This window comes from Glandiceps talaboti, chromosome 11, assembly GCF_964340395.1.
Source record: "Glandiceps talaboti chromosome 11, keGlaTala1.1, whole genome shotgun sequence".
Lineage (NCBI taxonomy): Eukaryota > Metazoa > Hemichordata > Enteropneusta > Spengelidae > Glandiceps > Glandiceps talaboti.
The window spans coordinates 10503482-10575570 of NC_135559.1; the positions used below are offsets into that span (position 1 = coordinate 10503482).

The window sequence follows — 72089 nt, forward strand, 5'->3', positions numbered from 1 at the left end:
AAATTCATGGGTCGGAAACAAAGTAGTTAATTGATGGACCTTAACATATACACACCAAAGTAATTATTATTTTTTTTTGGTTACAAATAACATTTAAATTCACATATAACATGAAACATCATATAAAGATAATTAAATGATTCTGTAAACATACATTAGCTTAAATTTGTAATGGCATTTCATTATCAAGATATTGAAGGTAAATATTGAATGATTCAATAACACAAGCCAACCAACAAGTATTAGATCCGTTCATTTCCGAGGAGAGATTTTCATTAGGGCGCTTGCACTTAATGTGTCTCATCATAACGCCTTAGATATTATTGATTGGTCGGAACAATTGAGACACGTAAGTGTACGTGTACATTTTGATGGTACTTTCACTTCATAATGAAACTTTAATTGTCTGTTTCACTTAGAAAGGAGTAGAAAACTTGGAACCATTTGTTTCCATATTTCAGCAATAAAACATTAAAGTTTGCTCACATACGTACTCGGTGGGGATCAGCATCTTACAATGGATAACTTTGTGAATTATTTCAAATCATTTCGTTGAGGGCGTCGATTTGAAATAATTTTACCACATTGAAGAACTAAACCAAGGGCCAGTCAGCTCACGAAAATTATAGAATTATGGATGGCCACAATTATAGTGTGATTGTAATACTTAAAGACCGTGATTGTACAAAATTATTTGCTTAGAGTGATATTCTTTGTAAATGAAAACTTTCATACTTATAAACACTTATTGTAGGCACAGTGTATATATACTTATTATTCCAATTTTCTGCATACTTATTAATAATCATAGAAAACATGTGAATTTAAAATAGTCGTCACAGTATAGGGCATATGTAATTATTATTTCAAATTGTGTCACTAGGTTGATACCATAATGTAAAAAAAAACATGTCTTCCTCAAAGATACACTCCCAATCCAATGTTTCAACTTACTAAATCATATTCTGATTTTATGACAAACGTGGCCAACATTCTGTTGAACTACATGTATGTCTGAAAGTTTTACATAGATTGGTTGAAACTGGTCCTTTCATTGTATGAGGTGTACATGAACACTTTGAACATTTTAGATAATTTCACCTGGAAAATCAGGGTCAAAATTGATAGCTCATCATATATTATAACATTGGTGTAGATATTCAAATGACTATATTCAAATGATCTATTAAGCTTCTAGATTTAGTGGGCAATATAATTATAATTTGTCAGGGTTAATGTGGCCAATATTCAGTCATCAGTGCATGCTATGAAACATGTAGACTAGTGTAGTCTACTATAGGGTGTTAAACTTTACGCTTAAAATTGGCAAATGTTACAATGTTCACCACAGAGGGCGATATAGTGCATAGCTCTGCCAGAATTAGTGACGGTCACACTTAGAAGGGACGTGCACATGTTGACTATAGCATCTGACATCGAAGCTAGGTTAGGCTGGTCATGAGCCAATGAATGTTAGAGATACAGGTGATAATGGATGGACGCATACAAGTGAATGTAAAGTGCCAATTATACTGCGAAACATGTACACTTAGAAAGACAACTTGATATATATCATTACGATTATGACAAATATGAATTACACACTTCAGATGTACATTATTGTTAGTACGTAATGTCTTAACCGATGTACATTAACTAGGCATTGATTTACTTTAGCATTCACAGGTGCGCAAACACTGAACGGATAAAGGACTACACATGGCTACCCGACAAACTCAACAACCCATCAGTAAACCTACTAGGAAACAATAACATAATATATTCTAGATACCACCTGCTTACTAGCATACATTCTGACTGCCTGCCTTTCCACCTTCCTTCCTTCCTTCCTTCCTTCCTTCCTTCCTTCCTTCCTTCCTTCCTGACAGAGTGACTGAGTGACTCATTATCTCCCAACTTAGCTGACTGGCTGACAGACTGCTCAACCGAGCAACCCAGCGACCGAATGACAGACTAACTGACTGACTGAGTGACTGAGTTACTGACTAGCAGACTAACTAGCAGACTGACTGACTGACTGACTGACTGACTGACTGACTGACTGACAAACTAACTAACTAACTGACAGACTAAGTGACTGACTGACTGACTGACTGACTGACTGCCTGACTGACTGACTGACTGACTGACTGACTGACTGACTGACTGATTGACTGATTGACTGACTGACTGACTGACTGACTAACTAACTAACTAACTAACTAACTAACTAACTAACTAACTAACTAACTGACTGACAGACTAAGAGACTGACTGAGTGACTGAATGATCGATGACTGACTGACTGACTTACTAACTGACCAAAATAACACAAAGTGTCATACAAATGAATCGGCTATTTATCCATATTAGCTATTTATGTTACGTCAACAGATCCAACGGACTGACGAACTAACTAATTACTTGATAACACACCAGTTAACTGAAGAGTACCAAACAACAACGAAATATAGAGCATGACTTCCATTTTCTATGACTAGTTACAAAACAAAATATTACAAACAAGAGAGTTGCCAAACTAGCATTGTGGCTGACTACTTTAGAACAACTAACAATCAAACTGGTGAATTTTACTAGCCAAACAAGTTTGCAAAAATCCCAATATAGCAGATAATTATTAACAAAACCAAATACACCAACTAGTAAGGACAAAGTAACTGAATAATTTGAAAAAATACAATACGACTGCAATAAGTCAATTCTGGTGGTTATATTAAAACAAACACGGGTTAAGTTGAACATTTTATAGAAGGTTATACAGTATAATCCTGTGAGTTAACTAATGTCAACACTTTGGTCGGTCGAATTTATCGAATCATGACCGAATCCATTGACTTTAACATCTAAAAGTAACATGTAATTTAACAGTGAAAAGGTCGAGAAAAAACCTTTCGTAAGATATTTGTGGCCATGGTTGATTTATATCAACTCGGGAAGGATTGGTGAAAATCAATTAATGTATTAATGAAAAAAGCGTACTTTATAGGAATTAAGATGAAATGAGCTCATAGTTAGGCTAGAATCAAAAGAGTTGAATTCCACGCTTTCCGAATCTTGTTTTGGTACTTCGTATCTTTAACTATAATTATAATTCGTAAGGATTTGAGTATTTCCGTCTTTGAATACATAAAATACTGTTTAGACGTCCGAGAAACATATTACACACTTCAATACTTTCTTAACCAGTAATCAGGAACACTCACATAATTCGTTTTTACCCAAATGAGCCATGGGTCGTACAAATAGGCCAAATCCAACGGGGTGGTCGGACTTTTGGATGGGTAATACCATATTACATAGTGAATAAGAAGAAAACCCACAATTTACTTCACCTGGATAGGAGGCGGACCACTAAGAATTGAAATCAGAATATTTTCTTTTCATTTTCAGCAAAAAAATTGACAAACGCAACGAAAAAATACAGGTACGACAGGAGAAGGACAAAACGTGATGGTAAAGTAAAAAAGACTTGACAATCAACTGTGCTATCCATATAGTAATGTTGAAAATACTGTGATAAACAGTTACATAATTAAAATTAATTCACTGGATTTTTCGCCTTTGTTTAAGTTTTATGTAACACTACACTACGTGTTGTAGCATTAATGAAGTGCACCTGGCTGTAAATGGAGTATCATTGTTCCATCCGACAACCAATAATATTAATATCACTGAAGTCTTGTAAAAAGTGAATAATCAGACATTATAGGCAACGTATTGAGGAACTTTAGATTTCCAAATACTTGGAATGAAAACAAAACACACGTTTCCTAAAAAACATGTTGACCATAATTTTCAAAGACAGAAGTAGTAGTCTAAGAGCAATATTTTGAATCTGTGATTTGCATTAGTGGCGTTGATTTTTGATTTTTTGATTTATTTTACTATAAGACGTGGAAAGCTGCACATGTACGTTTACCCACAGGCGAGTTACCTGCAGGGTGTACAATATTACGAGTAATTAATTTGACAAATCAGTTTCAAAAGAAAAAAACATTCCAGTTGCAGCTAGTTCAATGTTAAGCTTGATTTCAGTATCTGAAATATGGTCAAATCAAAAGTATTTCTAAACAATAATCTCTATACAGTGTATTCCTATCATATTTCTTTTTTTTTCAATTAACTTCGATGTAACTAGCTATAGATCTGAAGGATAAACCATTACAGTGGACGTCTTTCTAATAATGTCAAGCCAACAGTATTTATTCATTGCCTTGACAGCAGGTACATTTTATCTTCGATAAATGAAACGCCATAAACAAAAATACCCCTTGAAGACTGTTGATGACAGAACATACAGAGCCTAAGTAAGGATCTTGAATGAAGCTATTAATCAAACATATACTCCAACTTAACCCTGTCATTATCGTTAACTTGATGCACAACGGGATGTATTTCTTGACCTTCTGGATTTGACTTTGCATCGTCACATCAACTGTTGTATTGACAACGTTATACATAGTGAAGACAAGACAACACATATTGAAGAGAATGATAGCCACGATGGGACCATAGAAGAAGATATAAAGAGCAGTGGGATTTCCTATCCAACATAACTCAGAACCATAACCGACAGAAAAAGACGTACAACGGCAAAGATCAAGGGCGATAGCTAGGCCGACTACAACGGCCGGTGAAATCCATCCTATTAAACAGAATTTCATAAGAGCTCGTTCACTTCTAATAACACTAGCATACTTTGCTACAGAATAGAATGTACTGCAGACGTCATAGTTGAGGATGGCAATCCAAACGAAATATATCAACCAAGCATAGTGTTGTAAGGCAGCCAACGAAAAACAAAATTTAGGGAATTCATTCAGCCACATACCGGACACAAATATACCCTGGGCTACTAGCAAAGCAATGGTCAAATTTAGTTTAATCTTACCAGGGAAATTGTGTAAAGTGGACTTCAAGAAATACTTAAATATACCTCCTATCAAGAAGAGTATAGATGTAATGCAACATCCTAGGGTTGTGTATGCTGATAGCTGGTCGACGGTCATTACGTTATTTATACCAAAAAAGCATGCAAGTGCCATGGACTGATTTCGCAATAATATGAAAAAATTCGTGGAATACTTCTTACTAGCAACGCTGAAAATCAGCCTTCTATCGATAATTTCAAATTCAGTTTGATTCAGTTGAAAGATTCTTTCTACAGGACATTCATCAATAAATTTCCCAATCATAATAGTTTCATTATTGGATACAGTTAGAGTTGGGTCGCTAGGTATTATTAGACCCGTGTAGTTGCTTGAAGGGGTAGAATATGAGCCGTTAATCAGAGACCCGTTAATCAAATGCACGTTACTTGGAAAACTAACACTTTTCAAGTTGACTTGTGATTTGCACCGTAATGATGTGGGGTCTAGACGCGTACCATTTTTACATATCAGGTTGTGTTTGAATAAATCTCCGTATATGTCAACAAAAACTGACACATCAGCATTGTGATTGATAGAGAAGAGCATACTCAAAGCGTACAATCCTCTCAAGTCTCCTACATTAATCCCACATGCAGTATTATACATGCCATTACATTTTGCGCAATGTATGTTTCTATAGTGAGTAGACCAGGACTGATATTTGACGTGGACAATGGAAAGGTAAGAATGACACTTACTTTGCAACTCGATGAAATCTGTTAAATTCTTATCAGTAAACACACTGGAATGATAAAGTGTTACATTACAAGAATCTATGTATGGAATACAAATTCGTGGCTTGGATATGGAACGGGGGTATTCAAATTGCATATAACAACGATCCATGTTTACTGATAGAAAGTCAATAATCGAGGAGATTTTCAACTCATCATTTCCATGCCCGGAAGGATAAAACTTGCATTGCCAGGATGTCTGCCAATATTGCGCGTCTAGCTCATCCACGCCATTACAGGTTGCACAGTAGATGTTGCGGTAAACGATTCCATTTGGCCCAGTTACCGGTATACCAGATCTTTCAAAATCTGATGAGGAATGTAAATAAAAACTCAATTATTACTCACAACTTGACACATTCAGTCACGTACCCATCTCCTCATTTAACAAGACATTGTTGCTAGATTATCATAACATCTGCCATCATCGTCATTACCAGCACCACCACCATCGACATCATCAACATCATCATCACCACCACCACTACTACCACCACCACCATCACCACCACCACCACCACCACCATCATCATCATCATCATCATCATCATCATCATCATCATCATCATCATCATCATCATCATCGTAACTTTCATCGTCATCATAGTCATAATCTTTGGTATCATTGGCATTATAGACATTATGGGATTATGTTCCTACTGCCTGTTACTACACTTATCTTACCTGTGTTGTTACTTCCCATCAGACATTTGTCTCCAATGTCGTCATCTCTCCACCAGTCTGGACACCTGTGTTTCATCCAATAACCTATTGGCAGACCATCTAAATGCACACACGACTCGAGCTCACCATTGACATCTTCAATATCACGTTCACTGGTCGAATTACTCTCAGGTGAGTCTATCTCTGCATTACATGCATCTCGGTAGTCAGGGCAACAGTCACCATAATACAGACATTTTGAATCACAGCTACAACCCCATACATCTTGGCGAACCTGTGATGCATTGCAAATTGTTTGACCATCTTGGGAATAGCACGAGTTCCATTTCTGCGTTGCATCATAAAACACAGATGGTGGTCTACATTGAAGTTGATCGTCATCGTCTGTCGATTGGCCATTTAATTGAACTACTAATATTCCCAAAATCATTAGCAGAATGGCTCTATTCATCTCTCCAGCCATCTTTTGAATTTAAACACAGAAAACAAAACGATTTATTACTATCTAGCTCATTTTTTATTATCAATTAGCAAATAGCCCGTGCTTAACATGGCATTTAAATATATATACAATATTTCTAGGTAGGATATTTCAAGTTTTATATGGGTCGCAGGTTAAATCTGCCACGCCAATTGTCAACATCTGCTAATATACACCAACGTTTATATATGGATGCTACCATGCATTTTTGTGTGACACATGAAATTGATTTGTAGGACTCCTCGACGTTCTCCTATATATTTTCTGCTTTCAAGACGTGTTTTGTTCCATTAGCTTACTGTATTAATGCATAGACATTGTCATAAATGTAGGCATCATCTGTGGTATCATGAAATTTAATGGTAAGTATAAAAAAGGCAATAACGACAGTGATAAACTGTGGCAGCACGAAATAGCTTGTGTTCAAATCCCCTTTGATTTGAATTGTAGAAGTGGACACAAACCAAGGTCGTATCGAGCTACATATTGTCGCAAAAATAATTGAATCTTAATAACTAAAATCCACACGTTTTGAGTCTACCAATAGAACGTTCAAAAGGAACATTTTAATCTATGCTTGTGAACCGAACACGTGTTGGAGTATACAAGCAAGGAAGAATCTCCCGCCCACTTTTTTAGAAATAGTATTATAGGGATGGTAAAGTGTCTGCCTCTTTGCTATCAACTTAATAAAAAAACTATGCCAATTGCTTTGATGTTTGGCTGTAGATGAACCTTTGTTAAAGGTCAATTATGTCGGCTAGCATGGCAACCACAGACGAATAAGGGAAAGGGATATATGTGGATTAATAGGTGTCACATAACGTTTTTCTGTTATGGGTTCAGTATACATACCCTTCATTACTTTGATATGAGACTGGGACATGGCCACCTCTTATGAGGAGGGAATCTAGGGGGTCTACCCCTAGAAGCCCTTAAGGATTTTTACTCTTAAAGCCAATTTTTAGGCTATTCGCAGACACTTTCAGACAATAATTTGCAAGCTTTACACGACAGCTCTAACATGTAAAAATCAACTACATAAGGTTGAAACATTTTTTAAATAAAGTTTCATAGCATCTTGACTGTAAGAGGCGGAGGGAAAAACTTTGATTTGAGATTGGGACATGTCTACCTCTAATGGGGGTCCTAGGGGGTCTCCCCCAAAAAGCTTTTGAAGTTTTTTACCAATTTTGGTGAATCTTATTGTTGGTTTAACGAATGAGTGGCCTCTGGGGTGAGGGAGTCCAGGGGAGATCTGGAGTTTTTTGTTTCTATTTAGGCAATTTTCAGGTTATTCATAGCCTCTGAGGTGATATTGCAAAGCTTCGAAAAGCTATCCTTTTAAATAAGTTTTCTATTTATAAAAGTGGGCCTGTAACATTGGTAATGGGGCATTGATATTGCATGTATAGTAAAGTCACTGGTATGTTAGAGATGTTTATGAGGTCATACCTAGTGTACAATAGAAACTTGGATTGCTTTTTAGTGTCGATACAAATAGTGTCCGAAATAGGAAGTATATTCATCCCTTCTGACAAATTCATACTGAAGAGAATTGAACATTTTTTTAATAAACTATCTAATAGTATGTAGATTACCATTACAAAACCTTCAAGTTCTCTTTTGCTCCAAAGTGCAAGATAAGTGAAGCACTGATTGTGAAACAGCCAAACATTTACATGGCATATTCTGTAACTAGTGTGGTAGCTATGTAATACATGTATATGTATAGTTTTATGAATAGTTATGTTTGAACCTTACATGAAGTAATATTTAAAAAAATTATGAAAGAAACAGAGACAAGAATATATATATGTACTACAGGCCAACGAAACTGACTGGTCCCTGACATGTGTTTGGAAATGTTTGTCATGATTTGACAAGTGTCCTGGTTGGAGAGGTACTAGCAGGTTGAACTGTACACTCAAACTTGTGCATCATTTCCCTGCCAAGACATTTTTTTTCTAGCAGCAGTGGTCCATTTTTTCTTTTCCATCACCCACTCAGATCCGGATCTTTTTTCAAGCAACTCCATTTGGTATCTTTTTTTCCCCGAAATATTCCAAGCCCTCCCCAGGATATCAAATGGTCCACCCCTAACAAGCTTTAAAACGAAAATTTATAAGTTCGGTGTAAATCGTTATTAATTTTGACCCAAACTTCAAGGTTATCTTTTGTTTCGTCAAATAACAATATCATCTCTGAAAAGGATCAAGAATATAATATTCTTATTGTGTAGTTCGAGTATTCTTTGCTCAAATTCATCGAATGTAATGCCAGCTATACCATGATACCGCTGAACCCATACTACAACCATAGATATATACTTCTAGAATTCTCCATTGAATTCAAATGTATTTTTGTACGGCGAGTTTTAATATCTTTACCACATATTAAATAATTCGCTACCCTTCGTTACCTACCGCTACCTTCGCTACCACATTTCAGTGCTTCTGCTGGAAAGAATAATTCGCTACCCTCCGTTACCTACCGCTACCTTCGCTACCTCGTCTCAGTGCTTTTGCTGGAAAAAAATATTCCGCTACCCTCCGTTACCTACCGCTACCTTGGCTACGACATCTCAGTGCTTTTGCTGGAAAAAATATTCCGCTACCCTCCGCTACCTTCGCTACCACATTTCATTACTTTTGCTGGAAAAAAATTTCGCTACTTTCCGTTACCTACCGCTACCTTCGCTACCACATTTCATTACTTTTGCTGGAAAAAAATGTCGCTACCATCCGTTACCTACAGCTACCTTCGCTACAACATCTCAGGGCTTTTGCTGGAAAACAAATATTCCGCTACTCTCCGTATACCTTCCGCTACCTTCGCTACCACATGTCAATACTTTTGCTGGAAAAAAAATTCGCTACCCTCCGTTACCTATTGCTACCTTCGCTACCATATTTCATTACTTTTGTTGGGAAAAAAATATTCTGTTACCTTCCGCTACCTTCGCTACCACATTTCAATACTTTTGCTAGAAAAAATATTCCGCCACCTTTACCTTACGCTACACCCACCATGCTATTTGACTAGATTTTGAGAGAAAATATTGCTTTAATAGATCACTTTTATTAATAATGAAAACGTCACTTACTAACTGCTTAAGGTGCCATATGAATAACAATTATTCAAGAACACAAAACAGATAATATTTAAAGGATACCCCATTTAAATCATATGTGCAAAAGTAGTTCCTACGACATCTATGGAGCATTAATATCCCAGGCCATGTTTTGTAATTTGACAATCATTTTACTTTGCTACCTTCGCTACCATCCGCTACGTAGCGAAGGCGAAAAATAAAAACAATTCAACCCCCGATTGAGCACTATATATTTCCCCCGAGTACTCCCCGACCGGTTTCCTCCTGCACTAACATTGAACCTTCCTCCTGTTATTGGGCAATGCCTGTTGGATGGTTTATAAATAAATAATCAAAAGACTGTACTCACCTTCAAATCGGTGAAAACCTATGCAGAAAGCATTACTGTGCAGTCAAAGTGATCATTTGTATAGGGAAAGTGCTTCGACAAAGAAAAAGCTTGGATCATGGACGCTGTTAACTGAACTAGTGAATACGCATCTACTCGGTGAACCTAAGTTATATATGCTCTATTTGCAAGGGAAGTTATGCATGCACAAATGAGATATGGTGTTTTCAAGGAGAGGAGTAAAGGACGCCTGGTACTTTGAATTAAATACATTGTTTTGACATTCTTGTATTCCTCATACCAGAGCTATCGAAGTAACACATCCGCTCAGAGAACAAACTACTCATTAGGCGATGTCGACAACCCAAAGCAAAATGTGTGTAAAGTCTGAGCTATTGAAGTAACACATTCGCACATAGAACAAGCTACACATTAGGCGATGTCGACAATTTGAGTTATTCAGGTCTAAGGTGTGTAATTATTATCTAGATGTAGAAAAGCTGCGTTGATATCAGTATTGTGGTTGAAGTGTTCTCTTGAATGCAATATATTGTCTATTATACATCACAATGAGCTCACTGTTTTTGCATGAGTGACTACCTGTCACTCGAGCATTTTTTTGAAATGCAGATCTTTATGTTAAATAAATAGTAATGGAAATATATATCTGTGTTATTATATATGCATGGGGAGGGGGGAGGGGGAGAGGGTGCATATCATCTGGAAATGACTGTGAGAGAAATCAGCATAACGTGATTCACATGCAAGCATTGTTCCAAATACAACTGTAACAGAATATTCCCAAGGTGAACATAATCTCAGGCCCCTATAGTAGTCTGAGAAATACGATTATCCTTTCTATTACAAATCATAATATCAGTATTATTGGTAATGAATGTAAATAGTTTGCCAGTGTTTTTTCTACAGCAAACTGTATTGTCCGACTACGGCATACACCCTAAGATAGAGACGGCTACAATATCTGGACAGGATAGAACCACCCGTCTTAGTTCTGACCTCGATGACAATCTGGGTCGACCCCATGGATTAGCATTAGACTTTCAATCTAACATGTAAGTTATAATGAGATGACATATGTTCGTGCACTTGATGGAAGCACTGGTGATGATTGGCATTGGAAATGGTTACAAAGAACAAAAATATTTAATTTCGATTTGGAAAATAATGACCTAAATCCTTAATGTTCATTTACGTATTGGACAGGAAAAAATAAACATCAAGCGAAGTGAGTATCTTCTATATCATGAAAGATTTTGCATGTTGTCAGATTACCTTGTCATACATGTTGAGTACAACAAGTTTGTCAGGAGCAAACTTTCTTTCAACATTTCACCTGTTGAGATATGACTGATATCAAGTTTAAAATCCATACTAGACAACACCCAGTTTTCAATTGAACTTTACTTTAAAGTTCTGTAGTCATTTTATCCAACAAAAACGTCCACCACCTTCTGCGATATAGTTTGCTGTGGCCTAATGGTCTAATTGTTAAATGTATTGTATTGTAATGTATCAACAATACTCATTGTGATACAAATATGGGTTACTTTGTACTCGTAGGTTGATATTTAGGAAATTTGTTAATCTTACTCTGAATCAGTTTTGTTCAAATTAGTAAAGCCACGTAATCATCACTGTCTCATCTCAGTACATCTCAGGAATTGATCGTCAACTTCGGGTAATGATACTGTCGAAAGAACATGAAATGGTAAAAATATTTCAAAACCTACTGTAAGCATAAAACATTATACAATGTTTTAAATTCCCTGTTCTTACGATATTCTTTTTCCCATATACTTTGCAGACTTTATTGGACCGATGTACAACACACGAAGCAATATTTTCCATTAAGCTGGATGGCAATGGCATTGCTAGTATAAAGGAGTTTGATGTACCATACTTTCTCTACAATCCCTACTACATTGAACTAGATGAGGTAAGTAAATCTCGAGCTAGTGTAACACTATTAAGCTACACATATACTAACCGCATTCGCTATCATACACGAAATGGCGCCGTGTCGAAGATGTGAGACCTTTACTTGGTCACTATTTTGAATTTATGACGTAAATGCGTATGCATACTGGTCATTTAAATCAAATATCATGCAATAATATATAAGTTACAGCTACTCCAATGAAAAGAATAGGACATCAAATTACTTGTATATATATTCAGGATAACGGAAATACACAATACAGAATTATTGATATGAACAAAATTGCCAAGGATACATTCTACAATTCCGAGGAGGCAGCTTCGTAGTCTTTCTTTGTCATACTATTTTACACCAGTACTGTGCGTTCAACGCTATACTGTTGTAGTTAGCAATTACCATTCATTGTCCGGAATTCGTCAGGTTCAACAGTTAGGGGACTTCACCAACGTTCATCTTCTAGCTTTCGAATTCCACACGACATGCAAATTATATGATTCCAACATTTTTACAATAAACATAAACACACCATACAACCCTCAGGAAGCACTGGCCTGGTCCTTGGTACAGCTGAACCTTGGTACATCTCGTCCAGTTCCCAGAGCAATATTTATAAATACATATGGCTCGGTGGAGAGGTTGAAATGTTTCAGTCTATGTCGGCCTTATTTGCAATCCTAAGAGAAATGTTTTCAGAGATTGGGTGTGACATGTACACCTTATCCAGGATGTCAGTGAACAATAGACAGTATAGCGAAACACTTTGGGAGAACAGTATTTGATAAACCTCACAGTGTATATATTATAAGGGCTCGCAAACAAGGCAAATAGTTGGTACTGTACAAATGCTGTTATAATACTATTATTATGTTGTCATAGAGATAGGTTGAACTGTTAATGATTATGGCATGCTTCATCTAAACTTTATACATCTACGTTCTGGAGAAGTTTTACCACATAACAGTTAAGCTATCAATTTGTTGACAATACGAGAGAGAGAGAGAGAGAGAGAGAGAGAGAGAGAGAGAGAGAGAGAGAGAGAGAGAGAGAGAGAGAGAGAGAGAGAGAGAGAGAGAGAGAGAGATAGAGAGAGAGAGAGAGAGAGAGAGAGAGAGAGAGAGAGAGAGAGGGGGGAGAGAGAAAAACCAATAACCTCTAACAAGCTCTTCCGATCAGGATATATTCCTAAACCTTCGTTTAGTGTCATCAGTTGTTTTCTGACACTAAAATGGTGTTCAAGCCATGCTCTGTAAAATAATGACAAGCACCTACAATTCCATTTCTCATGCTAACCAGTCAATTATCATATACTGCAATAATCAATGGATATCTTTTAAGTAAATGATTACTTCTAAGATATATAAACATCAACTAAACACACAATCTTCACTTTTCTATCTTCCTACACTTTGGAGCCAATGGAAGAGTGTTAGGTATGTAAGGTATGCAAGACAACTGCAACTATTGCTCTTGCTCAAAAACAATAAAATGGAGAAAACTATCAGATGAAAATTAAACTTTGAGACCTAGCTCTACATAAAATAATCCAGTCTAATTCATAAATAACTGACATGAACATTATGTATTTTCACACCTGTTACATGTTTTATTTCATATTCAAATTTCAAATATTATTTCCATATCAGATAGCTTACCACTATAATTCTACTATCCATATAATGTGACCCCTTAAGACTGGCTTTTGGAACCGAAATCCATATACATGACTTGTTGTATACTGAAACACCGGTACTTCAAAGAGTAAATGGTAAACATGACTGCCCACCTGTGGAATATGAAAATGGTTTATCCCAAAATACTAAAAGTCTTAGAATATAAAGCCTGTCTCATGTTAGTGTTTACAGCTCTGTCTGGTATAATCACACTGAAACAAATATAGGAACCCTGAATGAGTCCTATTTTTGTGACATTTTGTCTAAATGAAATAACTAATAACATGCCACCATGCAAACATCAAATGCTGACATCAAAACATTGGCGCCCACGTCTCTAATGCGTTTAGTTGCAATACGTTGAAGTGGTTTATTTCATTTTGAAAAAAATGATACAAGTAATTGCGATAATTTTATCTTAAATTGTTGAATGTACAGTTTCTTATTGGTTTCTGTATGATTATATGAAAAGAGAGCTGGTAAACACTAACATGGACATTACAAGTAAGTCAAGGTCTACATGCGCTTTTTAACTTCGTAATTTTAGAAGCGAAATTTACCGTTCACAATTGGGCCGATGAAACATCAGGAGACAGACATGCGTGGCAGGACAATATACCGAATATTTTCCAACGTTTCACATTTAATATGTGTTTGATGTTTTGTTGCATGGTCAAAGTTGTATAGAAAGTACACCATATGCAATATCGATATCATTATAATTTTTATAGGTGTTCCACACCTTTATGGACTGCCTGACTATTGTCAAAGTGAAATAAATAAACAATTACAATAGGTGAGCACGTTTTCATTTCCCCACTTTGAGTTTGTCTCTTATTAGAAGTGTCGTTTACAAAGTGTACAATATGTATCAATTGTATTTGCATTTTGTACAGACCTAAAGTGATAAAGTTGAAGCCTTTTGTTCGCTGTCTGTATTGACACGAACTGCTGCATGGTTTGAAAATGTTGTGTCTGGTAGCACTGACTGATTATCACTTCTGTGAAACAATGTTGCAGTTACAGCCATGCAATTATTATAAACTCACCGAGCGATGTTTCCAAACGGAGAGAAATAGACTGTTGGCTAAATTATAAGGCTGGTGCATAGGCAGTACTTTCCAAACAACCATGATCTCGGTTGTAAAACGAGCAAAACATATACACTCTTCTCAAATGAGCCATGATGATGAAATAAAACAGCAACGCGGCGTATTGCCACAAATGCTTCATGATTACTTGGCTTTATACTTAGTTATAAAAGGTACTCTTTATATACTGTCCACCTGACATAAGTAAATCTTTAGAAAAATGAAGACATTGACGCTATTCTGTTAAATGAACCGTCAAGTTAAAGGTACATGAACATTACTTGAACATTCGTTGTGTTCGCACATATTTTATTCAGCTTACTGGAATATGTTTCAGTTATAATTGTAGCAGGTCAGTGACGTAAACGTAACGAACACGTTTTGAAAGTACACGTTTGAAGTACACTTTTAAAAAACGTCCTCCACAATGACGTGATGGTAGTGCTGAACAATTATTACCCAAAATTTGCCATTAGCATCAAGATATTGAAAATATGCAAATGCACAAACCTATTATATGGTATATTGGAGATGTTAGTCTCATTCCGAGGCATTTATCAATATAGAACAATCTTGGTGAGTTGTATGCTAGTGTTTAATTTCAGAGAAAAACTGTCAAGTTGTCCATGTCACGCCAAGCATTTTTGTTGCCAAACGCATCATGAAGCATTTGCAATAATAATTTTTTCTCAGGCGCCATCAATTAAGTTCTTTGTTTGCAGTCCGCGTGTGGATCCTGGTAGGTTTGTTGGTAGATTTAGAAAAACAAGAACATAATTTCAAAATTTCCGAGGAAGGACGTATTTCATACTATTGTAAATTAAAAGACCGTTCAAATATCTTCAGAATAACTACACCTATCTCTAGATAGTTGTTTAATACAACCAAACTTTACATTTTACCAATGTTAGTTGTAGATTTAGGTACAAATATTTTATGTTTTTTCCCAGTCTACCTTGCACGTTTTGGGGAAATTCATGGGTCGGAAACAAAGTAGTTAATTGATGGACCTTAACATATACACACCAAAGTAATTATATTTTTTTTGGTTACAAATAACATTTAAATTCACATATAACATGAAACATCATATAAAGATAATTAAATGATTCTGTAAACATACATCAGCTTCAATTTGTAATGGCATTTCATTATCAAGATATTGAAGGTAAATATTGAATGATTCAATAACACAAGCCAACCAACAAGTATTAGATCCGTTCATTTCCGAGGAGAGATTTTCATTAGGGCGCTTGCACTTAATGTGTCTCATCATAACGCCTTAGATATTATTGATTGGTCGGAACAATTGAGACACGTAAGTGTACGTGTACATTTTGATGGTACTTTCACTTCATAATGAAACTTTAATTGTCTGTTTCACTTAGAAAGGAGTAGAAAACTTGGAACCAATTGTTTCCATTTTTCAGCAATAAACATTAAAGTTTGCTCACATACGTACTCGGTGGGGATCAGCATCTTACAATGGATAACTTTGTGAATTATTTCAAATCATTTCGTTGAGGGCGTCGATTTGAAATAATTTTACCACATTGAAGAACTAAACCAAGGGCCAGTCAGCTCACGAAAATTATAGAATTATGGATGGCCACAATTATAGTGTGATTGTAATACTTAAAGACCGTGATTGTACAAAATTATTTGCTTAGAGTGATATTCTTTGTAAATGAAAACTTTCATACTTATAAACACTTATTGTAGGCACAGTGTATATATACTTATTATTCCAATTTTCTGCATACTTATTAATAATCATAGAAAACATGTGAATTTAAAATAGTCGTCACAGTATAGGGCATATGTAATTATTATTTCAAATTGTGTCACTAGGTTGATACCATAATGTAAAAAAAACATGTCTTCCTCAAAGATACACTCCCAATCCAATGTTTCAACTTACTAAATCATATTCTGATTTTATGACAAACGTGGCCAACATTCTGTTGAACTACATGTATGTCTGAAAGTTTTACATAGATTGGTTGAAACTGGTCCTTTCATTGTATGAGGTGTACATGAACACTTTGAACATTTTAGATAATTTCACCTGGAAAATCAGGGTCAAAATTGATAGCTCATCATATATTATAACATTGGTGTAGATATTCAAATGACTATATTCAAATGATCTATTAAGCTTCTAGATTTAGTGGGCAATATAATTATAATTTGTCAGGGTTAATGTGGCCAATATTCAGTCATCAGTGCATGCTATGAAACATGTAGACTAGTGTAGTCTACTATAGGGTGTTAAACTTTACGCTTAAAATTGGCAAATGTTACAATGTTCACCATAGAGGGCGATATAGTGCATAGCTCTGCCAGAATTAGTGACGGTCACACTTAGAAGGGACGTGCACATGTTGACTATAGCATCTGACATCGAAGCCAGGTTAGGCTGGTCATGAGCCAATGAATGTTAGAGATACAGGTGATAATGGATGGACGCACACAAGTGAATGTAAAGTGCCAATTATACTGCGAAACATGTACACTTAGAAAGACAACTTGATATATATCATCACGATTATGACAAATATGAATTACACACTTCAGATGTACATTATTGTTAGTACGTAATTTCTTAACCGATGTACATTAACTAGGCATTGATTTACTTTAGCACTCACAGGTGCACAAACACTGAACGGATAAAGGACTACATGGCTACCCGACAAACTCAACAACCCATCAGTAAACCTACTAGGAAACAATAACATAATGTATTCTAGATACCACCTGCTTACTAGCATACATTCTGACTGCCTGCCTTTCCACCTTCCTTCCTTCCTTCCTTCCTGACAGAGTGACTGAGTGACTCATTATCTCCCAACTTAGCTGACTGGCTGACGGACTTCTCAACCGAGCAACCCAGCGACCGAATGACAGACTAACTGACTGACTGAGTGACTGAGTTACTGACTAGCAGACTAACTAGCAGACTGACTGACTGACTGACTGACTGACTGACTGAGTGACTGAGTGACTGACTGACTAACTAACTAACTAACTGACAGGCTAAGTGACTGACTGACTGACTGACTGACTGACTGCCTGACTGACTGACTGACTGACTGATTGATTGACTGATTGACTGACTGACTGACTGACTGACTGACTGACTGACTTACTAACTAACTAACTAACTAACTAACTAACTAACTAACTAACTGACTGACAGACTAAGAGACTGACTGAGTGACTGACTGATCGATGACTAACTGACTGACTGACTGACTTACTGACTGACCAAAATAACACAAAGTGTCATACAAATGAATCGGCTATTTATCCATATTAGCTATTTATGTTACGTCAACAGATCCAACGGACTGACGAACTAACTAATTATGGAATATCGTAAACAGAATTACTTGATAACACACCAGTTAACTGAACAGTACCAAACAACAACGAAATATAGAGCATGATATCCATTTTCTATGACTAGTTACAAAACAAAATATTACAAACAAGAGAGTTGCCAAACTAGCATTGTGGCTGACTACTTTAGAACAAAAAACAATCAAACTGGTGAATTTTACTAACCAAACAAGTTTGCAAATATCCTAATATAGCAGACAATTATTAACAAAACCAAATACACCAACTAGTAAGGACAAAGTAACTGAACAATTTGAAAAATACAATACGACTGCAATAAGTCAATTCTGGTGGTTATATTAAAACAAACACGGGTTAAGTTGAACATTTTATAGAAGGTTATACAGTATAATCCTGTGAGTTAACTAATGTCAACACTTTGGTCGATCGAATTTATCGAATCATGACCGAATCCATTGACTTTAACATCTAAAGGTAACATGTATGTAATTTAACAGTAAAATGATCGAGAAAAAAACATTCGTAAGATATTTGTGGCCATGGTTGATTTATATCAACTCGGGAAGGATTGGTGAAAATCAATTAATGTATTAATGAAAAAAGCGCACTTTATATGAATTAAGATGAAATGAGCTCATAGTTAGGCTAGGATCGAAAGAGTTGAATTCCACGCTTTCCGAATCTTGTTTTGGTACTTCGTGTTTTAACTATAATCATAATTCGTAAGGATTTGAGTATTTCCGTCTTTGAATACATAAAAATACTGTTTAGACGTCCGAGAAACATATTACACACTTCAATACTTTCTTAACCAGTAATCAGGAACACTCACATAATTCGTTTTTACCCAAATGAGCCATGGGTCGTACAAATAGGCCAAATCCAACGGGGTGGTCGGACGTTTGGATGGGTAATACCATATTACATAGTGAATAAGAAGAAAACCCACAATTTACTTCACCTGGATAGGAGGTGGACCACTAAGAATTGAAATCAGAATATTTTCTTTTCATTTTTAGCAAAAAAATTGACAAACGCAACGAAAAAATACAGGTACGACAGGAGAAGGACAAAACGTGATGGTGAAGTAAAAAAGACTTGACAATCAACTGTGCTATATTGAAAATACTGTGATAAACAGTTACATAATTAAAATTAATTCACTGGATTTTTCGCCTTTGTTTAAGTTTTTTGTAACACTACACTACATGTTGTAGCATTAATGAAGTGCACCTGGCTGTAAATGGAGTATCATTGTTCCATCCGACAACCAATAATATTAATATCACTGAAGTCTTGTAAAAAGTGAATAATCAGACACTATAGGCAACGTATTGAGGAACTTTAGATTTCCAAATACTTGGAATGAAAACAAAACACACGTTTCCTAAAGAACACTGATTTTGACCATAATTTGCATGATTTATGATTCTCGGAAATTTGATGATTTTCAAAGACAGAAGTAGTAGTCTAAGAGCAATATTTTGAATCCGTGATTTGCATTAGTGGAGTTGATTTTTGATTTTTTGTTTTATTTTACTATAATATGTGGAAAGCTGCACATGTACGTTTACCCACAGGCGAGGTACGTGCAGGGTGTACAATATTACGAGTAATTAATTTGACAAATCAGTTTCAAAAGAAAACAAAAAACATTCCAGTTGCAGCTAGTTCAATGTTAAGATTGATTTCAGTATCTGAAATATGATCAAATCAAAAGTATTTCTAAACAATAATCTCTATATAGTGTATTCCTATCATATTTCCTTTTTCAATTAACTTCATTGTAACTAGCTATAGATCTGAAGGATAAACCATTCCAGTGGATGTCTTTCTAATAATGTCAAACTAATAGTACTTATTCATTGCCTTGACAGCAGGTACATTTTATCTTCGATAATTGAAACGCCATAAACAAAAATACTCCTTGAAGACTGTTGATGACAGAACATACAGAGCCTAAGTAAGGATCTTGAATGAAGCTATTAATCAAACATATACTCCAACTTAACCCTGTCATTATCGTTAACTTGATGCACAACGGGATGTATTTCTTGACCTTCTGGATTTGACTTTGCATCGTCACATCAACTGTTGTATTGACAACGTTATACATAGTGAAGACAAGACAACACATATTGAAGAGAATGATAGCCACGATGGGACCATAGAAGAAGATATAAAGAGCAGTGGGATTTCCTATCCAACATAACTCAGAACCATAACCGACAGAAAAAGACGTACAACGGCAAAGATCAAGGGCGATAGCTAGGCCGACTACAACGGCCGGTGAAATCCATCCTATTAAACAGAATTTCATAAGAGCTCGTTCACTTCTAATAACACTAGCATACTTTGCTACAGAATAGAATGTACTGCAGACGTCATAGTTGAGGATGGCAATCCAAACGAAATAAATCAACCAGGCATAGTGTTGTAAGGCAGCCAACGAGAAACAAAATTTAGGGAATTCATTCAGCCACATACCGGACACAAATATACCCTGGGCTACTAGCAAAGCAATGGTCAAATTTAGTTTAATCTTACCGGGGAAATTGTGTAAAGTGGACTTCAAGAAATACTTAATTATACCTCCTATCAAGAAGAGTATAGATGTAATGCAACATCCTAGGGTTGTGTATGCTGATAGCTGGTCGACGGTCATTACGTTATTTATACCAAGAAAGCATGCAAGTGCCATGGACTGATTTCGCAATAATATGAAAACCTCTGTGGAATACTTCATACTAGCAACTCTGAAAATCAGCCTTCTATCGATAATTTCAAATTTAGTTCGATTCAGTTGAAAGATTCTTTCTACAGGACATTGATCAATAAATTTCCCAATCATAATAGATTCATTATTGGATACAGTTAGAGTTGGGTCGCTAGGTATTATTAGACCCGTGTAGTTGTTTGAAGGTGTAGAATATGAGCCGTTATTCAGAGACCCGTTAATCAAACGTACTTTATCGTGAATCAGAGACTCGTTAATCAAACGCACGTTACTTGGAAAACTAACACTTTTCAAGTTGACTTGTGATTTACACCGTAATGAAATGATGTGGGGTCTAGACGCGTACCATTTTTACATATCAGGTTGTGTTTGAATAAATCTCCATACATGTCAACAAAGGTAACTGACACATCAGCATTGTGATTGATAGAGAAGAGCATGCTCAAAGAGTACACTATTCTTGAAAGTCTTAAATCAACCCCACACAAAGAATTATAAATGCCATTACATTTTGCGCAATGTATGTTTCTATAGTGAGTAGACCAGGACTGATATTTGACGTGGACAATGGAAAGGTAAGAATGACACTTACTTCGCAACTCGATGAAATCTGTTAAATTCTTATCAGTAAACACACTGGAATGATAAAGTGTAACATTACAAGAATCTATGTATGGAATACAAAGTCGTGGCTTGGATATGGAACGGGGGAATTCAAATTGCATATAACATTGATGCATGTTTACTGATAGAAAGTCAACAATCGAGGATATATTCAACTCTTCATTTCCATGCCAGGATGGATAGCTCATGCATTGCCAGGACGTCTGCCAATATTGCACGTCTAGCTCATTCATGCCATTACAGGCTGCACAGTAGATGTTGCGGTAAACGATTCCATTTGGACCAGTTACCGGTATACCAGATCTTTCATAATCTGAAGAGGAATGTAAATAAAAACTCAATTATTACTCACAACTTGACACATTCAGTCAGTTACCCATTTCCTCGTATAACAAGACATTGTTGCTAGATTATCATTACATCTGCCATCATCGTCATTACCACCACCACCACCACCACCACCACCAACACCACCACCACCACAAACGCAATCATCATCATCATCATCATCATCATCATCATCATCATCATCATCATCATCATCATCATCATCATCAAGAAGCTGTGACTTTTACAAAGAGACACAAGCTGTTGTGACTACATTTCTGTAACGCCACTAAACTTAGTTTAATCTAGTTCTGTGGTCGCTACAGTGTAATTTGTCGTTTTGGTTTTTTTTCGTTCCCTGCCACGACCGGAACCAGTTGGTGGACAAATTGGCCACCTGCGGAAAACCCCTGTTCTGTGACTTGACCCGAAAACATGCAATATGATGCAGTAATATTGCTGTTGTACCCGTTAAAAATTATGTTCATGAAGTAGCAAATATAATAACTGGTGAAAATATTGCTGCTGCCTTGTCAACCCATAGTTAAAGCCTTTACAATACTCTTCATGAACTTTATCTGCAATCACATGTGGAATGTTAACGAGTCGTTACCGACTGAAACGCTACAATATCTTCTCATACCGCAGATCAAACCACAATAACACCGTCTTGTACTTTCATTCAACTCAAATAAATAAAGTTCAGTGGCAACTAGTTTGGCGCGCACAGGTTTTCTTCTCATATGGAATAAGTAGCTCTACTGGTGTGGTAATAACCTAATAAGCAGTACAATTTGATCTCTTGCAATAACGTAGTCGATGGTTGCTTATTACATTTACAAAATTGATAAACATCAATAATCAGACTTGTCATCCTATCCATGTCTACTCTCCAAACGACGGAGAGGAACGTTTATAACGTTAATAGCATTGAAAACGACACAATCATCATCGGTGGAGATTTTAATTGCATGCTGAACCCAGACTTAGACAGAACCTCTGAAACCAAAACTCACCATAAATCATCACATTAATACTTTCATCAATAAATCATCGCTTCTAATTGTCCGACGCCTGGCGTCGCTTTCACAAAAACAACGCAATTACACTTGTAAACGGGGAGAACACAACTCTCGAATCGACATCTTCAATAAAAAGAAAGCCTTGACAACAAGAATAAACAAAGTGTCCATAGCTACTCTAAACAACTTCTCATATAACTGTATAGTTACACCCAACATCTCCCCAGAAAATGTAAAAACTTCGTGTGGACATACATACATACATACATACATACATACATACATACATACGTACGTACATACGTACATACATACATACATACATACATACATACATACATACATAAACACCCAGTTCTCACACACAAAACTATCCAAACATTTTCGTCATTGTAGTCGTCATCTTTGGGATTATGTTCCTACTGCCTGTTACTACACTTATCTTACCTGTGTTGTTACTTCCCATCAGACATTTTTCACCAATGACGTCGTCATCGTTCCACCAGTCTGGACACCCGTGTTTCATCCAATAACCTATTGGCAGAGCATCTAAAATCACACACGACTCGAGCTCACCATTGACATCTTCAATATCACGTTCACTGGTCGAATTACTCTCAGGTGAGTCTATCTCTGCATTACATGCATCTTGGTAGTCAGGGCAACAGTCACCATAATACAGACATTTTGAATCACAGCTACAACTCCATACGTTTTGGTAAACCTGTGATGCATTGCAAATTGGTTGACCATCTTTGGAATAGCACGAGTTCATTTCCTCCTGAGTAATACCCGTCAGTGGCGTACATTGAAGTTGATCGTCATCGTCTGTCGATTGGCCATCTAATTGGACTACTAGAATTCCCAAAATCATTAGCAGAATGGCTCTATTCATCTCCACAGCCATCTTTTGAATTTAAAGACAGAAAAAAACGATTCATTACGATCTAGTTCATTTGTTATTATCAATTAGCAAATATCCAGTGCTTCTCATGGCGTTTATATATAGATACACTATTTCTAGGTAGGATTTTTTCAAGTTTTATAAGGGGTTGATGGTTGAATCTGCCACATTAATTGTCAAAACAAAGATAATTAGGATACCAGTGAAAATTTAATCTTGTTTTTTTTTTGTTGTTGGCATTTTCACAATGTCGCATTACCCATTCCAGAAATTACGTACGTTAAAACATTCTATATATCATATTGCTGATATTAGGTTTGCTATTGCGACAACCTATGAAATATCAGGGAATGGAAGAAATATTGTGTTTAGTGGTTGCTGTCCGCAGAAGAATTGAAAGCGTAGTGTCTCATCGTTGGTTTGATTTGAAGGAATAGATTCACAATCCAGATATTGGTACCCAAACACAGAGGGTGTATGTTATGAGCATTGTGTGCCGAGTCATTTATCAGTCATGTAGGCTAAAAGACGAGATCAATAGTTCAAAGTAGAATAACAAACTACATTCTTTTAGTTAGGCCCCACACTCCACCCCACCCCTTCTAACTTAATTGGCCAAAATTGAAAAGTGTTTGAGACAGCACAATCAGTTTCAAATCAGTATGTAGTGCTATGAATACAAAGCAAGAACGTAATGAGGAAAAACAATAGTTCTTTTGTTGAATCTTTACTGTTTTAGTGGCATGCATTTACTATTATAGCTAAAATTCATCCATTTCTCAATTTGACGACATTTTTTTGAATTATTTGTATTTAGAGGTATAACACATCCATGAACATGTTAATTCGTCACATTTGCAAAAGCGTTGTCTGTTGACAAAAAATTACACCTGGAAAATTCAGCATTGTTTGTGCACCTCAACTAATGATTAAGGCGTGAGCCAGGGCCTGGTCACAGAAGATCATAGAAGAAAGTCAAATCAATGCATATGAGTAGCGTTTGAAGATATTATTTACAGCAACAAATCCCACAAATGTCACATACAACAGTCATGCGAATTTAACTCTGCTAATGTTTTAGTACTCTAATTCATCAATTCAGTGGAAACGTGGCACGCAACTCCATAAAAAAGTCTCATATTTCGACTACGACTGTTTTTATTTTATCTAAATTAAATCATTATTTTATAATCAATGCTTCATTTATGTTGTGCTTTGGAGAAAAGAGTTCCAGGTTTTAGAAGTAGGATTTAAAGTAATCCCTATATTAGGTAGTTGATAAATAAATGTCGATTGTTTCACTTTTCAGTATGAAGAGATTAATAAATTATAATATAACCCCCCCCCCCCCAAGAATTGTTTCTGGTCAGCGCGCATCACTTATAAAATACCCTCGTGTCGGTCTTTTGTACGTGTTCAGCCCATGCAGTCTGCAGAGCCGGGGGAAACACACAAATAACCCTCACTACTTAAATGAAGACAACCTCAGAGCCAATTATGAATGATGAGCAAATGACATCTGCCCCTCATACACACTTGCTCTGAAGTACTACGTAAAAAGAACAGTAACTGCCATAAATATTAGATTGAGTGACAGGTTTGTCGAGAATAAAAGAAAGAAAAAATATTCGCGTCGTCGCACCACTTAGGACAAAATGCCCTGACCAGAAACAATTCTTTTTTTTTACTTGGCCTGAATCACAATTTCTAATCAGAGTCTAGGGCACACATACTGTATTGTAAGTTATGCTGTACTTAGTAGGTATGGGCACCTACAATTGTCTAACTTACAAAAGCGATTTTTCAACATCTGCTACTATATACCAACGTTTATATATGGACGCTACCATGCATTTTTGTGTGACATGTGAAATTGATTTTTAGGACCCCTCGACGTTCTCCTATATATTTTCTGCCTTCAAGACTTGTTTTGTTCCATTAGCTTACTGTATTAACGCATAGACATTGTCATAAATATAGGCATTATCTGTGTATCATGAAATTTAATGGTAAGTATAAAAAGGCAATAACGACAGTGATAAACTGTGGCAGCACGAAATAGCTTGTGTTCAAATCCCCTTGGATTTGAATTGTAGAAGTGGACACAAACCAAGGTCGTATCTAGCTACATATTGTCGCAAAAATAATTGAATCTTAATTACTAAAATCCATACGTTTTGAGTCGACCAATAGAACGTTCAAAAGGAACATTTTAATCTATGCTTGTGAATCGAACACGTGTTGTAGTATACAAGCAAGGAAGAATCCCCGCTCACTTTTTAGAAATAGTTACTATAACAAAGGTGAAGCTAAATAAAGTTTCTTTGTTGTGCTTTAAATGATGAAATCTAGCATTAACAATACAATAATTGCCTAAAGGTAGTTGTGGACTGCTTTGTTGTATATTGACATGATGAATATATCTAAGTAATTAAGCTTTATATATAGTAAGGGTTGTCGGTAGGCGAGTAGTTAAATCACTTGCCTCGTACCACTGTGGCAAGGGTTCGAACCCATTCAGGGTTTGATTAAATTTACAACGCTGAAAGTAAGAAGAGTGTAAGAAGAGTGCCATTCAGTTTGGCTTTACCGAACAACGCAGGTTTTCACCCGAGTACTCCCCGACCGGTTTCCTCCTGCACTAACACTGAACCTACATCCTGTTATTGGGCAATGCCTCTTGGATGGTTTATAAATAAATAAAAGACTGTACTTACCTTCAAATCGGTGAAAACCTATGCAGAAAGCATTACTGTGCAGTCACAGTGGTAATTTGTATAGGGAAAGTGCTTCGACAAAGAAAGAGCTTGGATCATGGAAGCTGTTAACTGAACTAGTAAATACGCATCTACTCGGTGAACCTAAGTCATATATCCTTCATTTGCTGGGGAGGTTATGTATGCACAAATGACATATGGTGTTTTCAAGGAGAAGAGTACAGTAAGCCTGGTCCTTGCAATTAAATACATTGTTTTGACATACCTGTATTCCTCATACGAGAACTATCGAAGTAACACATACGCTCAGAGAACAAACTACTCATTAAGCGATGTCGACAACTCAAAGCAAAATGTATGTAAAGTCTGAGCTTTTGAAGTTACACATTCGCACAGAGAACAAGCTACACATTAGGCGATGTCGACAATTTGAGTTATTCAGGTCTAAGGTGTGTAATTATTATCTAGATGTAGAAAAGCTGCGTTGATATCAGTATTGTGGTTGAAGTGTTCTCTTGAATGCAATATATTGTCTATTATACATCACAATGAGCTCACTGTTTTTGCATGAGTGACTACCTGTCACTCGCACATTTTTTTGAAATGCAGATCTTTATGTTAAATAAATAGTAATGGAAATATATATCTGTGTTATTATATATGCATGGGGAGGGGGGAGGGGGAGAGGGTGCATATCATCTGGAAATGACTGAGAGAAATCAGCATAACGTGATTCACATGCAAGAAATTGTTCCAAATACAACTGTAACAGAATATTTCCATGGTGTACATAATCGCAGACCCCTATAATAGTCTGTGAAATACGATTATCCTTTTTATTACAAATCATAATATCAGTATTATTGGTAATGAATGTAAATAGTTTGCCAGTGTTTTTTCTACAGCAAACTGTATTGTCCGACTACGGCATACACCCTAAGATAGAGACGGCTACAATATCTGGACAGGATAGAACCACCCTTCTTAGTTGTGACCTCGATGACAATCTGGGTCGACCCCATGGATTAGCATTAGACTATCAATCTAAAATGTAAGTTTCGATGAGATGATATCTTTTCGTGCACACAATAGAAGCACAGGCGATGGCTAGCATTGAAAATGATTACAAAGAACAAAAAAATATTTCATTTCGAATTGGAAAATAATGACCTAAATCCTAAATCTTGATTTACGTCCATGGCAGGAGAAAAACTAAACATCACGCGAAGTGAGTGCCTTCTACATTATGAGAGCTTTTGCATGTTGTCAGATTACCTTGTCATACGTGTTGTGTACAACAAGTTTGTCAGGAGCAAACTTTCTTTCAACATTTCACCTGTTGAGATATGACTGATATCAGGTTTAACTTTCAGACTAGACAACACCCAGTTTTCAGTTGAACTATACTTTAAAGTTCTCTGTAGTCATTTTATCCAACAAAAACGTCCACCACCTTCTGCGACAGAATTTGCTGTGGCCTAATGGTCTGATTGTTAAATGTATTGTAATGTATTAACAATACTCATTGTGATACAAATGTGGGTTACTTTGTACTCGTAGGTTGATATTTTGCAGATTTGGTAATCTTACTCTGAATTAGTTTTGTTCAAATTAGTAAAGCCACGTAATCATCACTATCCCATCTCGGTACATTTCAGGAATTGATCGTCAACTTCGGGTAATGATATTGTCGAAAGAACAGGAAATGGTCAAAATATTTCAAAACCTATTGTAAGCATAAAACATTATACAATGTAACAGTTTTACATTCACAGATCTTACGGTATTCATTTTTCAATATACTTTGTAGACTTTATTGGACCGATGTACAACACACGAAGCAATATTTTCCATTAAGCTGGCTGGTAATGGCATTGCTAGTATAAAGGATTTTGAGGTACCATACTTTCTCTACAATCCCTACTAAATTGATCTAGGTGAGTTAAGTACATCTCGAGCTAGTGTAACACTATTAAGCTACACATATACTAACCGCATTCGCTATAATACACGAAATGTCGAAGATGTAAGACTTGTGACCTTAGGTACTTGGTTGCCTTTAAAATCGAACGTCAAACGCCAAGACACAGGCATTTATACTAATGGTATAACATGACACATACCGGATTTCCATTATAGGAAACCCCATGTTTAAACCCACTTAGCATTACGACGAGAAAGACTGATAGTCAGACTGTTACTTTGCCTAATAATATGCCAACATCTTGCATACGTACACATATATACACACATACACACATACATACATACATACATACGTAAGTACGTACGTACGTACGTACGTACATACATACATACATACATACATACATACATACATACATACATACATACATACACACATACGTACGTACGTACGTACGTACGTACGTACATACATACAGACATACAGACAGACAGACAGACAGACAGACAGACATACATACATACATACATACATACATACATACATACATACATACATATACACGCATGTATGCATACAAACACACATACATTGACTATACACAGGGTTTATGGTGTTAATGTTAACCATTATCTGCACCATCGAGAAAAGGAGACATTTGGCTGATTGAAAGATTTAAGTGATAAGTTCATATGAATTAAAAATTCTGTTAAACATAGTTATCCAAAATTCAAATCAATATCGGAAAGTTTAAGTCATTTCAAGTTATCTATCTAAATTACTTCAACCACAGGGCACTCAGGCTTAGTTAGTTATGTTTACGAAAACAAGCAAACAAACAAGCAAACAAACAAGCAAGCAAACAAACAAACAAACAAACAGACAGACAAACAAGCAAACAAACAAACAAACAAACAAACAAACAAAATAAATAAACCAGCAAATAAATAAATAAATAAATAAATACTGACAAGCATCAACAAGAGGGTAATTACTAATCCCTATCAACTACAAGAATTACCATATGTTTTCCTATATGCGAAATGGGCACAATTGTACATACTCCAAAAGGAATGTGACTGATTCAGGGCTGCCAAATGCGAGTAGTATATTTTCAAGTCCTAAAATTATTGCCAATTTGACTTCTGATCGGTAAAATCCATCTTTCTAGAACAAACATGCTTAGAATTCATATTTACCAGGCGCAATTTACGTTATAGTCAAAGGGAGGGCATCAATTTAGACGATTTCTAAGCCTTACCATCTTGGTTTGAACAATCTCGTTAGATGTTCAAAACTCCTGGTCACTCAAGTTTCATTGGGAACATGAATTATGTCCTGTGGAATGTCATTATGTTCATTTTTACATGCCTCAATATTCACAGACAATCTTGCCTTTAGGAACATCCGGGATACCTGCTGGTCAGGAGAAACTTATATTGCCCTTGGACTGTATAAGAGAGGTAGGAGTAACCCTTGTTTAAATGGTGACTTTTACAGGGTTTGGAAGCTAACAAGATTAAACTTATAGATACAATATCAATACACCTTTGCCATCATATATATGTTCACTCAACATAGAAATTCACCAGAAATACCATAACCCAATACAGGGCGTTTGCACCTTCGGTTCTGAATATTATCTGCCCTCTCGTTGGGATCATCATATCCTCGTGTACAAACACCCATAATGTGGAAGTAATACAAACCTCTCAAATTGCTTCCTTGGCTTAGTTAAAACAATATGTATTGACTGGCTTTTTTTAGAAGTTTTCTAACTGCCCGGGTTCCAACCTGTACGTAACAACCACACAATTGGTGATCTCTCCCTGGTTGAGAATTTTGTCCATGTTCAGTGCCTCATTCACCCCTCATACATGTAAAACGTAGCCTAGCCATAAGAATAGTGACAAAGATAGTGATTGAACTTAGTGTACGATTGGCAACATATAATCATCATGATTAGTAGCCATTTTACGAACAAAATAGAAACATATTTTGAAAGTTAATATGTTTAATTTGAAAAGATAGTATTGCACCATTCCACGACAGTTACTTAATATGATTCCATTTGATCACAAATGCTTGACGATGTACCTAGTTGAAACCTGGTATACTTGTCAACAAATGTGCGAACATCTTGAAAAATTACCACTACTTGTAGAAGCAATTTGTACTTGAAGCAGCAATTTGTGGTCTGAATTACAATATAGCCATCAACACTGTCAACAAAGGATTTAAGCAGCGTGTTATTCTGTGATTTGGATAAATCTTTGTACCTTGAAGGCCGATATTTATCTCTTCAAAAACGTTGTATTTTTACATACAATTTCACATTATAAAAGAATCTCGAGGTCTTAGCTGTTCATACGTTGTGAAATACAATTCAATATCATAAACACATGAATAGAGACACTTTGATGGAATATTTATGATAAAGCAGTCAATTTCGAAGCTGAAATGCAGATTTTAACAAGTTAGGTTGGCGGCCATATTGAAAAATGGTCGCATATTGGATTTTGTAGTCAGCTAGCGTTATTTTCTAATGAATCATTGATACTTAAACACTGTAAAAGGATGTAAGCAAAGTGTTTCATTGTGGTTTACAGTAAATATAAGGCAGAAAACACTGTATCCTTAAAATCAGATATTTAGCTGTGCAAAATTGGATTTTTACATTTTAAGTTGTTTACAGTTCATTACCTCAATATAGATTTTTATATATAAATAAATGAATAAATGAACAATATTAGTATAATTTTGGCTTCTAGTGTTTTGTCTTAATTCAAGGTAATAGAAAATGCCAGAATTGACGTAACACACACACACACACACACGTACGTATGTACGAACATACAGACAGACATACATACATACATACATACGTACATACATACATACATACCCACTCGCACGTTGTTTTGAGTTCTCTCACACACACAAAACTATCCAAAGATTTTCGAAGAAATTTGCCTAGCTTTCACCTAGTAAACAGAGCAATATTTGTAAATGTGTATGGCTTGTTGAAGAGGTTGAAATGTCCCAGTCTAACGGTTTTAATTGCTACCCCAAGACAAAGGTTTTCAGCTAGGACATTATTTGATAAACCTCACAGTTTACAACTTGTGTGTGTGTGTGTGTGTGTGTGTGTGTGTGTGTGTGTATGTGTGTGTGTGTGTGTGTGTGTGAGTGAGAGAGAGACAGAGACAGAGAGAGAGAGAGAGAGAGAGACAGACAGACAGACAGACAGACAGACAGACAGACAGGTGCAAACAGATGAGTTTAATAGTCAAACAGACTAACTGACGGACAGCCACAGACAACGGTCATTTACGCATCCATCCATCCATCCATCCAGACAGACAGACAGCCAACCAAACAGACAGACGGACAGACAGACAGACAGACAGACAGACAGACAGACAGACAGACAGACAGACAGAAGCCAGATAGACAGATATATAGACCGACAGATAGACAGACAGGTTAACTGACAGACAGACAGATAGACAGACAGACAGACAGAAGCCATATAGACAGATATATAGACCGACAGATGGACAGACAGACAGACAGACAGACAGACAGACAGACAGACAGACAGACAGACAGAAGCCATATAGACAGATATATAGACCGACAGATAGACAGATAGACTGGCTGACTGACAGGATTAGGGGTGGGGACATGAATAGAGAGAGACTTGTGGGTTGAAGGAGACTGAGAAAGGCAGAGATGATGCCGAAACGAGAGAGATAAAAAAGAGACTTATTAGATGCAACTCCTTATTAAAACGTATCGTATATGTTATGGTAATGCTACTATTAGATATCATATATTTGCTTTGTGGTTATTTTCTTTTTACCTTTTCACTTGTGTGTCATATATTCATACTAGGAACCATTCAATCGTGTTATATCGTCTAACATTGAAAAGAAAATGTATATTTAAATGTTTGTTTACGTTACGTTTACTTGCAACTGTGTAACATGGGGTTAGCCTGTTACTCTAGTATCAATCCTTTTCATTCTGTATCTTCATTGTCGAGGGGATCTCAGGGATTACCGGATCTTACCTGCTATGTATTGTATATATTATGTAATGCTAACTATTTGCACACATTTGAAAGTTTGACCAAAATATCATTTTCTTTCTTTTTGCACCTACAAATTGATGATTTTAGCAAGGACCTTCAGTTTTACAAAAAATTAATTCGTATGTGTTACTCTTAGGATAATTTTTTTAAAAATTGACAATTTTCTTTGGTAAACCTGATCAGAATGCCATTTTTAAAAAAAAATTTAACGCATTTTTTTTTTATTTTTGACAAAGAGTCAAGACTTGTAGCAAAATCGAAAATCTATACTATGAGTTATGATCTTCTATTCTATTCGTAAATTTCTATCAAAATCGAAAATGTATGGCAAAACTAAACCTAAAAGCACATATTTGGTAAATAATGTGACCAAAGTGGCACTTTAAAAACTTTTTTCACCCAAACTTTATGGTTTTGGCATATGGTTCTTGAGGTGTGCAAATCCCAAGATCTTATTTGATAAGTAAACTTAATATAATTTACCCATTTACTTTGGTCAATTTGACCAATACATGTCAAATATTGCCATTTTTGACCTTTTCTTCACTTAAAATGAGTGTTTTTGGTAGGGATCATGAGGTCTTAGTTGATAGATTTACTGCTCATAGTATACTTTTACTTTTCAGGTATAGCTACACTATGTGTAATAAATATCAGCTATGATCTTCTAGTCATGAGGGCTACTCACCCCCCTCCCCACCACCACCCTCATCCCCCGATAGCAAAATGAAAGAAGGAGTTGAATCGACCTCTGAACTACAATAGATATGTACAATGTATATCATATGTCGTGAATGTACATTTAAATATCAAAGCCTGACACACCATCGCCATTTAGCTGCTTAGTTGAGCTTGGGAGCGCAAAACTTTGTGGTGTACTATGAGTTCTGGTGTGTGTGAAAGTTTGCAAACATGACTTTGGAACTACTTACAGCGTGTCTTCTGACACAGTTTCTCGTAGGTAAGTAACATGTAATTGTTTGAAGGTCGAACCCATTGTTATCACAGTCGACGATAATAGTTGTACCTGGGAATTGAGAGTGAGCATGTCCATATTGTTTATTGAAGTTAAAATGTGTTGTTAGTTGCAGCATTAATAGTAATACTTTCGACACACTAGTAATTCGGTATGTATTTATTGCTATATGGATGCCGAATGATTTCAGTTACTAATGCAATCGCTCTTGAAATCGGCCGATTCTGTGTCAAATGTGTGGAGGGCGGTGGAGGACTCCTTTGAAACCGACAAAGCCCAACTGTTGTCATACCACAACCCCCCCCCCTCCTCCCCCAAACGAAGACCCTTTCTCATATAAGCTATATCACAAAACTGTAGATTAATTCGAAAAGTCCCGGTTCGAGAACACAACGTGTGACGACAGAGGCGTTTAAACCTGTTATAACAAGTGGTACTCAATAACCTGAAGTAGCAAAGCAAGTGTCACCTCGTATGGGACATCAAACGTGCAGCATTGTCAGCACAATCAGACTCTGACATGTTTTCAATCAACAGAAACCATGTCTTTATTCTGCAATAGTGTAGCACTTACTGGATATCTTATTTTTGTTTGCTGAAGTTTAGTTGTTTGTTTTTGTACATGGTGAAATTATGATGAAAAGTATTCCCTATGGTCGTCTATGGGAGTTGCCAGCCTGAAATGAAATCATTTGCGGTGTGATCATTTGGTGCGTAATATTGTTGAACAATCTTCGATATAGGTAATAAGTTTTCCATGTTATAGATATGATTTTGAACTCCAATGTTATTTATATTATTCTGAAATTAGTCAGTAAATGATGTTTTTGTTTTGTCTTAACCGGTATAAAACACGTTATCTTGTTGTCGAGGTTGAAGAGCATTTGCTGGAGTTTAATTTTCTAGATATATTAAATCAATTGAAACATCCAAAGGCGAGAGAGTGGGTTGTGGAAGACCCTAATAACCTTGCCATGTGGATTATGTTAGAATTCTATTCAATAAACTTGCAAAAAATAAGGTGAATCAACTAAATAAATTAAATCTGATGACAACATGCTAATTTAGCACAGTGTAAAGTCAGCAGTTAGTATTTTGCCAGCTGTACCTTGCCCAAATGATGTATGTAATCGAATTCAAAATTTCAATATTTTGGGTTTTTTCTTTGTAGATATTTTCTCACACAATGTAAACAATCGCAGGTGACCTGCGGCTGTCGCTTCTTATTATATAGTTGTAGCATGTTACATGAAGTCTTTTTGTAGCGCACGTTATACAAACAAAGACAACTCTATTTATTCGACAGTTGGAGACTGTTACACGAAGTCTTCCAAGAGCACGACATACAAGCAAAGTCATTGCTATTCATTCTACAGTTGCAATGAAGGTAATCCTGCAATTTCTACAATCAGTAACCAGTGAAGCACTTGTACTGCTGTTGTATTAAAAGCGTGTTCTTAGTGATCTGGAATGTGTGGGTGTTCGTCATTGCATTATTTTATGTTTACAGTATGGAGGAGTAGAAATAATTGGTCGTATAGGTCAGGGGTCAGTCACCAGGTCACAACAACATACTTGGTTGTCTTGGTGAACGTACGTGACTGGCAATCTTAAACGGGAGGACTATTCTTGCATACAATTGTACAGTAAGATTTGTAGTTAGCTTTAAATTTAATGAGCATGCGTCCCGGTGACTGGTCACGTTTTACAGTGACCAGCCATGCATGCTCAGTCATGAATGCTCTTTAATGCATCACAAGGTATGTATGCCACTGCACCCTGACAGACCTTGTTTGTTTGGTTATGTGTTGTTTTTTCTTTCTCGTGTGTGTTGTTGTTCTTTTACGTTTGTTTCTGAAATAAAAAATAAATAAAAAAAAGACCATATCGATTTCGACACAATTTGCCCTTTTCTGTTTTTTCCTCAAATCATGACAGTTTGACCGAGTACCTACACAGCAGGGAACCACCGGTTCCAGTATGAGTAAACGACATATAACTCATTTTCTTTCCCAGCTATTAGGCCAGGTACGAGTGATAAAAATGATGAACGACCAGCTATTCGCAACTAGACAACAGGCGACGTTTCAAATGTGGTGCCTTGAAAAGTGCAACCGTCACAGTCTGGAAAATTTAAAAATTTAAAATTGGCACGATGGCTTGAACAATTTGAGTGGATGAACATCCATACCATTGAAGGCAGCAAGTACCGTATTTACTGTGTATGGTGTCTATATTGTAAATTCTCGAAAGAGAAGTCTGAGTTCGCTTTTGAACGGGGACAATTGGTTGAAAAACAAACAAAACTTTAATGGAACACTCCATTTCGGTGACACACGTTCGAGCGAATTCAAAGACATATATTTAGTGAAATCAGCGGCTGCCAGCTCCCTTAGTAAAAGCCCTTGGTATAACTAGTACTTAATAGCAGAAATGAAAATAAAGATAAATATATATCTGATAGCCAATCAAGAACTGCCTATTTCCGAGTTATTGCTACTGATCAGAAAAATGGCGTCGGTATTGAATCCAACCTATGATAACATTCATAGATGCTCAAAAATGACCGGAACAATTGGTGGACGAATCAGGAATGACTTAGCTAACGATATCAGAAATGAAGCTACATATATTTCTATTTTGATTGACGGCGACACTGATAGAACTATGTAGGAGTGAGAAATAGACTACATGCGACGAGTAGACAAACCTCCTTGTGAACCCGTGGTGAATGTAGTGGGACAGAAGGAGGCTCAACACTGACATGCCGATGGTGGTGTTTGTGTGACAAAAACTATATGTGACAAAATTGGTGAAAGTAATTAGAAGCAGAAACTTATCGGATTTGGAACAGATGGTGCGTCTGTACTGTCCATCTCGGTCGAAACAGGAATGTATACACTTTATCCAGGGAAAAGTAGGGCAATAATACCGTATCACGTCACTGTATTAAAGTTGTTAACATGTTACGATGCTTACCATGAAGTATGTAAACTTTCTGTTGCATAACAGCAATATTATGAGGTTTGAAATTCGTTTATTATTTGCCGTGGAAACGGGTGTACATATCCCGGGTATGTAGGGGATCGCGAAAGCCGAGTGAAGTCGAGGATATCAAGCTTTCCTGTGCTGAGACTAGGAAGCGGGCATTTGAACAACATTTCTAACAACTAACGTTCACTGGGACTTGAAAAGCACAGATGTAGAGCCGAATTTCTTGTATAAATCAAGAAAATTGCAAGACAACCCTTACGGAAGGCATTCAGTTCAAATCTGGTTTCAAACGTTGTTCCGGTCACCCCTGAATTATTTTATGTTACAAACAATAACAGAGAAGAAGTTGGAAAAAAAAGTAATAGCAACAGGTCAGGAATTTCGTTTGCACGGCGCATACTACATTAGTTACGTATCTTACCCACAATTGATTACCAAATAAGAACTACTCAACGGCAACTTTGATGAAAAGTTTTTTTTTTCAAAGTAAGTTAGAAGAGAGTACAATTATAGATTGTTGTTACCAAGCCTTTGGTTTATTGTAGTATAAAACGAATCGATCACAGTACCCTGAATATCATCAACTCAAAACAGCGATACTTCTATTTTCCACCAGTGATGGAGGGCTGGTGTAAATGATACCTTTGACCCGGACAGTGTACATAGTTAAGCTACATTATACGTCTATACCTACGTATACGCAAGGTAAATTCTAAAGAGAAATTCCGAACAATGCTTTTATTGTGTACAGTCACGTTACGTACGTGCAATGATTCGTTATATCAGTCATACCACAGAAGGCACTGTAATGTTGCAACAACTTGAAACGTTCAGTTCAAACGTAATATTTAATGCCTTTGTCTTGACAAAATTTGTCACTTCCTATGTGTGTTACACTTGTGAATGTTCTTTAGCGCCAGGTAAACAGACTGATTAAGATAATGATTGGTTCAATACGATCGGGTGCTCAAATGTAACACTTAGTAACAGACACTGACATCGGTGGCGTAGAACAAGACAGGGATAACCCCTCTGTTAAAGGTTAGAGGTTATGCCGATTTGTTTTGGGCCATTAACATTGTGTGTTAGGCTTTTTTAGTCGAGTGTTTTAGAATCCACTTTTTAAATAATGATTTTCCACAATCCTGGGTACACTTACGTACTTTGAAATCGTAAAAGGGTATACACTAGGTTTGTAATCATCTCCCTTCCCCTTATCAATACAGGGGAAAATACGTCGAGAGTTCGCCTTGTTTGATAAAAACCTGAAAATGAAAAAGGATATAAATGCGGTGGATTCATTCGCTTTCACTTGGCATTGATCCCACCTTAGGCGGAAATGACGTACGAGACTTGCCAGGCAACTTCCAATAAGCATCCATCAATTACATCAAGCCTTCATCAAAGACATAGGCCCCTTTAACATTCCCTTAATTGGTTTATTTTTGTGTGAATGGATGGATGAAATGGGTTTATATTTTTTTTTATTTTGTCCCAGAAGATCAAGGTCAAGATAGATCGAATATCGATATAGCAGCATTAAAATCACACTTATGTACGAAAAATAAGACAATCGAAATGGTGGATATTACAACAAATATGACATCTATTCAGTAAAATAGTGATATAAACATCAACATAAAAGAGTCTACAATATAATACAAAAAATACCTTTCCATTTTTGAAATTTGAGGTCAAGGTCAATTTCAAAGGTCAGGGTTTGTATAAATGCCTAACTTGACAGTATGGAGGTAAATACCTGCATGGAATCTCTATGTATTACAGTTTTTAAGTTATGATGTAAATCGTAATTTGTCATTAAAATATGGCTGTCATTCATTAATCAGTTGTTATGAGCATCAGTGGTAATGCATGGGTTTATTCTCGTATTCTGGATTACCTGTTAACAATAGAAGCGAAACGTTTATATACCACATAGTTAAACAACATTTTTAGTTTGTGTCTACCAGAGTAAGATAAGAACGAACAACGCCCAGCTTTCGTCTTTATAGTAAGCCCACTTTATGGAATGAGATCACTTGTTCAATGTAGGATAAAAGAAACCTAAATTCTTATACTTATTAGGTCTCAGACTACTCCCCCATCCGTGTGAATAATTGGCCAAAATTGAAAATTGCTTCAAACCAGACAATCAAATTAGTCTAGTAGTATGTAGTGTTATCAATATAAAGCAAGTATGTAGAGTGTAAAAAAAAATTGTTAGTTTAGTGCCATGCATTTACTATTATAGCAAAACAAGAAATATTTGTACTTAGGGGTACAAACATCTACACAGATTTTGTAGGGCGAGTACTAAAATGGCTCACCCCCCCCCCCATCCCCGAAGTAAAAGAATTTATCTTTTTATCCTTCATTGAACTAATGATGTCGCCCCTAATACATTCTTTTAATTACCCTTTTAATTCATTTTCATCAACATTGTACAGGCTCCTTTGGGCAGGACTCTCGGCTTATATACACCGATATTAATTACCGCTCACGTGTGTCAGCCTTACGACTTGTCAATCAATCAATTGACAGCGTATACCAAACATTATGGTCTGATGGTGACGTAAATACTGTGACCTTACATGAGGGACTCTCTGAGTTGAAGACAGCCATGACCTTTGACATTGACGATAGTTTGCTATTCTGGTGCAACCAGATTGATCAAGCCATTATGAAGATGGATTTAAAGACCAATGACGTCACTAAACTGTATGACGGTGTGTCGGACGGGTTAGCGGACTTAGCGGTTGATTGGGTGGCGAATAATGTATACTGGAGTGACAGATATTATAATTGGATTATGATGAGCGACTATAATGGGAACTTCCACCATGTTGTTGTCAATACAGAACTCGGTGAACCATCTGGTATTGCCGTTGACCCAATGAACAGGTAAAGTATTCAAGGAATCGTGTCTGAAAGATTTTAAAACAATGTCAGGCGAGATCTAAATGAATAAAGAGATTCTCAACCAACAAGCCAAACAATTTGATCCAGGAAATAAAGGTGTTAATAAATTATGGGTTCTGGAAATTATTTTTTCACATATATAGTTCATGTGGTTGCCAAGAAAAACAAACATTTAAAGCTTTTTTCAACTTCATTTTACAGTAATCCAGTGTTGCCACACCAGATTCAGCGGACATACATATGTATTAGATGAACAATCACTGTTCCCTATTTATCTGAGCTTAATAATCACTTATTCATCATGAATATTCATTTTTCATCTAATACATATGCATGTCTTGTGGCTCACATGAGGCAATACTGAACCGCTGGCAGAACAAATATCGTATTTCTTGGCAATCGTGTGAAATTTATGTGATGTTAAATCAGTTTACGTAAATGCCTTTATTTCCTGGAGTGTTGTTCCCCTGTCACAAGACAAGCATTCTCTGTATATCCCAAATTCATAAAGTCATACATGTCGTGATCAGAATACATCTGGTCTCAATGCTCTTATAGGAGCCCCCCGAAATGTCTTTTCAAGAAATATTGCCTTTCGGACAAAAAGTAAAGTATATATACAATTTGTAATGAGCACCAGATACATCGTTTATGGCGCCCTACACCGGCAGTACTTCTTGAGCAGAAGTTACAAGAGCTTCCCAACGAGACCATATGTATACTGTTGTCATTCTCTTGTTTTCACCTAAACAGCAAACTTTATTGGGTTGACTATGATGGAAATGCAAGAATCGAATCGGTCACGTTAACAGGAGAGAACAGGACATTACTGGCTAGCGAGAATGATGGCATTGCAATCCCGTATGCCCTTACACTAGACTACGACAACAGAAGGTTGGTCTAAAAATATTAACATAATCCAAGATTGTACAGGCACTCCTGATGTTGTCTATTACTTTACAAAATAATGCCTAGACAATATATACTGAGCCTTGTCACTGTTAAAATACCATCATACGTTGTCTAAATAATCACTTTTGATGAGTTTTTTCTTCTTTAAGTATCCTATATGAAGTATTATAGAGTATCTCAATATAGTTAAATGACATGTTTCATTTAAAACTTTAGCCGAGTAGGTGTGAGAATAAGTTTATTAAAGCAAAGGTCCAATCAAATAATGTTGCACATTCTGTTGATAAAATCAAGTTGTTATGTAAAGTGACAAGTGATTTATACCATTTTTTTTTTATCTCTATTACCTTTGGTAAATCCTCCGATTTGACAGGTTCATATATGTCGCCATTTTCCATCTGAATACAGCGCCCGCCATTGTCCGTTATAAGAAATTGTGAAGTGACGTCGTCCTATCCCTGAGTGACAGGTATTCCATGTATGCACTGCAATGACGTGTGGTGACCATGGGCTAGACTACGAATCACAAATACACATTGACACGGATATTATACTATATGTCTCACTTCATGTGTTGCCTAGATGTGGTATTCGTTAACATGGTCCATATTTTCTGTTTTGTAACATTCAGTCGTATGTAATTCAATAGTAGTACGATGAACAATTGTACGTAAGAATGAAGTACAACTCGTAACACCCAAGTGAAACGTTTGCTTGATATGCTACAATAGTTTGTAAAAGAAAAACAAGCGCAAAACGAATACTTTTAATTAGCCCAGTAGGTGGTGTGAGTGTCTCTCAATATTCAATCTGTAAACATTTCTAGCAGTGAAAAGTAAGTAAATAGTCAATGATTAGAGTGAAACGTAGATGCCATAAAACATTGTACAGATATCACTGAGAACTAAATATATTCACGTTTGTGGCAGCTATCATACACTGTAAACACTGTTTATGAACTGACTAAATTAGAAAGGACACACACTAACCTTAAACTGAAAGAAAATGAAAGAGTATACTAGTCTTTAACATTTGACATTAACGCTGCAAATGAGTGGGACAAGTGCTTTAGTTCAGTTGTAATAGCTACAAAAGATGTGACCATGATCTATTTCTATCTGTATAATACAGGTTGTACTGGACAGACTTATACCACGAGGCAATGTACTCACTTGATGTGGATGCAGCCCCTGGTCAAATGGATATCAAGTTAGAATATGGTGGTAGAGGACTATACTATCCATTCTTCATGAATTTGAACGAGGTACTACTGTCCGATACCATGATATTTTAGGGGTTCATTTTACGCTGAAATCGAAAATTGGACGTTACGTTTGCTGTGACTATGTTGCCACTTATTTAGGATGGTATACATTGTATGTATAGGTATATAACGATGACGTGTTCAATAGTTCAATATCGTGCCACACGGCAGAATGACGGCCATTTTCTTAAATATTGTAATAATGTACAAACATGATGTATTAAATTGTTTACACTTAACTCATATCTCGAGTAAACTAGAAAGGCCACACACTAGCCTTAAACTGAAAGAAAATGAAAGCGTATACTAGTCTTTTACATTTGACATTAACACTGCAAAATGAGTGGGACAAATAAAGTGCTTTAGTTCAGTTGTAATAGCTACAAAAGATGTGACCATGATCTATTTCTATCTTTATAATACAGATTGTACTAAACAGACTATATTTTGAAGGTATCTTATTTCCGAGGACAAACCACACCAGCGATAATAGTGAAAATAAATTCATAGTCAAAATTTCTTCTTTCATTGGATATACTTCTAGACACAAACTAGACAATGACAGGGAATGCATGACTTGTAGGACAATTAATCAATTATGTACTTTGATAAATATAAACATGGACAACTCATGTCAAAATTAATAAATCACTTATTTACTTTCGAACTGGTTTTCGAACTGGTTTTACTGTGATCACTATGAGTAAAGGAACACGTGCAACAAATATGATCATTATCATTTAGAGGTTGTTCACACTGAGAGTATCATGTAAACCCAGCCCCCCCCCCCCATACACACACACACACACACACACACACACACACACACATATATATATATATATATATATATATATATATATATATATATATATATATATATTTTTTTTTTTTTTTTTTCGTCAAGTTATACATCGGCCTGCTTATTTAGTTAATGGTATTTAATACATGACCATGCATTTGTGGGTACATGCGTCCATCCCAGCCATATCTGGGTAGACTTTCTGCTGTAAAACATGCCACAACGATGACGTGTTCTATAGTTCAATATCGTGCCACATGGCTGAATGACGGCCAATTTCTTAAATATTGTAATAATGTACAAACATGATGTATTAAATTGTTTAGACTTGACTCTTATCTCGAGTAAGTGTTTGCACCACTTTGTAGTTGAAATTCAAGACCTTAACTTTCTGTTAAGAATGTGAACATTGATTTAAGTGAAGGTAAAATGTTGGAATTTGGCTATCAGAAATCTATCAATGATTAAAAGAGAGAAGGATGGCAATCCTTTTAGCTCTTGAATTGTAGAAACTTGAAATTTATCCTAAATTATATTATAATTTTGACTCGTGACAGGTTTTCTTTCCTTTCAGGATTATTTCTTCATCAGTGAATACGAATATGACTATATTATGATACTACCAAGAGATAACGCTACCTACGACAATGCGGCTCTTCTCCACGTGTATCCCTCGACACCGTTTGCAATTGCCTTCTATGACGTCACCAGACAACCACCACACGATAGTAAGTAAAAAGAAATAAACTATTTATTACGATGAGATATGAACAAAATAAACACCAACTCAGTTCCGTCATATCAGTATATCGTTGTATTACACAGGGAACCTTGCACACCCCTGTAACATTGACATACCCAGGACAGGGTTGTGCTGTACCAGCTCAGTTTGGATACGGGGGCTGTACCAGCTCTGGCCAAACACAATTGGTGTAACATACCTACGTATACGTTTGAGAGATGTGTAACTGGTATGCCAACATCAATGTAACATGGATATCAGAAATAGCAATGCAGCATAGTTTTGCCCACAGGCATTTACCAATTATGTTAGCATAGCAGTAACATAGGTATTTCCCACAGCTATTTTAGCATAACTGTAACATGGGTATTTCCCACAGCCATGTACCAGCTATGTGAAAGTCAGATATGAATAAAAGTCAGATATGACCAAAAGGGTTGCTACAGGATATTATTACCATAGCTGTTACATGTATGTGCACAAATGTGTGCTAGATGTGCAGTACACAGAAATGGTACTGGGATGTGAAAAACAGTCTTGGCACAGAGGCGGTATTCCACATCCATGCAACAGGCATATTTTTCACAACCATGTACCAGGGCTGCAGAAAATATACCCTGTAACGTGACTGTTAGGTACATACCTGGTACATAACTGTGCTCTTCTTCCTAGCACTAGGATGTGGCCACATCCTAGTGCTAGGATGTACAAAGTTCCGTGTGTATATATGCTAAAAACAAAGATTACATGAAATACAACAAGGAATGTTTATAATATCATTATTTTGCTTTCAGAATGTTTTTGTTCTATTTCTTTCCCCATTGGGATAGCGCATTATCATTCGAATGTTAAATATTACCAAAATAGATGAAAAAGATTCTTTACCTAAGTTTACAGACAAAATTGGAGTATTATTGTAATGCAAGTAAACTGAGGTTTGGTATTGTTGTGTGTAAAAATATAGTTCTCAAAGTCATTACCTACTGATGAAGGGCAGTGGGTGCACGTATCATAATCAATCAGCACAATTATCCTAACAAGTAATTTTGTATCTGTGTTATGTATGTGATTTCCTTTTTAAATTTCAAATGCAGACATGTGTGCAGTTGATAACGGTGGCTGTGATCAACTCTGCATCAGTACACCTGATATCAACATTGATCACTGTCTTTGTACAGCCGGTTACGTCATGGATAGCAACGGCACATGCGTAGAAGGTAAATAATATACAAGGACATTCTTTAAATGAGCAGCTTCAGTAGAATCTATCCTAACCATCAAAGCAAAATATACATTCCTTATCATCTGATGTTTGTTTGTTTGTATGTATGTATGTATGTATGTATGTATGTATGTATGTATGTATGTATGTATGTATGTATGTATGTATGTATGTATGTATGTATGTATTTATGTATGTATGTATGTGTGTGTGTGTGTGTGTATGTATGTATGTATGTATGTATGTATGTATGTATGTATGTATGTATGTATGTACATTGTATGTATGTATGTATGTATGTGTCTGTGTGTGTGTGTGTGTGCGTGCGTGCGTGTGTGTATGTATGTATGTATGTATGTATGTATGTATGTATGTATGTATGTATGTATGTATGTATGTATGTATGTATGAATGTCTATACCTATACCTATACCTATATATACATATATATATATATATATATAGTTTTGATAGTTCTGTTTAAACAGCACACCCAGAGAGTAGAAACCAGTTGTCTGATGATCGCACTATGCGTGAAAAGTAAGGACGACTTCGAACTTTTGCTATCTATCCGGATCCATCGAGTCACTTATATTGTCTATAAATATATATATATATATATATATATATATATATATATATATATATATATATATATATATGTGTGTGTGTGTGTGTGTGTGTGTGTGTGTGTGTGTGTGTGTATGTGTGTGATTAGATTATTCATTTTGCTGTTATCAATAATAAGCATATTCTATATTACAGACAGACACCTGATTCCAGGCCACAAACTCCTCATTGCTTATCCAGAGGGTATCTGTTCAACACCAGTCAATTTGGCAGACGTCCAAAATTTAAGTGGTGTACTGAACTGTTTTTTATATGCCACAATTTCTCATTTTGATTATGACTTCCAACAAGAAATGTTGTATGTTTACATGCCATCTGACGCGGCAATAAAGAGGGTTAGAGTGAGAGAAAATGAAGCATTTGAAATTGTGCATTCAGATGTCCGAAATGTTGGAGGTAGGCATACTGTGGCTCTATATGCCAAAGACATCTTTTAAAGAAAATGAAAATTTCTTGATGATATTAAATAAAATGTAGCATGATACATTACATTCACCATAGAAAGCCGACGTTACTTTGTTATTGGTTTTGACATTTTTGTACTGAAGGTAATAAGCAGTAGGTTTTGAAGAATATGTAGTATTTGCCTCTTGTACATTTTCATGAATATGAAAATTAAAAAAAAATGCTTGCAGTAAGGATGCGATGGTCCAATGCGCTAAGTATTATTTTTTATTTAAATATCGACAGTTAAAGTGTTTTTAAAGACATTAAAACAATAACACAGCTTTTCACGTAAGGGACAAGGTATAAGGATAACAAATATTTTTCATTGGTTACATCCGAATCGAACATGAGAATATGTATGCATGTGTACGTCTGTGTGTTCATATTCAGATACACGTATATTATAGACAAAAGTACTAACAGTACATTTTCAATGGTTCAAGTGCACAAACTTGACTTTGCTAAAGTCACTGTAAATAAATAACAACATATTGATGACCATGACCAGGCTAGAATTAAAGGAGTGATTAGTGAATGATGTAAATAATCTATCAATTCCATGGGGTTCCAACGTTCCGAGATGACTTCACATATGATTTGTTATTTACTTTCGTGGTGTTGATCGCAGTATGCAAACAAGGTGTCAACCCCCGGTGTCAACCCTGACCATGGAAGATGCCATTTTAAATTTACCTTGTTATTTTCCCTGTATTTACTTCAGGTATTGCAGTGGATTGGATATCTGCAACCTTATATTGGACGGAAACCACGAACAATAAAATTATGATATCTAGATTAGACGGTTTGTACAAATCTATTATTGCTGATGTCGACAATCCATTGGCAATAGGAGTGCATCCACTGAGGGAGTGAGTAATAAAGACAAGATGCGGTTTTTTAATCATTTAAACTTTTAAGGAAAGGAAGGGAATATCCTCAGCCCGTATGTAGCGACATAACCATTAGTATTAAGATATACTAAGTTTCAAAAAAGATATCAAATTATGTATCCATGAAACTGATAACATATTTTTACCTTTCAATACATTTACACTAATTATTTGGTACTTTTACGAAGCGTGGCTATTCTCAGGAGTTTCGCATATTACACACAAAGACACATATACACAGACACAGACACAGACACAGACTCAGACACGGGTAAACTATGCATAGACACACACGATACTAAATTAATTCCGGAGGGCAGACACAGACTAGACTCAGACACGGTGCACGGGCAAACTATGCACAGACACACATGATACTAAATGAATTCAGGAGGGGTTAGAAGACTCCTAGTCAACTTGAATAATGAACACATATATATCTATTCATAAAAGTGTATTGTGTGCTTAACCGCTATGTACCATGATAGTAGTAGTTATAGTATTTCAGTCCGTGTTCTATATCTACCATGCTTTACAACCATTATGCTCTACTTCATATATAAAACTCTGATAAGCTCTGTGTATGTAAACATGATTTAAAAACACTAATGATCCAGTGTAATAAGCAAGTTATCTTTCTGTTATTTGTTACTATTCTTATTGTTTATGCAATAATTGTTTTATTCTTTAGGTATTTATTTTGGATCGTTGGAGGCCCTAACCCTTGGATCGAGAGGTCCACTTTATCAGGAGGACACAGGGTGAAGTTGGTCACTGTTGATATCGTTCAACCAGTTGCCATGGCAATAGACTATGATAACGACAGGTGAAATATACTATTTTTTTCTTTCAACACAGCCCATTGTTTATATACCTTCTTCAACCATGCAATAATTGATTTCCATTTCAAGAACCAATTGCAAATGCCCTCAAGATAGTCGACTTCAATGACCTTTGCGAGGCTGGACTGATATGTCACATGCCATTTATAAATAAATCTACATCGAATTGTAAAGATGTTGTAACCAAAATGTCTCCTCCAAGAACAAAGGTTGACATGTTTATTGACTTTCAAAGCTAGCTAAGTCACCAAAGAGAATTAAATATTTGTTCAAATAGTTTTTATGAGCTTCAAGGAATGCTCTGGTTTTGGGTCACACAGAGGTGATTGAAGTCACTGTTGCGAATACTGTGGTGAATAATAGCTCATGCAGAGGCCGTTTTGCGGCCTCGAGCGTCTCAATGACTAGTACGCATACGCGTCCTATATACTATGCGATTTTTTTCGGTGGTTTTAAGCAATGACTACGCATGCGCATTCTATGTTATGCGCATTCCTCCGCGCGGAGGACGCTATCTACAATATCATCATGGGGCAGCCCAGGCAGCCGGCCACAAATGAATCAAATGATATTATCTAATCATCTCATGATCACAGCTCCTTATTCATTCTTTTTGTGGCATATATGCAAATTACTTTTTGTATGCCGATCATGAACAAATAGAAATCGCCAACTATGTCAAAGTTGAATTGCTACTAAAATACTCTTTCTGTGCTTAAAAAAAAGAAAATGGATTAAATTTTAAAAAAAAGCATTATTTTTGTATTTGTCTTCCTTGAATCTTACATTATTATTTTTATATACAGAATATACTGGGCTGATGAAGGAACTTTGAAACTTGAATCTGTGGCCACTGATGGGAATGAGAGGACATTAGTAATTACAGAAGCTCATACCCAAGTAACATTTGGTGGTGTGGCGGTATATCAGGTTAGAATAACTTAACAAAATACTTCAAGAATCAATGTGATCCAGGAAGGTCAGAGAATAAGTGAACACTTGGCAAAATAATATTAATCCGTGATGCTCGAATTCGAGTGTGGCATACTTTGGGGGCTCAGAAGCCGTAGTTTCAAGAATGCAGTGAGTGAAAAAGCAACATAAAACACTCCAAGCACACACACACACACACACACACACACACACACACACACACACACACACACACACACACACACACACGAAGCATGTTTTAGTATAACATATGTTCATCAGAAACAGCAAATGTCCTTAAAAAATATTAAAGTGTCGCTATTTTGTTTATCTGTTTCTCATTACCCGACCGAACGAAATTTTTAGCTCCGACACCAAAATATTTTTCGAACAGCGCTGTATCTAGTAAGAATAAGCAAGTGTCTGGACTGTCGACGTCATCTAGAGTCATAGCGACGGCGACTAATCTTGTTCACGAACAGAGCATGGAGGAAAATGGCAATTGTGTAGAAAAGCTGGCAAATGGCTTGTTACCAGGAATCCAATGAAAAGAAGAGACAGGGGGGGAAAAAGAAACAGAGAAAAAGATTGTTCTGTATGCGTTTTAATTTTTTTAATCGACCGACCGACCCATAGTTGCTATGAAATAGTAATGAGAAACATTTTTAAAAATAGGGTCACCCTTTAATATGCGATCGCGCGCTTAAAATTTGTGTACAACAAAGGATCGTGCCTTCATTTGCATATCATTTGAATGCTTGTATACGATAATCATGATACTGTTTTCGGCATTTTTAGTTCAAATACTCAGTATGAGCGTGCACCGGTGCAAGTAAGTATGGTGGCCGACTAGAACAAAAAAAAGTGCTCTATTAAAATGAGTTTTTTTTCAGGATCAATATGTAGCGTTCCCAATCAAACAGATACGTGCTCCCATCAAAGAATTGACGTGCTCTCACCCAAGAGTGGCTTCCATCATAAAGGAGACACGCTCTCACCAAAGAGTGGCTGCCATCAAAAAAGAGAGACATAGTCTCACCAGTGACGACCATAAAAAGTTTATTTCACTGATCGCAACTCAAGCATTTTGGCCATTTTACTTCGGTCAAATTTTTGTTTTAATAAAGTATGTATTATAATTGTATCACCGTGAATGGTGTTAGAATTTTTTAAAAAGTATCTTTTTATTTTTCATTTTTTTATTAAAAGGATTTAGTGATGTGGACTAAGAAGGATATCGATGATAATCACCTTGTATTTTATGAAACTGGTACACCAACAATATCTAGAATATTTGACTTCCCATACGACCTAGGTGCAATTAAAGTTTATGATGAAAGAATGCAACCCAGATTAAACGGTAAGAACATACCTTAGAGGTCAAATTAGCAACTACTTACTTTTTAAACTGTATTTACTGTTACAATTTAAGATGCTGACATATAATGACATCAACAATGAATTCAGTAGATATTGGTAGTTGCTCTGGTGGCGTCATCAAATGAAAAGTGGTTGAAGCTCTCGATGTACTGAACCTAAGGAGGATGACGTCATCAAATAAGGATATTTGATTTTAACTCTTGCTCCACATTACCTCAAGATGACGTCATTAACTCAATGAATGTGCTAGCAGTTCTTGATCCCATAACCTTTGGGTGACATTTTAAAAGCGAGATATTTGTTAGTAATTCTTGATCTAAATTACCCTACCCTACGTCATCAAAACAAGACATTTGGTAGTAGCTCTTGATCCATTATGATAACGTCATCAACATAAGATAATTCGTAGCATCACTTGATCGGCACAACCTTAGGATGACGTCATCAAACCAGGGCATTTGAGTGTTGAGCTGAGCCACATTACCTTATGATGACGTCATCAAACAGATATTTGGTATTCGGTACATATTATATCAATATCTCTTGTCAATTAGTAGGATATTGGAATTATCGATCCATAATTATACAAAGCGGCATATATTGTGTATAATACTTTGGATGGAATAATGTATTCTCCCAAGACCTGAGTGTTTTTGTTATTTAGTAACTTATATCATAATCTTAAAAATACAAGTCAGACTTGGAATTATCATGAGATACTGCTTATAAATTATTTCTCTTTTGTTTGCTAAATTCCACTCCACACCTGCCCAATTGCTTTATTCATAATGAACTGACTCCACATTTGTTGACATCAAGAATCATTAACTATTATATTAATATGACTTATTGTCTTCAATCAATAGAGAAAAAAAACCTTGTACATCAAAGTGCTGACACTTTCAATTAAAATAGTATTTTATTATTTTCTTTTAGCTATCAACCCTTGTATTTATGCAACTTGTTCTGGAATCTGTGTGCCTAACAAAGGAAATGAGGATTGTATTTGTGAAATAGATAACCTTAATTGCACGAGAGGTATGTTTGATATGTCTGTCTGTCTGTCTGTCTGTTTGTCTGTCTGTCTGCATATATATATATATATATATATATATATATATATATATATATATATATATATATATATATATAATGTGACTGTTTGTTTCATTATTTGAATACTTGTGTTACATTTCATAATTTTTTGGTTGGCCCGAACCGGAAATGCTACCATGGTAGAGAAGAATGACAAATAACATGAACAACGAATTCTGTAATCTGCAGCGAAGTAGAGTGATAGAAGGAAATATGTATATGCAGCCTGTACGAATTGGGTAATAAGTTCTCAGGTTCAAGGTTAGAGAAATGTAACAATGTTCCTAAATTCATTACTTTTCAGTTGTGTCTTGTCCATCGAACTTTTTACATGGATCTATCCCGATTGATTGTGATAACACAGAAGGAATGAACTGCTCTTACACATGTGATAAGGGTTTCCATGCGATAGATACCGGTCAACTAGTTTGTACAGATACAGGAGCGTGGGACAGGGATGTTGATACTCTCTGTAATTTTGGTAAGCTTCGAATAATATATTACGTGTGTGCGAATGTCTGAATTATTAGTGTATGTATGTATGTATGTATGTATGTATGTATGTATGTATGTATGTAATGAGCCTTTGGAGAAACACGCACACTAAACGTCACCAGTCGAAACGATAGGAACCCAGGAATAATTGGTTACGTTTGCGAAAAACTAACGAAGAGACGAACAAATGTGTAAACAACAACAAAAGGAAGCTATATCAACACAGACAAACATGGCAAATGTTAACGATAGTGTTACAACTTTGAATCTGTTATGCATAAATTTACATTTTCGCCATGATAGAAAATAATATGCGCAGGCGTTGACGTACCGTTGTTTATCCAAGGGTAAACATCAACAGTGAAATACATTTAACAGGACCAGATTCATTACACACGTTTAGTTTTCCAACAGTCGACTGAAAAGATAGACATCAGCATAAAAACGAGCGTCCAGTTAAATAAGGCAGACAGGCACAAGCTAATTAGATTGTCACCCAATGGCCACGTAGTGATTGGATGCTGGTGTAGGTATACAATTACACAACAAACAACAATAGTTGTAGTTTTTGTCCATCTTAGTATTAGGTGGAAGTTCAATTTACGTTAATACATGTTCTTTCAATATATCTAATTCTCCACTCTTTTAATCCATATTGCAGGATTTGGGACGGGTTCTCGGCTTATATACACGGATAGTTACACCCCATTATTTGCCCCCCTGTCTGACTTGGGAATTATTGACCAAACGACTGAAAGCTTGTACCAGTCATTACAATCAGATGGTGACACAAAATATGTGAAATTGCATGGAGGATTCAATGAGTATAAATCTGTTCTGACCTATGACATTGACGATGGGTTCATATTCTGGGGCGACGTGGATAATAAAGCTATCGTGAAGATGGATTTAAAGACCGATGACGTCACGATATTGTATGACGGTGTATCTGAAGGGCTAGGGGACCTAGCAGTTGATTGGGTCGCGAATAATGTATACTGGAGTGACTCATCTTATAATTGGATTATGATGAGCGACTACAACGGGAGGTTTCACCATGTTGTTGTCAATACAGGACTCAGCGAGCCATTTGGTATTGTCGTGGACCCAATGAAGAGGTAATTAAGAATTCATAGAATAATCTGTGAGCAAACTTCAGTTTAGTTTGTTTTGTTCATTTTTTTTCCAGACGAGATTCTAAATGAATAAACAGATTCACAAAAAATTAACCAAACAGTTTGATCATCAAGTTAATTTAACTTTTACCTTTTAAAAACAAACAGCACTTTTAACACTATTACACATGCTCGTTAATAGGAAAAATTGAAGACATTGATAAATAAAACATATCACATTACAATTTATGATATAATGTATTGGGATGAGGTGTGGGACTTTTTTTGATTACTTTAGTTATAACACTTATATGAAGTGTAAAGATTCGCACGGACCCACGTTTAATGATTAGAAGACATGACATTATTTTACGAATTTGAAATCACGACAATGTGTTGCTATTAGACGTAGGCAGTATAATTGTCCCAAGGCAAAATATATTTTGTTTTTCCAGTGTCATTATAATTAATTTATGCGATGATCAAAATGCCTTTAAATAACTCTGTATACTTTTTCAAGAAATATTGCCTTTCAGCTCAAAAGTCTGTACAGAACACTGTACTCGGTGTACAATTCAAAATTATGAGTCAGATACATACTTTAGTTAATTACCCGATATTACTACTTGAGTAGGTATTGCAAGAGCATTCCAATTAATGACATATCGGAGTCTCCTTATGCATTTGCCAAAACAGCAAAATTTACTGGGCTGACTGGAATGGGAATGGAAGAATCGAATCAGCTACGTTATTAGGAGAGAACAGGACAATACTCGCTGGTGGGAATGATGATTTTGGCAGTGCACGTGGTATTACACTAGACTTCGAAAATAGAAGGTTAGTCTCAAAGTAGAGATATTTATAGACTTGTGGTAAGATCTGTACTTGGAAGGTTGTCGAACAAAAAGCACATTTCCAGGACGTGTTACAGTTGTTTCCATACCTCACTAAATATAGGCACCAATAGCATAAGCTCATTGACTAGCAGGGCACACGGAGAACAGTGGATAATTTTTTCAAACAATCCATTAAATTGTAAATATAAACACAAAATATAGGACGTATAAATGGCGATATATAGCCATTTACCACTCTTCCATACCAAATGTAATATTCTACTCTGCAGAGAGTGCAACTGACGTTAGCAAAATAAATTAAACACTGTTACAAAAATATTATTATACAAAGCGAAAACAGACAACATACACAGAATAACAAAAGTTGGAAATGCCAATACTGCATACTATACAAATAGGTACTTTATCAGAAGGTGGGGGGTGGTCTCCACACTTTCATAATTGTTTTGTTTTTGTTCTGAAGGGTCAAAGTTTCATTATTTCACAGCATATAAATCTGTCCATACGTTCATGTGAATGTAGCTCGATAATACAGGTCGAGGGAAATTATAAAAACAATATCCAACAGATTTAAACAAATGCAATAATCATCTTTCCTCAATCTATCTATATCTAATACAGATTATATTGGATTGACTCAAATAGTGGTGCGATGAACTCCATTGATGTAGATGCAGACCCAGATGAAATGGTTATACGTTTAGAATACGCTGGTGATGGATTATTTTATCCATCATTCATGGATTTGGACAAGGTAAAATAAACTCAATACACAATCTAGACAATTACCCCCAACACACAACGCACACAAACGCGCATAGACAGACATACAGACAGACAGACACACACACACACACACACACATACATACATACATACATACATACATACATACACACACACACACACACACACATACATACATACATACATACATACATACACACACATATTGACACTGACATTAACATTAACATACATTGCCAAATATATATGATGCAGAGGGTGGGAAGAACCTAAACGACAACAACAATTTTGAAAACAAAACAACCAAAGTAACGCAATCATCCTGTCATAACAGTAACAATTCAGTTCATAGTTTGTATAACACTCGTTCATAACCAATGATAACACTTTGTAGATAAGCAAGATATTTTCACACACACAACTGTTATTATAATGAACCACGTTATAACTCAACTGTGAATTGATTGCCACAAGAAAAACAACATAATCTTTAAGTTCATTTTAAAACTTGTCCTGTGAACTAGTATTTACACCACGGATGGGGCCGAGATAAAAAGGAATGTGATATGATTTAGTCTTTTTTCATCACCAATGTTAATAATGCCTCACTACAGTTTAACTTTACACAATGAAATTACCCTGACTCTTTGAGATTCCATGGGGTATAGGGGTTAAATGCGGTCATCCAAAATGTCATGAGGAATAACAATAAGAGATTAGTTTTCTTACAGTGGCCATAAGTATGAGGATTTGGTACTTATAAAACAATTGTGTGACAACTCATGTTAAGTTCATGTTTGTAACTGAAAATATTAATGAATGTGTAAAATCTTTATTATTGTATTCACAATAATAAACTGTGTACACATTTTTTAAATAGTTGTTGTTTTTGCAATGTATTGAGTTACAAACACAGACTCGGTCTACGTTGTTTGGCATTGACTTTCCAATTCAGGATACAATGATACAATTATTTGATAATTAAAAATTCCACATAAAATACCAAATCCTCACCCATATGGCCACTTCAGAGTTGACTCATTTTGACCCATTTTCAACAATAACAAGCGCTGACAATGATTATCTTTTTCTTTTTTTTAGAATTATTACTTTATCAATGAATACATATTTGGCTATATCATGATACTTCCAAGAGATAGTGCTACTTTCGAAAACGCAGTATTTTACACAAGGGATGAGTATCTCTGGACACCGTTGTCACTTGCCATACATGACGTCACCAGACAACCACCACACGATAGTAAGTAAGCACTGACGAGTAACGATTGCCAAGATTGCCAAATTGCCAAGACAAATGATGTCACTAGATTCTAGAAATGAAAATGAATATTACAAGTCAAAGTATCTACTTTGGTCGTTGCTTCTGTCAGAAGATATTCAATTATAATATATGCTAAAAATCTAAGTTTAACTTTCGAATCGAGAAAATAGAGTAGTACTTTATTGCTTTCACAAATTGTTTTTTTCTTCTTTTCCTTATTTCTCTTATTTAAATAGCGATTTCAATAGAGTTTTTTTTATGGAGATTTTCTTTAAAACATGATCATGACTGATTTCTTGTTCGATAGTTTCCAGAATAGATCATTCTACAATTTTGTTTTCAAGCTTGTTCGAGAAAAGTATAATTTGAAAATAATTGAGCCTGGTATATATGTTTTTATACATTTTGAAAGACTTGAGTACAACTGCAGTACTTAGTCTATATGTGTATAGGATTCCTCTGATATAAGTTATTGTTATATTGTTTTAGCACCAATGAAGTAAAGTGCAGTAGTCCTCAAGGCAGTTACATAGCAACAATGAATGCATCCATAGCAACAGTCAAAAAGGCGCGAGTCAATGTTAATCTAATGTAATTGTGTGCACATCATTGTAATGACTTTATGTAACTCTCTGTTTTTCTAGTTAGCACAACTTTTCTGAGGTTCAATAGTTCTAAATGCATGGTGAAGTGTTTGGCTTTGCATAACAACTATGACACCACGCTCCTGGTTACTATCAAATATTAGTGCCGTTTAAAGTAATCACAACGGCAATGGGTAATAATTAGCCTATTCACCAAAGCTAACTCAAGCCCACCAATCAAAACCGAGAAATAATTATGTCCTACCAATCAAAACAAAGAAAGATCGAATATCACCAATCAGACCCATCAAAAAAATAATCATCTTGAATCCTTGCCCAAACAATGCAGTTGTGCTAAAATACCATAGGCACTATTTTCCTACATATACAGTTCTCACAGTCGTTGCTATGTGTGTGCCTGTATCGTACATCTAATCCTGAGCGTTCGACACATATTCTCAAGAAGGAAGTTTGTACCTTTTTATATAAATTAATGTATGCCATTTTGTTTCATTTTTCAAATGCAGACATGTGTGCAGTTGATAACGGTGGTTGTGATCAACTCTGCATCAGTACACCTGATATCAACAGTGATCACTGTCTTTGTACAGCCGGTTACGTCATGGATAGCAACAGCTCATGCGTAGAATAACCAACATTTCTTTTATTTTGGGAAAAATAAACAAATTGTGTCTTTCTGATAATCCAATCCGGCCGTTGTGCCGTTCTGATCCGAGCCAGGGGTAATAATTGTAAAGTGCTTTGAGCACGGCGTGGGAAAGCGCTATATAAGAACCCAACATTATTATTATTATTATTTCAAAAGGTTGGCCTTACACCAAGCTCTACCCTCCCGTCGTGTATTTACTATTAAAAAAGTAATTATTTCACAATTTTTAAAAGCTCCGAACTCTTAATTTTGAGCTTTGACTGATGAAATTAGAATGATCTTGTCATCTTTCAAATTGTTTGCTTTTTTAGGCGTTGTCGAAGAAAAAGTAATCATAACAACCAGACGATGACGCAACCAGTGTTAACGAAGACGACGTTGCCAGAACCCGACGTATACGAAACTAGAATGTGATATTATAGATTCTTTTCAATCTGAGACAAATCTTTGGCGATGCAGCCACAGATGATGTAACCTACAGATTAGTCATTAGCTTTCAAATCTGTCAATCAGTCCAATATATGAATACGATGATCCAAATGTTTAGCACAACTTTCTTATACAGCATCAACACCTTATTACATTACACAAAAAGTCCAATTTACACACCTTTACCCAACCTTTTCCCTACCTGTGACCCACCTAACCACCATCTCTGTCCTGGGGTAGTACAAGACCCAGTACCACTTTTGACTGTCTACAACCCCCCAGGTGAGAGATCACCTGGGGTAAATTAAGTCAAAGGTGGAACTTCGTCTCATACTCACCACATTTACACATCCTCTGTCCAAGTTTTTCCCCGGTAGAAAGACATGGTCAAATATGACTTTTCGTATAGTATTACATGTAAATTATGTTTTACCTCCAAATTCTACCATCCAGTCTGGAAGTAGGTCATAACTACACCGTTTTACATTAACTGAATGTTACAAGATACAAGAAAACATTATTAACTCTGTACAGAGAAATTATTGTGGTCGTAAAATAAAACTACAATAATACACATACAGTAATACACCTGATATAAACCACCTAATGTACGGAATACACATACAGTAATACACCTGATATAAACCACCTAATGTACAGAATACACATACAGTAATACACCTGATATAAACCACCTAATGTACAGAATACACATACAGTAATATACCTGACATAAACCACCTAATGTACAGAATACACATACAGTAATACACCTGACGTAAACCACCTAATGTACAGAATACACATACAGTAATACACCTGACGTAAACCACCTAATGTACAGAATACACATACAATCATACACCTGATATAAACCACCTAATGTACAGAATACACATACAGTAATACCCCTTGATATAAACCACCTAATGTACAGAATACACATACAGTAATACACCTGACATAAATCACCTAATGTAGAGAAATGAACATACATACACAACAGAGTAGCATCACTGAAGTTGAAAAGTCAACAGTTCTTGATGGCATGTTAAAATCTTTTCACCTTAAATTATCAAAAATGTTGATTATATTAGGGATAAAACTTGTTTTTGCTCTCATTGTTCTAATTTTTGGAGCACGAAATCGACGATCACGTGGACGTAATTCAAAAAATTCAGTTAAAACATGGTACTTATCACAATGACTTATCATTGCCGTCACCTTCCTTTTGACCCTGCAAGTATATAATTCATTTAAACGTGATTGTTTTACACCGATAACTGTTGTGCTTATAATTGGGTCATCCTATGTGTTGGTAATGATCACATGATTTAAAAGCCCATGACTATGTAATTCCCACAAATCAGGGGTGTTGCACCTTCACAAACAAATTTCCCCTTTCATTTTAAGTACACCATGACGTAAAGAGGCCATAAAACTGCTCTTACCAAACCATGGTGTGTAATACAAGTCTCTGCTGTTCCAACATGCTGAGTCAAGTGTTTCCTCACCGAATACCCGATAATAAAGCAATCGCAAGGTGTACAAGTTTATTAGACCAGCTCCTCTGAATCAGACTGGGTTATAAATAACAAAAACCTACGCCTCTAGAACTTCATGGAAATAACCTCGTTTCAAAGCCTGACGTCACTTCCGTTGAGAAGTAAGGTGGGAAATATTCCTGATAGAGTTATCACATTTATATTCAAAGGTTTTTGATATTTACAAGCATCAGGAATATTTTGTAATTCAGTTTATATTTGGAATTATAATTTACAAATATTTTCAAAAGCCTACGCCTCTAGAACTTCAAGGACAATAACCTCGTTTCAAAGCCTGACGTCACTTCCGTTGAGAAGTAAAGCGGAAATCATTCCTGATAGATTTATCATATTTATATTCAAGAATTTTGATGTGTGTAAGTATCCAGAATATTTCGTAATTCAGTTTATATGGAGTCTCATGGAAGTTTAGTCTGTAGAGTACGACGTGACGGGGCGCCCTCACACATTGGTCAGCCCCTCACAGTAGACCGGTGAGGGTGGAGCGACACGACGTATCTTACAAAGTGTAATGTAAATTTCTGGGGTTTGCTTATTCTCATGCATTTGCAGACATCTGATATATGTGAAATTTTATCACGTTCATAACGGTCACTTGACTGATCTTGACCATGTGGGTGTGAAACCCACGCATTCGGAATAAGATTCAGTATTTTACCAGAGTCTGTCAAAAACATTAGTATACGTTATTACTGGGTTTCAAAGCTGCCGGCTGTGCTAGATGACGTTAGTAGTCACTTTTGTTCAATATATGAATTAGCAAGTAGGCCAGGGTGGCGCATTTTTGTTTCTGTTCCTGGTTGTCTCTGTTATACTAACGCCAACTGTGTTATGTGTTATATTAATATGCCAGCCACAAAGGAAACAAAATAATATAATAAGTGTATAATCTCAAAATATCTGTTAGTGGAGTTATTGGGGGTACTATTCAGTGAGGCTCAGGACGTCGTGTTGTACTTTTGCAACTATATAACTTTATTTACATAATGTTGACATATTGAATATTTTAAGCTACAGTATGAATAATACCATGTCCATTTAGAACAAACAATATGGAATATATACGTTGGTCGTGCTATGTCACAACAACACGGGTCTACGTCACTCGCGGTTCTACTGTTTTCGAAATATGAGTCAAAACGTTCAAAATTACCATTACTTTCCCTAATTTTGTCTTTGATATTATTGGCACTGTATAATATGTTAACATTATTCTCAAATATTGTTCTTCATTCAACCGGAAAATACTCGTGACCTAAGGGGTTATCGCTAAGGGTCGATGGAAGAGTAGTAACAAAGACCCCTTGGGTCACTCGTATTTTCCTTGGCTGAACGAAGGAAAATATTGGGGAATAACATCTAATTATCGCCCTTAATCCCAGACTCAGTTATGTTACCATTTCTACATGTACATCATTCAATTGAGTAATTTTGATGAGTTATTTACTATTTTTTTCTATGTCATTATTGTCTTACAATAAATACTATTGGTTAGTGGAAATGTTTGTCAAAAACGACTTTGACTGTATGTTTTCAAGGCACAGTTGGTTCGGTTCTCGATAAACGTCCATGAATATTATTGAGTCATTCGCATAATTTAATGATGTTACGCAATATCTTGAAAAAAAAACCACTAATCTTCTGCTAATCTTAGTCGGTTACTTAGACTCTCGCCGCTGTGGCCTCTGCCGCCTACGAGACCTACCCAAGCGAGAGTCTGCAGAAACGAGATAACGAGATTCAAATACAACACATCTGCCCAGGAAGTAGCTTCTAGAAAAGTGCATGTTGGAGAATACTTCACGTCCAATATTGCAGGCTAAACTATATAGGTACTTTCTCGACAGGTTTCCACTTCTCAAGCAAGTGATGCATCTTAATTACAACAACAAAAAGCCCCGTAAGCCCATTTTTATGACTTGGAATAAGTGTACTGTATGACGTCCGGAGTGGGGTACTTGGAATATGGTTTCCCCAGACTCTCGTCTGGGTGGTCTCGTAAAAGAGCCCCCAGCGGTGAGAGTCTGGATAACCAACGAGACTAGAAAATTTCAAATTTGTACATATGATAACAAGGCATGAATATCATACGGTAGTAAAGTTTGTTAATGTAACTTATTGAAATGATTCATTTTCATAATTAACAATGATATTTCGGAATTAGACATGACATTATGAATGCTTGCTTCAACCTTCTATACTTTGATGTACATATATTGATTTTTTACTCTTAGTTTCTAACCCTAGTTTTTTGAATTTTGATTCCCCAGGGTACGCTTGACCTGTACCCATTACCCAGTAAGTAGCCCCGGGGATGTGGGGCCGGGGGGATTATAAAAAATTCTAGTCAGACCGCTCCACTCGATGAGGTCACAGTCTCACAGACAATGTACGACGTCACCCGTCTACTTAATATATAGCCTCACTCTTGTGGAGTCAGCTGTCATATGATATATGTTTAACTTGAAAGTATAATTTAGTTCAGAGAGAAATTTAAACTTTCTTTGAGAGAACATTTTGTGATTAACTTTTAAGGGTCAGCGAGTATCCATACGTTTGTGTTATTAGGCATTCATAGTCGAGGTGGTGTGCATACCTTTGATGTAAACATACAAGTTATTCGATTCTCGCTATTGGTAACCGGAACGGCTTCGTCTGTACGTTATATGTTTATGCCCCCGAGCAGTTACTACATCGAAGGTAACTCATTTTGTCGACCAATACTTTGCTATTCGATAACGTTTACAGTGAGAATGGTCGAGAGGTAAAAAGAATGAAAGGAGAGAGAGAGAGAGAGAGAGAGAGAGAGAGAGAGAGAGAGAGAGAGAGAGAGAGAGAGAGAGAGAGAGAGACAGACAGACAGACAGACAGACAGACAGACAGACAGACAGACAGACAGACAGACAGACAGACAGACAGACAAAGAGACAGACAGACAGAGACAGACAGCAGACAGACAGACAGACAGACAGACAGACTGACAGACAAACAAACAAACGGACAGAGACATAGATAGAGATAGACAGACACACAGACAGACAGACAGACAGATGGACGGACGGACGGACGGACGGACGGACAGACAGACAGACAGACAGACAGACAGAAACATGTATGGGCAAATCTGGAGCATCTGGGAGGGAGCGAGACATTGGAACGATACAGTCAGAGAAAAGTTGGGAGGGAAACTGAGAAAGGTGGAGAGAGGCAGAAGCTAGAGATCAAAAGGTAGCTGTAATTGAATACGACTCTTCATTACAAAAGCGTGACGTGACATATACTTGGTGGTTTAAGGGTACAGAGTGTCTGCTTCGATAGTTGCTCCTCATTGGAATGGTGATATAATTATCTTTTTTCACATAAATAAATCACACTGTCTCATTCAATGGACACCTATCACAAAGGTAATACTAACTATCCTACATTTAAATGTGAAATCACAAAAACCGCAGTACAATGGTAGCAGTGTTCTATCACCTAATATGTAAACAACTGAATGAAGAAAACGTTGTTTACTTTGCGGTCATTTTCCGCTATACTACATGCAATGGGGTCATGGTGTTCCCTGTCTGTCCCGAGACATACATGTATTATGCAATGACTTACTATCACACTTCACTTTCGGACCAAGATCAGAAAATGTAACCTGATTACAAATTTACTCCATACTGGGAAAAACAACATGTAGATTTTACTGATTTAGAAAAAAAAGACACATTTGTTATTTATTTTTAGAATGAAATTTAGATGCATCAAAATGCTCCCATTCTATAGTTGGCGTTGATAAAACTGCCAGTTAAAAATCATCTTCAAAGTTGATATTGGAAACAGTTGGGAATAACCCGGATGGGAGATAATAGATGTGACGTGTCCCTCGTGTATCTACATTCAATGAATTCCAGTGAGAGTATACGTAGAAGCTATAAATTATTCAACAGTTCTCACTGTCACTGCACATTGTTATAACAGTAAGTAACAAAAGACAGCTTTCCCATTCTGAACTTCAACACAACGGTCAGAAGATGAATGCAAATTTACATAACAATACATGAATTTCTAAACACACCTTCGCCATTTTAGCTGCTTGGTCGAGCTTGGGAAATGCAAAAATTGGCAGTGTTGTATGAGCCCAAGTGTAACAGGAGGTTAGCAAACATGATGTGGAGACTATTTACTCTGTGTCTTCTGACACAGTTTCCCGTAGGTAAGTCATGTAGCCATTATTTGAAGTGCGAGCGTAATCAGGTAAAAACAGTAGTTCGATGACCATGTACAGTATACCCTAAATTGAACCTTGAAGCATAGAGATTTATGGGTATACCCACGTATTTGTTATAGTTTGGACGTGAGTACATGTCTCCGTTAGCAATATCGTCAGCGCACTAGCAGATAGGCTACTTTGGTTATATCATATTTCAACACAGAGGACGCTTTTAGTCACTAGCACCATGGAGGTAGAAAGGACCATTGTATGGAACCCTATAAAACACATTCGTGTGTAACGCTGCACAGTAAATTTACTAATATCGAACGATTTCGCTCATACATAATGCTTATTCATGTACATGTTATAGATGTGTAGCCATTTTCAATGTTATGGAAATTATTTAATGCGTCGGTGACATTGCTTAAGGCCATGATACAAACACTGAGTATAACAAACCCAGGTACTGCGTTCCTTGGCTGGAAAGGCACCCTTCTTGTCCAATTCCACCTGTTGCTTCGCAATTGGTAGCGAACGTATATTTATAACCAAGCCACATAACTGTAATGTAAGGGTAGTTTCGCTAACTCAATTAATTGATATAAAAACAATTATGTATGCACAGTTACAACACAACTGTATTCAACAATAAAGGTGTTGTTCTAAGGCAAGAGGTTAGACTTGTCAAATGATCGGTTTACATCATAACTGTTTATGTTATGCAGTGTTCTCGCGAACACTAGCAGTCAGTAACCTTGACCCTCACACGAAGTGTGTTTTTCTTTGCCGTTTTATACATAATACTCGGAGGACTCAAGTTTGTCCAGCGATTTCAACGGGGAAGGGTTATAGGGAAGCCAAGTCCAACAGTGTTCAAATGGACTAGCTGCCATTCTCAAAGCATGGAAGTAACGTACCCCCCTACCAAAATGTAGTACTTTCAGTATGTATCTACTCTCTTAGCTGGGAAGTATCACTCGTACTCCTAGCGACACCGGTATACTTGAATTACCTCGATGTTAATGACCCATGTAAAAGCATGGAGGAATACACGTTTACCTCCAGCATGTAATTTAGCAGACAATATGCTATGCTGTTATTAGTATCTAAGTGTCTCAGACACTACCAACCTCAGACCACTATGTTGTCTGAGCTATTAAATACGAACCTATTTCTCGACACATATATGTCACCTAAACCATACCTAAATAGACTCAATGTCCGAAGCTATACAAAATTGAAAGCACACGCCTTGAAGTCACGTATTGTACAAAACTCAATAGAGGTACACTACTGAATACGAACAGCGTAACACACAAAAAAACAACGATGCATTAGGCCCCTTTGTGAGAGGGTACGAGTAATTCCGACACTGCCTCGGGAACAATGTGATATTTTGGAAACACGTGAGCAGAATTTGAAACCGATTTTGAACACAGTAATTCTTTTCAAGTTATGAAGTGCATTATTGTTATACAATTTTTTAGGGGTATCACGTGCTGACCCCGTGGTGGGTGTCGGATATTCTGACAGTTTGGTACCTGTTGTTGTTTTGTATTGTCATGCTACACTGCATGCAAGGACACTTATTACACCGACGTGAGCAATCGTCAACGAATAACGCATAGACTTTCCACTACGTAATTAAACTGCACGGCAAATTAAATCTATTCTCGGGAGATTGCTTTTGGGCTGTTTAGGTAAAAGGGAGTTTCCCGCCAAAATACCGAGTGTTGAAAATTACGCGATGGTTTCAATTGTGCTTTTTTTTTATCAGATTGTGTGTATCGTTGGGCATACTAAATTTCAATGAAACTCGAAATGGTCGTGAAGACATAAATTGTCTTGATCATTCAAACGTTTTCTTTGTAATCCCACCTCCAAAGCTCCTTGGACCACTTGTGAAAATGGTTGGCTTCTCATTGTACGTTCATTTGAAACCTTTTACTCTAAGCTTCGTATCGTTGTCGAGTTCGAACATTTGATATATACATGTATGTCATTACGGCAATAATCAATAAATGATGAATGCTTGTCCATCACGAGTATAAAACCAAAATCAATATAGCGTTTGGTAACCTTTGCTTGTTTTCAAGGTCAAAGGTCATTTGCTTGCCAGAGTATATACCTTGCTATATATAATCACCCAATCGAAACATCGACAGTTAAGAAAGTGTATATGGATGACAAATATGCATTTATTTTGGATTTTAAATTAACAAAGAACAACTATACTGTGCATTTTAATTGCAATTATTTTAAAGCAACATCAAAAACACAGACCAAGTCCCCGTTTGTAACTAGATCAACATGTAAACGTCGGTTAATTAGGCATAATTAAAAATGTGTGGTTCCGATTACGCTCAATTTTAGAATAGGAGGGTAGGTAGATTTTTCATTTTATTTCATTATATTATTTTTTCTGTACACGTGAGTATCTAGGTCAGGTTTTCCAAGTGTTTTTCCACATGCTTTCTGTGTTGTTTATTTAGTCCTATCAGATGTACCACCATTACAAATTGGAAGAACAATGTTATACTGTCTTTATAAGTTGATGTCAGTTTCCGCATCCGCTTTTTCTCGTGAGACTTTTCTCGATTTTACTATTTTTTTCTCTCGAAAAAGTAAAAAAAGAAAAAAAAAGTTTAGGATCGGCAGTGAAAAACTAGGGGATCGGGTAACTGGAACCAAATAATTATTTTTTAGTGCTTATTACAAGTAAGAGGGAAACAAATTGCGTAAACAAACCAAATCACTACGTCATATCATAGTGTACACGTAGTCCGAGTCTGTACCAGGCTGTCGCGTCCCCATATATTGAATCGAAATACTTTGATTACGTGCATTTACTTGATGATTTATGTTTACCCAGCTTGTTTACAAACCATTTCCCGGCTGTACATATAATAAACAAACTCATTGCACATTTCTTTAATGTCGTTTATTTTAGCCCTTATTGAGTTACAAACACAGACTTGGTCAACGTTGCTTCGCATTGTCTAATAAATTACAGTAAAGGTATTTCATTCATTAAAAATAAATTCAAACTAAATACCAATCTCTCATCCACATAGTAACTTTAATTTGCAGTGCAGCTAACCAGAAAGCCTATACTACAGCAAATTTCAATAAGGCGGCACGATGTTCCCATCGCTTTTTTTGTTATCAACACTAGTAGAAAAAATAGTACAGTTTACGACACTTTCCGTACTATAGTTCAGATTGAGTTCAATTCTGTACTTTTATGCTGATGAGGTGGACGTTTCTGTACTTTCCCATTAGCGCCTGTCTAATCGGATTATACTCGATCTGAAAAATAGTTCAGATTGCGAGTCGGAAGTGATTTGAATACATTTGCATTTAGTTCAGAATATATTCATGAGTTCACCCCCATAACCGGGCAGTAAACAAATGAATATTCAAATCTACCGTGCTTGCAATCAATACGTACATAAACGCTATACGTGTAGCTAGTGTATTCGATACATATGTATGTATATAAGCAGGCTTATGATATGAACTACATGGTTAGGACGTACGTAGATTGTAATATCACAGGGCTCATTTTGAAATAAATGTTCGTAGTACGCCTTTTCATTATGCACTACATACCGCCACCACTAAACGTGTTTCACATTTCTACGCGTTTGATGCATAGTAATACAGATTTAGATGACATGACAATCGTTTCCAATAATAGTTTAAAATTGGGCCACAAATATTGCTAGTGTATGGAGCTTCTTAACAAACCTGACCGGCCAATAGCGTCAACAAACTCACAGTAGAGACGTGCTGACAGATTTGAGTCTGTGGACATTATTTCTAGCTAAGTAAAATTGAGTGACTATTGGGAATATTATATGGCATCCATGTCGTCCATGTCGTCTATAGTTTCTGACTGACCGTGTTATGTACAACGTAACGCTGAACGAAATACGGTCCATCAGGAATTAACTAGACTAACCTCTATGGGAATAGTATTCTTGTCCATGTGTCGTTTATAGAACAATTAAGTGTTAGGGTGTGATCTTCACAGTAATAAACAAGCCTTTAGAAGAACAACAGGTATTCACGCCTCAAATATCTTGGGCATCATCCAAATTACGATCATGAGCACCAAAGTAAAGGAAATACTTAATGACGTTCGGCATGCAGAACCCCCCCCCCCCCCGGGCCCGTACCTATGGGTACATGCCCGGCATCCATGTAACTGTTATATCACTCTACGTGACGATTCTGAGGGCCCTCATCTCTTATTCTCTTGTTTTATTTCAATTATACTCATAACTCCTGTTTTTATAGTATAACTGTACAATTGGCTTCGATCAGTGCATTCCAGATTTTCATGAGTCATGAGTGCACATTGCGCAGATATCTGCAGAATACTTAAAAGGATTATGGGTAATGTATGCATATGCGGGAAAAACAAACTGCTGTAAGGAGCATAGTCTCGCTGCCAGACTCGAGACTATCGTCCCTAATCTGTTTACCGAGCGGCGCAGCCGCGAGAAGAGCGGGACCAGTCCCCCTCTATTCTCGCGGCTGCGCCGCTCGGTAAACAGATTAGGGACGATAGTCTCGAGTCTGGCAGCGAGACTATAAGGAGCACTGACTTTGCCCTCATATCTTCATCCCATTTTGCACTGAAGAAGTTTCACATGGCTCTCATATTTCATATATACTCTTTCTAAATATATGGTGATGCAACATGAGTAAAAATAACTGGGGTTAACTAAGTTTGGTAGTCAATATAGCAGGTTTACCATCAAACTGACGCAAAATTTGTTTCAAATTTGTCTAGTAAAAACCGTTGGCCCAGTTGTCGATTAGGCTTACAAGTTACACAAAGCATGATAAGACACTGTGAATGGTGCAAATAAACAACGTGCGAAATGCCAAATACCAAATGCAAACAATACAAGCGAACAAAAGGGCCTGTATGCACTCTAATAGCCCGATATTTTGCCTAAAATCAGGCTCACATATGCGAACGGTGTGTTTTTGACGTACCTAGTAGGCAGTGATGTAGATAATAGCCGGTTACCGGTCACAACGCCCAGCTATAACTTATAAGTATAACAGTTGTGGGACCGGCTTAGGAAAGTACTCAAACCTGACGATCATTGAACAAATTCTAAGGTTGGAAAATTAAATATGAGTTGCCCGGGAGTTCTAATAGCAAGTAAAATACCCAAAGTGTAAACAAAAAGATAAATTAATTCATAATTATTTGGAAAACATTAGACGATTACGCAGTAAAACAAGACTGGCCACGCTATCGCTAGCGAAAGCCTTCGAACTAGTTTCATAACGACCGGACGTTGAAGGAAGCGCGAAGCGAAGTGTGAGGTCAATGTGACGTCTCATGATGATGTATGATGCATCAACATGACGTTTACGTAGAGTTGCACTAAATGTTTTCTAAACTTCAGTGGAAAGAATTTTTGTCGATCAGACACTGACTATGTTTAAATTCTTAAAACATCTGAGAAAACTGAAGAGGGGAAGCAAAATGTGACACTGACAGACAAGCCAGACGTACGGCACATGTACAGAAGGCGAGGCACACCCTCTGATGCAAACTGGACAATTATCGTGCGTGTCACGTATAAGGCATCAGATGTAATACATGTAGCTAACCAAATATTCTTGTACTGCAGTCTTTCTTGTAACAGGTATTGGAAATTGTCAGAAACCTGATGATTTTATGACTGAATAAGTTTCGATACGGAGACGAGAGAGAGGGGGAGACGGGAGAGAGAGAGAGAGAGAGAGAGAGAGAGAGAGAGAGAGAGAGAGAGAGAGAGAGAGAGAGAGAGAGAGAGAGAGAGAGAGAGAGAGAGAGAGAGAGAGAGAGAGAGAGAGAGAGCGGAGACCAAACTAGAGTCGGTACTCACCCCACCACGACATATGCATTTTTGTGATTTTGAAACGATAAAGAATGTTAATATGGATATTGGGACGATTGGAAATCGGACGATGTGAATCGTAATCGAATATCTCAGACCATCCACAATATATGTCGTGTTGACTTAGGCGATCCCAGAAACCATTCTTAGTTTACCCCTTTCACATATATTATCAACCATGCTAATGTTTTGAAACAAATCTCGATTAACAGGTAATTTAGCGCTTGAAAGATGGCGACGTCCATACCCCCCCCCCCCGGCTGCACATATTTTAATATGCAATTATACATTACCCCCTCCCCATACACGTCAGAGAAGTACAGTATGGTACACTATATGACACACTGTAAGCTAACAGTGGAAATCAACTTCAGTGTCCATACATATCAGACATAGAGATTTCTTTACAAATGGATGTGGGCTCATTGGGCTGTAACCTGTACTTGGAAAAACTTAACCAGCAGAGTTTTCTTTTTGAATCCTATGTCTTGACAGAAACGGCACCCCCCTTCGATAACTAGTGGGGAGGGTGTGTCCCCCTCCCACAGTAGGCAATTGTTTGAAAAATAAGGACATGTAGGAGGCCATTTAGCGGCATAATATTTCAAACCATACACATTATTGGAAGCCATAAAGTACTTGAAAATTGTCTTCAATACCCAAATTGTACTCTCATTAAATTATTTTACAACTGTATTACCTACGCTTTAACTAATACATAGATATTTTGGCAGACACACACATTCGTTTGGCCATTGGCTGCCTAATAATTAAATGTGTGGTAGGTAAATGAAGTGAACAATTTTGCAAAGTACAAGGTAAACGATTGCTCCTGTGGTTTGAATGTTCAACAAAGTCTCCACACAGAGAGATAGAGCAAGAGAGAAGGAGACATACGGCGACGAGAGAGAGAGAGAGAGAGAGAGAGAGAGAGAGAGAGAGAGAGAGAGAGAGAGGCATACACTTATACAAATGTAAATTTACTTGGTAAACAACTGCTCCTGAGGTTTAATTTTGGTTCAAATCATGAGCAGAATATTCGGGGGCCCTTTCAGACCATCACAATTGTCATGCCCCCCTCCCTTTGAACCTCAATTTTGTTCATGCCCCCCCCCCCCGTAAATTCTGACTCCAGCATAATTTCAAGTTTATTCCGAGCTCGGTATTACAGGCATTCGACTAGAGTCTTTATACCTCAAAGATATACAACAGTCCATTTCTGTACAAGGCATATCAGAAACCAAACATTTGCAGTGTGGAGTGTCACAAAACCCTGTGCTTGGTCCACTCTTACACGCGTATGCTGTCTATACACATCACCACTTGGAAAGCTAATCCGACATCAAAATCTCAATATGCAACAACATGCAGACGACAACCAGATTTACCAATATATTTCCCCAATCACATACGTCAACTACAGTAACTAAGATGGAAACTGTTGCACATGATATTAAACGACCCAAAATAAGCTAGTTTAATGATGGCAAAACCGAGGTCCTCCTTATCACGTCTCAGTTCAACAGGCTTCCTCGTCTCATGAACCACATCAACATGGGATCGTCTTCTGTGCAGTTAGTGGATTCAGCATGTACCATTTGTGTAACAATTGATGACCGTTATAACCTCAAGAAGCACATCTCGTTGACATGTAGATCAGTTCTTTTTCACCCCCGAACAATAGGTCGCATCATTGACAGTGGAGGGGGCCCCTCCACTGTCTATGGTCGCATACGCCAGTATCTTACAAACGGAGTTTGTCAGAACCTTGGTCATGCACTTATATCATCGATACCTGACTACTGAATGGCCCTTCTGTATGGGCTGCCAGCTAAAAACATTGTCCCTCTTGAACATGCCCAAAATACAGCAGCTAGGATTGTGTCAGGTACAAAGAAAACAGATGACGTCACATCGGTTCTTTCAATAACACAGTTTAGTTAGAAATCACACTGGCGTCAAGTGCAGTTACATAATATACCAGTAGGTAGGGCCTACATGTACATGTAGTCTCAGGTCACTACATTGTGGTCTGAGATGTAGTTTACACCACTATGACCTAAGAACTTGAACCAGGGCTGAGGAGAAGTGGTCTGAGGTTAAAGTTTTGCAGCTCTCGTTCAGCAATCTCAAAACATTTCAGCCTACTTCCCGTAATGAACACTTGTCAAGCATTTTTGTAGCTCCCATACTCAAAGACTACATATATGTTTATATACGACTCAAAATATAACACTGAAATTTACTTTGAACACGTTCAGTTTCAGTAGACCTATTAAAACCCAAAATCTCCACTGTATAATTTAATATCGGTAATAGTTTACAGTCAAAAACTTTTAAATTTAGTTTTGACTAGGAGGTCCCCAAGTTTTGCAAGTTGACTCATGACCGCAATCATTGCTTTACTCGCTTGAGCTGCAAGCGCTAAATACCATAGACCACTGCTTGACATAATCACGCCTAGATATTCATAAAAAGCGAACAACGTCGAGTTTATGACCACCAATAACCACTTTTCAATTTTCTTAAGAATTTCATCTCTTAGTAAATACAATAATTTTAGTTTTGACATACATGTAATTTACTTTCAAAAGACAATGTTAGAAACCCCTACCCCATTGATTCCTGTGGGAACATGCCTTTCGTGAAGAAAAAATGGTTACATAACATGTCTACAAGAATTGTTGGAGAATGTCTATGTAGAATGCCACACTGATCCCATATCCACACCTTGAGTTTTATTTTTATTGTTCTCCAATGATCTCCTTCAAAGTAATAGTCTGGATGCCAATATGGTTTCTAACTAAACCACGTCTAGCCAAAAGCCCCTCAAATAGCACAAAAAGTTGTTCACCCAATCAGTGAAACCTAAATGTTTTGGTGATGTAAACAGTATATAAGTAGCATCATGGGCTGACAAATATACCACATTTGAACATTACTGTCCCAATAAACACTAACTTTATGAGGGACTGTGTTATTGGTTAGAGTTTTGTGATTTATTAACAAAGACATGATGTTAATGACTGTGTGGGTGGCTGTAAATGAATTTTAAATTGCATCTCATGCATTTCAAGACTTCTAGAGTAACGACTCTGACTATACTTTGAGTGGAGGTATAAATGGTAATGATACAGTATAGGAACTAGACTATCAAAGTAATTACCTTGTCCAAAAGACTACAGTCGGATATTAATCTCACCATTAATGCCTGAATTTATGTCTATCAAGGTGGATCTGATAAGATCATGGAAATCGAGAAACTTTCATCACTTTGGACTTGAGCATTGAATACATTTGTGAAGTACTCAGACCATGATTCATGTTGTTTTTTTTAGAGATTAATTCCACTAGATCGTCCACTAAATCGTCCACGAAAACAAATACATTCTATCATTCCACCATGTCACTCAACAACGCGCATCGAATTCTATCACTTGAATTTCCGT

The 72089-nt window shown here is 36.5% G+C and overlaps 2 protein-coding genes across 2 annotated transcripts in view; both read left to right on the forward strand.

Moving 5' to 3' along the window:
* The first annotated feature begins 39325 nt into the window (after positions 1–39325).
* LOC144442008 (low-density lipoprotein receptor-related protein 6-like) lies at positions 39326–56515 on the forward strand. The gene is made up of 17 exons (XM_078131279.1): positions 39326–39606; positions 40378–40518; positions 41668–41800; positions 43177–43330; positions 44439–44561; positions 45332–45592; positions 46365–46512; positions 47225–47359; positions 48182–48305; positions 49518–49668; positions 50625–50726; positions 51088–51264; positions 51940–52396; positions 53090–53230; positions 53872–54004; positions 55099–55258; positions 56391–56515. The coding sequence occupies exons 1-17, from the start codon at positions 39326–39328 to the stop codon at positions 56513–56515; spliced, it is 2946 nt and encodes a 981-aa protein (XP_077987405.1).
* Positions 56516–62542: 6027 nt separating this feature from the next.
* Positions 62543–72089, forward strand: part of LOC144442245 (low-density lipoprotein receptor-related protein 6-like) — a 44787-nt gene continuing 35240 nt past the window's right edge. The window contains exon 1 of the mRNA XM_078131528.1: positions 62543–62731. Within this exon, the coding sequence (XP_077987654.1) occupies positions 62629–62731 (103 nt within the window). The 5' untranslated portion in view covers positions 62543–62628. The remainder of the gene's footprint in view (positions 62732–72089) is intronic.

Bases quoted from the DNA above. Each gene is read 5' to 3' on its own strand.
- LOC144442008 (XM_078131279.1), top strand. From the start codon at position 39,326: ATGACCTTTGACATTGACGATAGTTTGCTATTCTGGTGCAACCAGATT. The intron at 48,306-49,517 runs GTTAGAATAACT...TTTTATTAAAAG, and splicing joins GTGGTGTGGCGGTATATCAG to GATTTAGTGATGTGGACTAA. The intron at 49,669-50,624 runs GTAAGAACATAC...ATTTTCTTTTAG, and splicing joins AATGCAACCCAGATTAAACG to CTATCAACCCTTGTATTTAT.